The 71,248-nt window shown below is 41.1% G+C and overlaps 1 protein-coding gene across 1 annotated transcript; it reads left to right on the plus strand.

The window, feature by feature from the left end:
* Positions 1-30,551: 30,551 nt before the first annotated feature.
* On the plus strand, positions 30,552-60,456 carry LOC142142902 (centrosomal protein of 170 kDa-like). The gene is made up of 8 exons (XM_075200682.1): positions 30,552-31,783; positions 34,726-34,981; positions 35,783-35,930; positions 46,307-46,468; positions 52,458-52,546; positions 55,021-55,111; positions 57,732-57,783; positions 60,151-60,456. Exons 1-8 carry the CDS (start codon positions 30,565-30,567, stop codon positions 60,432-60,434), a joined length of 2,301 nt encoding a protein of 766 aa, XP_075056783.1. The 5' UTR covers positions 30,552-30,564; the 3' UTR covers positions 60,435-60,456.
* Positions 60,457-71,248: the final 10,792 nt, after the last annotated feature.

The raw sequence follows: 71,248 nt of genomic DNA on the forward strand, positions 1-71,248 counted from the left end.
TAGCTACTAAACAACGGGTAGTGCCTAAGACCCTCAAGTGATGCCAAATAATATGCCTGACTAGCAAATAATATGCCGGGAAGCACAGATCCAAAGGGAACAGCAGGAGTTACTGTAACGAGCCGCGCCGGCTTCAGGCACCGCCGCGACTCACTTCCTCTGGTGCCCGCGTGTCATCATGACGACCGGGACGTCACTTCCGCTATGTCCCGGCCATTGCCAAGGCAACGGTCGGGACGTTCTTTGGTTGTAGCGCCGCGTCCTGGCACCTAGGTCAGCCGGGCGCGCGCGCAAAGGAAATTAATTAGTTATTGCCCAGCTAGGCTCTTTTCTCTCTTGTCATCTCAGGGCGGTTTTCTATTGGACCACACTAGTATATAAGACAGGAAGAGGCAAGCCCTCCTTGCCGGTTATAGTTCGTGTTTACCCTGTTATTTCTTGCTCCAGGGGATTTGATTGTTTGTTGCCGACCTTGCCTGATTCCTGACTTCGTTTGATTGCCTGTGCCCCTTGACCTTTTGCCTGGACTCCTACGCTGCTGATTTGCCTGTGACCTCTGACCTCGGTTTTGTGTACTGGATATTCTATCTGCTGCCGGCCCTCGACCCTTGCCTGGACTTCCCTCTGCTTATTGCTCCTTTATGCTGTCGCTTAGTTCTCCCCAGTCAGCGCACAACTCACGACCCTCAGCTGTCTGTGGCCAAGTCTGTCCCCACCACTAGGGGCTCCAGCGAATACCAGACTTCTGAGTAGACTCCAGGTTTTGTGTTGCTGGCTGTTGGGGTTTCTAACATTATAACCGGCATGAAAAATACTAGGAGTGAGTGAATTGTCTGACACCCGGTCCTATGAAACCAAGTCCGGCTCAAGTGTTGGCAGGACAAATCCAGACCCTGTCCCAAATGGTCCAGGAGCTGTCCCAGCAGCAGGCTGCCCAAGAACAGGCGTCAAGAGCCTCACAAGCTGCTCAGTCCGCTGTGGTGGAACCTAAGATGCATTTACCAGACCGCTTTTCGGGAGATTGCAGACTCTTCCGTAACTTCCGTGAAAGCTGTAAGCTTTACTTCAAATTGAGACCACTCTCGTCTGGATCTCCACAACAGAGAGTGGGGATAATTATCTCTCTCCTACAAGGGGATCCGCAATCTTCGGCAATCAGCCTAGATTCCATCAGTCCTCAGTTGCAGTGTTTGGATGCCTTTTTTGAAGCACTTGGATTGATTTATGATGACCCGGACCGAGTGGCTTCTGCCAAAGCACAGATTCGATCCTTATCGCAAGGACAACGTTCCGCTGAAGAATATTGTTCCAACTTCAGGCGTTGGTCTTCAGACTGTGCATAGAATGACCCAGCCCTTCGTAGTCAGTTCCGTCTGGGCCTCTCTGAACAAATTAAAGACTCCCTGGTCCGGTACCCTACTGCGGAATCCCTCGAGGAACTTATGCAGTTAGCTATCCGGATCGACAGGAGATATAGAGAAAGGAAGGTTGAGAAGGAAAGTTCTTCATCCTTTTCCCCTATGCTTCCGCAAACTGCTCCTTTTGATCAAGTCGAACCTATGCAGCTGGGAGCATATCGACTGTCATCTGAAGAACGTACCCGGAGGCGAACCTCGGGTCTCTGCTTATATCGTGGAGAAAAGGGCCATCTGCTTCGTACCTGTCCTGTCAGACCAGGAAAAGATCAGGCCAAGTGAACGTGGAGAGAGTACACTTAGGCCTACAAGCCATCTCTCCAACAAATTCTCTACAAATATCTGCCCAACTCACATTTGGGGGTCAAGTCGTTTCTGTTTCTGCATTTGTGGACAGTGGAGCTGCAGGAAACTTTTAAGATTTAACCCTGGCCCAGTCCTTGGGTTTCTCAGCCATTCCTCTGGACTCCGTAATTGCTGCATGCGGACTGGATGGAACTCGCCTGAGTCACGGTGAGATTCACCATCGTTCTCCTCTTCTGCAGCTGAAGATAGGCGCCCTTCATTCCAAGACTATTTCCATGTACTTGATCAATTGTCCCTCAGTACCGCTGATCCTGGGTCATCCCTGGCTAGCCCTTCATAATCCCTCTATCGACTGGACTAGGGGTGAGATAGTTCTATGGGGTCCTAAATGCTCTTCTTCCTGTTTGTCTTTGCCTTTCAGGATCACTCATGCCAGTTCCAAGCAGTTACCTTTTCCTTACCACGAATTTCAGGATGTTTTTTCGAAAAAGGAATCATCATCATCATAACCATTTATTTATATAGCGCCACTGATTCCGCAGCGCTGTACAGAGAACTCACTCACATCAGTCGCTGCCTCATTGGAGCTTACAGTCTAAATTCCGTAACACATGCACACACAGACAGACACACAGACTAGGGTCAATTTTTGTTAGCAGCCAATTAACCTACTAGTATGTTTTTGGAGTGTGGGAGGAAACCGGAGCACCTGGAGGAAACCCACGCAAACATGGGGAGAACATACAAACTCCTCACAGATAAGGCCATGGTCGGGATCAGACCTTCTTCCTCCCCACCGAGAGTACGATTGTGCGATTGACATCATCCCTGGTTCAAGATTGCCCAAGGGAAGATTATACGCATTATCTATTCCAGAGACCCAAGCCATGGAATTATATATTAAGGAAAACCTACAGAGAGGGTTCATTAGACCTTCCAAGTCACCTGCCGGGACAGGCTTCTTGTTTGTGGCCAAAAAGGATGGCGGGCTGAGGCCTTGTATTGATTACAGGGGGTTAAATAAAATAACCGTCAAAAACACTTATCCTTTGCCACTTATCTCAGTCATCTTCGACCAACTTAAAGGAGCAAAAATTTACACTAAGATTGATCTGCGTAGTGCATATAATCTGATACGAATCCGAAGTGGCGACGAATGCAAAACGGCCTTTAATACACAATCAGATCACTATGAATATGTCGTCATGCCCTTCGGTCTCAGCAACGCTCCAGCAGTCTTCCAAGACTTGATTGATGATGTTCTTCGAGAGTTCTTGGGCTCCTTTGTAGTTGTCTATTTGGATGATATACTGATTTACTCCCGCTCCTTAAAGCAACATCGAGAGCATGTGCGGCAAGTACTTCTGAAACTCCGTCATCATCACCTGTATGCCAAATTGGAAAAATGCGAATTTGAAGTTAATAAAGTCTCTTTTCTGGGATATGTTATTTCTCCTGAAGGCTTTGCTATGGATCCAGTGAAAGTACAGGCTATCCTCGACTGGGTGCAACCCTCGAATCTTAAGGCCATCCAAAGGTTCCTAGGATTCGCTAACTATTACAGGAAATTTATTAATTCTTTTTCCATCCTTGTTGCTCCCATTACGGCTCTGACTCACAAGAGAGCGGATCCGAATGTTTGGCCGCCTGCCGCAGTATCTGCCTTTGAAGCCTTAAAACGTGCTTTCGTGTCTGCTCCTCTTCTGAAACATCCTAATCCTGATCTTCCCTTTACCGTCGAAGTTGACGCTCCTGATGTAGGAGTAGGAGCTGTGCTCTCTCAAAAAAACCCGGAGGACCATCGCCTTCATCCCTGTGCTTATTTGTCCCGAAGATTTTCTGCCTCTGAGGAACATTATTATGTGGGCAATCGAGAGTTACTGGCCATCAAGTGGGCATTGTAAGAGTGGCGCCACTGGCTTGAAGGAGCAAGGCATGTTGTCACAATATACACTGACCATAAGAATTTGTCTTACATTGAGTCAGCTAAAAGATTGAATTCTAGACAAGCACGGTGGTCCCTCTTCTTCTCCCGTTTCCGTTTCATTATCACCTTCCGACCTGGCTCGAAAAACCTTAGGGCGGATGCCCTATCTCGTAGCTTTGTCTCCCACCAGACTCCTGTCTCAGAGCTGTGTCCTATTGTTCTGGCCTCATCTGTATTGATTGCCTTCACTCAGGATTTGGGAAAAAGTCTTCTACAAGCTCAACCACAAGCACCTCCTGAAACTCCTACATTCAAACTGTTTGTGCCTATCCACCTCAGGAAAGCAGTTCTATCAGAATGTCATGACAACCAGTCTTCTAGACATCCTGGTATTGCCAAAACCACTGAAATCATTTCCCGGGTTGTATGGTGGCCGTCTATGTCTGCGGATATCAAGGAATACATATTATCTTGTGATCTGTGCGCTATAAACAAGGTTCCTCGGAGATCACCTACTGGGCTATTGTTACCTTTGCCAGTTCCAGTCAGACCTTGGACCCACTTGTCCATGGATTTTATCGTTGACTTACCTCCTTCCTCCGTGTGCAACACTATATGGGTTACTGTGGATAGGTTCAGTAAAATGGCTCACTTCATTCCGTTGACTAAACTACCTTCAGCACGCACTCTAGCTTCATTATTCATTAAACACATATTCCGTATCCATGGCCTTCCTGAAAATATTGTATCGGATCGAGGCTCTCAGTTCGTAGCAGCCTTCTGGAGGTCATTTTGCTCCCTGCTGGGTATTAATCTTAGTCTGTCGTCTGCCTACCATCCACAGTCAAATGGACAGACTGAAAGAGTGAACAAATCTCTAGAGCAATACCTGCGTTTATATATTTCCAAAAGCCACGACAACTGGGTGGACCTTCTTCCATGGGCTGAATTCGCCTACAACAACGCATGCCATTCATCATCCCAACATTCTCCATTCTTCTGTAATCTCGGGTATCACCCCAGAACCAACTCATTGTCCTCCTTGTCTACTGATAAATCTCTTGAACATAGGTCCACGGCCACCCGGCTCAGAAGAATCTGGAAGATGGTACATCAATCCTTATTCCGAGCCTCTTTTAAGTCCAAGGTCTTTGCCGATCTTCACCGTTCCGCCTGTTCCTTCAAGGTACGGGATTTTGTGTGGTTGTCGACCTGGAACATCAAACTCCGCCAACCGTGCAGAAAGTTTGGGCCCATGTTTATCGGCCCGTTTTCCATCCTGAAACAAACTAACCCGATGTCTTTCAGGTTGAAGCTTCCAGAATCATTAAAAATACCCAACACGTTCCACTGCTCCTTGTTGAAACCTGTTCTCTCTTACAGGAAGTTCAGACAACAACGACCTTCTAAACCTCAGCCCGTATCCATTGATGGTCATCAAGAATTTGAGGTCGAGAAAATCTTGGACTCAAAGAGTCCAAGGGCAAACTCATTTTCTTGTTCATTGGAAGGGGTATGGCCCTGAAGAGCGGTCCTGGGTACCACAAAGGAATCTACATTCTGACAAGCTGCTTATTGAATTCTTTAAAAAATTCCCGGGAAAACCAGGTCATCGGGGTTCCCTGACCCCTCCTCAAGGGAAGGGTACTGTAACGCTTCCTCTGGTGCCCTCGCGTCCCGGCCGTCGTCATGATGACCGGGACGTCACTTCCACTATGTCCCGGCCGTTGCCAAGGCAATGGTCGGGACGCTCTTTGGTTGTAGCGCCGCGTCCCGGCACCTAGGTCAGCCGGGCGCGCGCGCAAAGGAAATTAATTAATTATTGCCCAGCTGGGTTCTTTTCTCTTGTCCTCCCAGGGCGGTTTTCTATTGGACCACACTATTATATAAGGTAAGCCCTCCGTGCCAGTTATAGTTCCTGCTTACCCTGTTACTAGCCTGCTATTTCTTGCTCCAGTGGATTTGATTGTTTGTTGCCGACCTTGCCTGATTCCTGACTTCATTTGATTGCCTGTGCCCCTTGACCTTTTGCCTGGACTCCTATGCTGCTGATTTGCCTGTGACCTCTGACCTCGGTTCTGTGTACTGGATATTCTGTCTGCTGCCGGCCCTCGACCCTTGCCTGGACTTCACTCTGCTTATTGCTCCTTTACGCTGTCGCTGGGTTCTCCCCAGTCAGCGCACAACTCACGACCCTCAGCTGTTTGCGGCCAAGTCTGTCCCCACCACTAGGGGCTCCAGCGAATACCAGATTTCTGAGTAGACTCCGGGTTTTGTGTTGCTGGCTGTTGGGGTTCCTAACAGTTACAATCTTCTCCTGGTGAATTCTGAGACTTGAGGGTGGAGCACTTCACCATCTGCGACAAATGGGTGGTTAGTAGATCCTGACTAGCACCTCTAATATAACCATATCCCTATTATGCATACCAAGATACTAGCCTATCAATTGTTGTCACATTTGGTTCCCCTTCCTTTTGGGGCACTTTTTGAGGGGCAATAGAAGCCACCTCCACAAGTGGTCCTAATTTAATGTCATAGGAGGCTGAATATCTTGTCTAGGGCAAAAACAGGTAAAAAGTTCCCCCAAGTTTTCTCCCTTATTAAATAGAGACTTTCTATCAACAGGTACTTACACAGACTTCACACATCTCTTTAAGCAGTCTACTTTCAAAGTCTATTGTATTGTCTGAATGAATATTTTCCCATTATTTTTTTTCCCATAGGACTTTGGCTACCATTGAAGCGCTGTGGTGTTTGATGGGAAAGGCTTGAGTACATTACATATAGTGATCTGTGATTACAAGGACATTGCTGGTATTTCTTTTAACAAATTAAATTGTCAGAAAATCTATGCATACATATATATAAATTGGTAGCTATTGTCTTTCTCAGAATGCACCTTGCACAACTATTATAATATTTCACAATTCTAGGCCAGTAAAATTCGTCAGAGGGGCCATCCTGATGTCTGATTAAGTTCTCTTCCTCTTATGAGGTAGTGGTCATTACTGTTCAAATTATTTGACATTACAGAGGCAGCAATGCTTCCAATGTAGCACAAAATAAATCTACTCCTCCCTTAATTGATAATAAGAGACAAGGCAGCCATGATTAATTTGGAGCCTGGTACAGAAAATTCTTGGGTCCCTCTCCATAGAAGTTAAGGAGAGCATTTGTATGCCATCACTCCATGGCAGTGCGTCAACACAGGGGGCATGGGCACACTGTGTTAGGGGGGTGGTCATGCTGGATGCGGCTGTACCTCTATGGCATGGAGGACATGGCTAGCATAGTATAGTATTTAAAAAAACATGGTTACAATCAGAAGACTGTGCGTACCTGCCATTCTCAGGTTCAGGTTTGTGGCATTGGACTCGGATCTTCCTGCATTTATCCACACCGCTTCTGATCACCAGCCACCAGGACTCCATGGTAAAATTTGGCAGAAGAAGAGGAGGAAATTAAGTGGTGAAATGGGAGAAGTGGAAGATGAAGAGGAGGTGGGAGAAGGCGCAGAGCAAGAGGAAAAGTAGGTTGTGAGGTGTACAGGGAAAAAGTAGAAGACGGTGGGGGAATATATATGATAAGAGGAGATAGACAGACACACAAAGGGGAGAAAAAAGGTACACATACAAAATTAGAGACAGACAGGGGAACAGCAGAGATGCTGGCACAGACAGAGGAAGATCAGAGAGGCTGGCACAGGCAGATGAAGGGCAGAGAGGGTGTCACACAGTGGAAGGACAGAGAGGCTGATGAAGATGGGAAGGGCATAGAGTTTGGGCAGACAGGATAAATGTGCGAGGCTGGCATAGATGTGAACAGCAGAGAGACTGGCAGAGAAAGGAGAATGGTAGAGAGGTCAGCACAGATAGTGGAGGGACAGAGAGACTGGTGCAGATATTGGAAGGGCAGATGTGGTAATCTGGGCAATGGTGTCGGCAGGGGAAGGGCTGAGAGGCTGGCATGGGCAGGGGAAGGGCAGAGAAGTTGGTGCCAACAGGGAAAGGGCAGACAGGCTAACACAGAGAGTGGATGGGCAGCGACAGGTGTAGATAGGGAAAGGGCAGAGAAGCTGGTGCAGACAGGGTAAGGGCAGGGAATTTAGCATAGACAAAGGAAGCACTGAGAGGGTAGCACAGACAGACGAAGGGCCATGTGGCTGGCGCAGACAGTGATAGAGCAGAGAGGCTGGCGCAGACCGGGGAAGAGCAGAGAGGCTGACGCAGACAGAGGGAGGGCAGAGAGGATGGTGCAGATAGAATGGGCAAAGAATCTGTTGCAGACAAGGGAAGGGCAAAGAGGCTGGTGCAGACTGGGAAAGGCAGAGAGTCTAGCATAGACAGGAGAAGGGAAGTGACAGTAGCACAAACAGGTGAAGGGCAGTGTGGCTGGTGCAGACAGGGTAAGGGCAGAGAGGCTTGCACATTGGATCGGCAGAGACTGGTGCAGGCAGGGGAAGGGCAGAGAGGCTGGTGCAGACAGGTGAAGGGCCGTGATGCTGGCGTAAACAGGGGAAGGACAGTGAAGCTGGCACTGACGGGAAGGGCACAAAAGCTGGTGAAGACAGAAGAAAGGAAGAGAGGCTGGCACAAACAAAGGAAAGGGAGAGAGGCTGGTGCAGATGGAAGGGACAGAGGCTGGGACAAACAGGAGAAGGGCACAGAGAGACACTAAAAGGGCAGAGTGCCTGGCATAGACAGTGGATAGAGATAGACTGCCAAATAAACCAGAAGGGCAGATAGAATGGCACAGACAGGAAAGAATTGTATCAGATAGAAAAGTGACAGTAATGTAGACATACCTTATTAGCATTCTGTCTCAGATGTGCAGAGGGAGAGGGTCTGGAACTGAGAAGCTGCAGCCAAGTGGAGGAGGATTAGAGGTGAGGTGGGGTCAGGGGAACAAACAGCAAATGTTGTGCCACTGGCTGACCCTAGACATGCTCCCCTCCCAAAGAAAAGTGGCAGATATAAGGAACATTAAAAAAAATCAAATCGAGGTGGCGCCCGCTCAGGCCCTCAGGCGTGCCTGCCCCCTCTCAGCACCCTGATAAGAGGCATCACTTTTCAGACATATCCTGCTCATTTCTGTGACTCTTCCTTAGCAGTGGTCTGGATGTGAGGGAATTATTATATATCTCTACTTCAAAATGGACATCATACAGGCAGTCATGCAGTCATAGGCCAATTCAGTGCCAAAAATTCCAGCTTGTGCATAGCGTTCTCTTGCAACAGCATACCTGCTCAAATATGATGCTGGGGAAAGCCCAGTTTCATTCTCCTGACATAGGACTGCTCCTAGCCCCCTCCATGAAAGCATTATAAAACATAGGGCTTTTCTGAATCTGCATATGACAGTACTGGGGCCTCTGTCAGGCATTTCTTCAAACATCCTTGTCTTCTTTTTTTTTTTTTTTAGTTCAGAATGAGGATCTCTTTAGAGATTGGGTAACTTCTGGTCAGAATAAAGTTCTGAATATACCCTTTGTGCCCCATTACTCATTCAGGCTATCAGTAACTGTGTTGATAATTGTAGTGCTATTTATAAGTATTATACTGTTATACCTTGCATTTTCTTGTTGTTTGACTCTGTATGGCGCTGCAGACCACATGTGGCGCACTATAAATAAAGGTTAATAATTATTCAGACAAAATCCTTAGGACATATTAACATTGGTAGAACTCCAGGGGCTGATGCTTGTCTCCTTGACCTTTCTCTAAATGTTTGTTTATCTAGAAGATGAATGGAAATGCTGGACTTACTTAGCTAGTCCAATAGCGCTTTCTCCCATAGAATATGAAGTGGCTTTCTTCATATTTCCATTATTACTCTTTTGTTTTCTTCTAAGATTAGGTCACTGTTGCCAAAATCAGGTTTGAGCTACAGACTTTCCTCCATCTCATTCTTACTCTAAAATAAGAGCAAGACAGATTGTGTAAGTAATGAAAATCTGGGTATAATGTAAAATGCTCAGCAATTAATGTCATAACTTCTACCCCTTTCTCAAATCTTACAAGCAAACTGAGCTAGGAGGTATGGATCCACGCCAGATCAGACTGAATACCCAATATAAGCTCCATAGATTTAACATGGGCAAAGTCATTACCCCTAAAGTGGATAACCAAAATATGAGGCACCCCCTTCCTGGAAAAGACAGGAGTCCCTTAAACCTTGCTGACCCAACCAAGAAACCATTATGGACTCCAGAAGGGAGGAAGTGTCTCTAGCTGGCAGATGTATAGCAGCCAGATTCGCAGCGGGCTCTCATGAACTGAAAAGGCAGAAATAAGAATCAAAATCGTTAATTGCACACAGAGCAGCACAGCACAAACAACATATGTGAGGTGCAGGGGCCCCGCGTAGAAGGGGACTTGGCTAAGCGCAAGTTACAGAGATTAAAGTGCTAGGACATAACCAATTAAAGGCAAAGAAAGTGTGCAAGGAAAGAAAAGAACCCATAAAGAAGAAGAAAAAGAAGAAATGGGAGACACAAGCAAAGGTAAAACCATAAAAAACCTTGTGGTACCAACCGTCAATCAGGTCCACCTTAGGGTAAAAATTAGGAGAATTCTCTTTGCATCCTTGTCGCCAAAAACAACAAGCGGTCACAGTCCTGTTTTACCCTAGAGAGGAGTAGAAGAAAGAACACCAGGTAGGAAGAGAAGCAGTTACCACCTGCAACGGGCAAACCAAGCAACCACTCCGAGAAGAAAGTGTGACCCATCTTCCCCTCCCTAGCTGATACGATTTGGATCGATGCACCTTGCAATTTATGGCAGAATCAGCTAGCAACTGTCACGAACCGCGGCTGTACTCACAGCCGCCGCGGCTCGCTTCCCGCCTACCCCAGCGTCCCGACCGTCACCATGACGACCGGGACGTCACTTCCTTCTAACTCCCGACCGTTGCTGAGGCAACGGTCGGACGCCCAGCACTGTAGCGCCGCGTCCCGGCAACAGGGGACAGCTGGGCGCGTTCGCAGGGAGATCTAATAGCCTGCTGGCTATTAGACTGTGATTAATTCATTAATCAGCTCCTGGAAGTATTTTCAGAGCTAGACTCTGATTGGCTCATCTGTACATTTAAGGCAGTGAGGTCTGCAGCCTCACTGCCGGTTATAGCGTTCTGTCCTCAGTCCTGCTGCCTGCTTGTGCTATCCGTTTGGTTCCTGCTACCTTGGATTTGACTACCCGTGTTTTGACCCCTGCTTGTTCTTGGACCTGTAACCCTTCTCTTCTGACCTCGACCTTTTGCCTGGATTTCGGATTTTGCTTCTCTGCCTGTGTGTCTGACCCTTCGCTTGTCTCTGGATTTTTGCATCTGTGCTTGTGACCCTTTGACCTAGTATTCTTCTTTACTATTGCCCACCAATCAATCCACTCCTGGGTACTCCTTTAAGCCAGTATACGTTACTCGACCCTCGGTCGGCCCGCAGCCCAGTCTGTCCCCACCACTAGGGGCTCCAGCGAACACGGGGCCTTCAGAGTAGTCCCCGAGTTTCACTGTACTGGCTTGGGAGTTCCTAACATTATAACCGGCCAAGGAAGTTTGGTATCATACGGCCATGGACAGCGAGGAGTCGAATCTGTCCCCAGCCCAGATTCTGGCCAACCAGATACAGGCGGTTTTTCAAGTGGTGCAGAATTTATCCCAGCGCCTGGCAGTCCAAGAAGGGGCTTCTAGAGACCTGCAGCTCCAGCAAGTTCCCGCTGGTGACACACCGGAGCCCAAAATGAATTTGCCTGAGCGATTCTCTGGAAGCAGGCCAGCCTTCCGTAATTTCAAAGAGAGCTGCAAGTTGTACTTCCGTTTGAAACCACTTTCCTCGGGTTCCGAACAACAAAGGGTAGGGATCATCATCTCTTTACTCCAGGGTGATCCTCAGTATTGGGCTTTCTCCTTGCCTTCAACAAGCCCAGCCTTGCAGTCAGTGGATGCCTTTTTTCAAGCTCTGGGGTTATTGTACGATGACCCGGACAGGGTAGCCTCAACTGAGGCTCATCTCCGAACGCTAAGGCAAGGACGTCGCTCAGCGGAAGAGTATTGTGCGGAATTTCGGCGATGGTCCACTGATAGCGCCTGGAACGACCCAGCATTGCGAAGTCAATTTCGCTTAGGACTTACCGAGCAGATTAAGGATTCCTTAGTCCAGTATCCGATATCCGACACGCTGGAGAACTTGATGCAACTTGTCATAAAAATTGATCGTCGGATCAGAGAGAGGAAGGCTGAACGGGAGTCCTCTGCTCCGATGGACGTTTTCACTAGCTCCGATTACACTTTGCCCGATTCCTCTGAACCCATGCAATTGGGCGCTTACCGCTTGCCTCCGGAAGACGCTCACTAGGCCTTTGTATGTATTGTGGTCAACCAGGCCACTTAGTTCGCTCATGTCCCAATAAGCCGGGAAACTCCAAAGCCTAAGTGCAGGTGAAGAGGTGCGCTTGGGCCTTCAGATTACCTCTTCAGAAAATTCTTTATTAGTCCCTGGACGTCTAACTTTCCGTGGGAGATCCATGGACCTGAAAGCTTTTCTTGACAGTGGTGCGGCTGGTAATTTCCTGGATATACATTTGAATCAGACGCTTGATATTCCGCATATCAAGTTAGGATCAAGCATCACCACATGTGGTTTGGATGGTAACCCCTTGCTTGGGGGAAGGATTCTCGCTAAGACTCCAATGGTTCGGTTGTCTGTAGGAGTTCTCCATACTGAGGAGCTCTCCTTCTATCTTATTAGTTGTCTCTCTGCTCCTTTGATATTGGGGTATCCCTGGCTTCGCAGTCATAATCCCCTTATCAACTGGAAAAGTGGAGAGATTACTCGTTGGAGTCCCGAGTGTTCCACGTCTTGCTTGACCCTGCCGCTTAGAATCTTACAGCCTAGTCCAGACTTGTTTCCGGTACCCTACCAGGACTTCTCTGATGTGTTCTGCAAAAGAAAAGCTGATTCCCTTCCACCACATCGAGAATATGACTGCGCCATTGATTTAGTCCCGGGTTCCAAGTTGCCCAAAGGGCGGTTATACTCCTTGTCCATTCCAGAGACTCAGGCCATGGAGTTATACGTGGAGGAAAACCTGAAAAAAGGATTCATACGTCCTTCTAAATCTCCCGTAGGGGCAGGTTGCTTTTTCGTGTCAAAAAAAGATGGCAGTTTTAGACCATGCATTGATTTCCGTGGACTGAATAACATCACTATTAAGAATATGTACCCGTTACCATTGATTTCGGTGTTGTTTGATGAATTAAAATCTGCCACTATATTTTCGAAGATTGATCTCAGAGGGGCTTACAATCTTATTCGAATCAAGAAAGGGGATGAATGGAAGACTGCCTTCAATACCCAGTCGGGACATTATGAATATCTCGTGATGCCATTCGGGTTATGCAACGCTCCGGCGGTTTTCCAGGACCTGATCAACAACGTTTTACGAGAGTTCCTGGGTAAAACAGTAGTTGTGTATCTGGATGATATTTTAATCTACTCTGAGTCTTTAATTCAGCACCGTCAGCATGTTCGCCAAGTTCTGCTGAAATTACGGGAACATCACCTGTATGCAAAAAGGGAGAAATGTGAATTTGAGGTGGCCACCGTGTCATTCCTGGGATATATCATCTCCTCATCAGGATTCGCAATGGACCCTGCCAAAGTTCGAGCAATCCAGGATTGGGTCCTCCCTACTAATCTGAAGGCGATCCAGAGGTTCCTCGGATTCGCAAATTATTACAGTAGGTTTATTAATTATTTTTCCTCATTAGTGGCTCCTATCACTGCTCTCACTCGAAAGGGAGCTAACCCAGCAAAGTGGCCTTCTGAGGCATTGGCGAGTTTCTCGGCACTCAAAGCTGCTTTCATTTCTGCTCCAGTGCTGAGACATCCTGACCCGGAACTTCCGTTCATTGTAGAGGTGGACGCTTCTGATATCGGTGCTTGCGCTATCCTTTCTCAGAAAGACCCAAGGAGCAAAAAATTACATCGTTGTGCATTCTTTTCTAAAAAAAAATTATCTGCCGAATGTATTTATGATGTCGGCAATCGTGAATTGTTGGCCATTAAGTTGGCACTGGAGGAATGGCGACATTGGTTAGAGGGAGCTACTCATACCATCACCATCTTCACGGACCATAAAAACCTCCAATACATTCAGACCGCTAAAACTCTGAATCCTAGGCAGGCCCGCTGGGCCTTATTTTTCACCAGATTTAACTTCATTATTACATTCCGTCCAGGTTCTAAAAATACTAAGGCCGATTCCTTGTCCCGAAGTTATTTGGCCCATCATCCTCAGTCTCCGGACCCGTTGTCTATTGTTCCTACAACTGCTGTTCATCTTGGACTCACCCAGGATCTAGGAGTAACTATCCGGCGCTTCCAGAGAATCACTCCAGTTCAGACACCGGTCAACAAATTATTTGTCCCCATCCATTTAAGGAAATCTGTTCTCATTGAAGGCCACAACAACCGCTCTGCTGGCCATCCGGGAATCCGTAGGACTATTGAGGTTCTTTCTCGTTGGTTGTGGTGGCCCACTTTGTCAGACGATGTGGAGAATTATGTTCGGGCTTGTCCTGAGTGTGCTAAAAACAAGACCGATAGGAACCGTCCTTCTAGGCTATTGTTACCCTTGCCGGCGCCGAGCAGGCCTTGGACCCATCTGTCGATTGATTTCATTGTTGACCTACCAGTATCCGCAGGACATAACACCATCCTGGTAGTTGTCGATCGGTTAGGTAAGATGGCACATTTTATATCTTTGCCCAAGTTACCGGATGCCAGGACCCTGGCCACCTTGTTTTTGACGCATATTTTTCGTCTTCATGGGACTCCTGAAGATATAGTATCAGATCGAGGATCCCAGTTTATTGCCCGGTTTTGAAAAGCCTTTTGTAAGTCCATCGGGATCTCTATCAGTCTGTCTTCAGCATATCATCCTCAGTCGAATGGACAGACAGAGAGGACGAACCAAGCTCTGGAACAGTTTTTGCGCATTTATGTGTCTAAATTTCACGATAATTGGTCCTCTCTTTTGCCCTGGGCAGAATTTGCGTACAATAATTCTTGCCATTCCACTATTCACACATCCCCGTTTTTCTGCAACTTCGGGTTTCACCCAAAATCCAATTCATTCTCTACTACTGTTCCATGTGGGGATTCCGGAATGCCTGCTTTTACGGCCAGGCTAAGGTCCGTCTGGAAAAAGGTGCACGCTGCACTAGGTCAAGCTTCCCGAAAATCCAAGATCTTCGCTGACCGTCACCGTAGACCCTGTTCATTGAAAGTGGGGGATCACATTTGGTTATCCACACGGAACATCAAGTTGCGGCAACCTTGTAGGAAGCTGGGGCCCCGATACATCGGACCGTTTCCAATTGAGAAGAAAATTAATCCAGTGGCATTTAGATTGAAACTACCTACTTCCTTAAAAATACCTGCGACCTTTCATTATTCGCATCTGAAGAAAGTCGCTGCTCCCAGCAAGTTTAATCGGTCTCTCTCTAACAGGCCCAGGCCTCTGATGGTGAACAGAGACCACGAATATGCTATTGAAAAAATCCTTGATTCTAGGAGGGTTCAAGGTCAAGTTCAATTCCTCGTTCATTGGAAGGGCTATGGCCCTGAGGAGCGCTCTTGGATACCACAGAGACGTCTACACGCTGGAAGACTCATTAAAGAATTTTTTAGGAAGTTTCCCACTAAGCCTGGATGTCTGGTTCCTTAACCCCTCCTCAAGGGGGGGTACTGTCACGAGCCACGGCAGTACTCACAGCCGCCGCGGCTAGTTTCCTGCCTGCCCAAGCTTCCCAGCCGTCACCATGACGACCGGGACGTGACTTCCTTCTAACTCCCGACCGTTGCTGAGCGCAGGGAGATCTAATAGCCAGCTGGCTATTAGACTGTGATTAATTCATTAATCAGCTCCTGGAAGTATTTTCAGAGCTAGACTCTGATTGGCTCATCTGTACATTTAAGGCAGTGAGGTCTGCAGCCTCACTGCCGGTTATAGCGTTCTGTCCTCAGTCCTGCTGCCTGCTTGTGCTATCCGTTTGGTTCCTGCTACCTTGGATTTGACTACCCGTGTTTTGACCCCTGCTTGTTCTTGGACCTGTGACCCTTCTCTTCTGACCGCGACCTTTTGCCTGCACTTCGGATTTTGCTTCTCTGCCTGTGTGTCTGACCCTTTGCTTGTCTCTGGATTTTTGCATCTGTGCTTGTGACCCTTTGACCTAGGATTCTTCTTTACTATTGCCCACTAATCAATGCACTCCTGGGTACTCTTTTAAGCCAGTATACGTTACTTGACCTTCGGTCGGCCCGCAGCCCAGTCTGTCCCCACCACTAGGGGCTCCAGCGAACACCGGGCCTTCAGAGTAATCCCCGAGTTTCACTGTACTGGCTTGGGAGTTCCTAACAGCAACCATACCAGAGGATGGGTCAGACCGTGAAGAGTCAACTAACTTGCCCAACCTGAATGTGCCAAAAAACAACATAGTAAATGCAATGCCAAATAGGGAAACCTCAAAGACATCATACGCCACATCTGAAAGCGCCCCCAGCGAACCTTGCAGAATTGAGGGGCTAATCAGCCTTCTTCAATCCAGGAGGACGAAGTGTTCTCAGCCCTGCAGCGCCATAGAGACAAGAAAAATCCAGCCAAAATCAACCTGGTCATAACAGTTAGAGAAAACTTGGACATACCACTTGTATAAAAACTCCAAATAAACATTAGCATGCGCTTGTGCAAATCTTCACTACCACCAGGCCCTGCCCGACAGACCGATACTTCCACAGCATAGCAGGAGCCAGTGACAACTCTACCAAACCTTCTATGCCGGATTGACAATCTGCCAGACATAAGCAGGACAAAGTCAAGCAGCACGATACAATCCTACACAGAAGGCTGATCACTGGGAGGGGGGGACGCAGTCCATTTTAAAAAGACCCAAAATGGACTATGCCTTCTTTAACAGCACCTTCAAGGACCCCCGGACTTCAGAGATCATGGCATGCAAATGACTGACAGTCGTCAGGCAACCAACTGAGAAATAAACCTGTGTCAATGTTCATGCCCAAATAAGACAGACAAGTCGTGGCACCCTTGGTCTTCTCATGAGCCACAGGGACCCCCAGGGAATAGAAAAGCACAACCATAGAAAACAAAGTCTCTGCACAAAGGATGAACTGACCCAGCCCGGCTACCAGGAATTTATCCAAGTAATGAGCAATTCCGTGGTGACCCGTTCCCACCGTGACACACCAATGGAAAAAGGAGCTGAAGCATTCAAAGAAGGAGCAAGAAATACCCCCATGGGAAGGCACTTATCCACATAAAACCCATTGTTTTACTGAAAACCCATGAACAGGAATGAGTTGGGCTGCAGTGGAAGGAGGCAAATGCAGATTCAATATCTACCTTGGCCAACAAAGCCCCATCCCGAAACTGTGCACCATATCTAAAGCGGACTCAAAAACGCACAGGGATTGTATCATTAACAGATGCACCCAGCGGATATAACAAGCGCTGAATTAACCTGAATTTTGTTGCTTTCTTCTTGGGAGGTTGGGTATGAATTTCCGATGGTGAAAATACCAGTGAAAATAATACTGACACCAAAATCCCAACAGTGTAAATACCAACATGGAGAAAATCCCAACAGTCTAAATACCTACATATTTAAAATACTGCCACAGATAAAATACCAACAATGTGATTGCCATCAGTGAAAATTCTGACAGTCAAACTGCCGGCATTAAAATGGCAATGCGAGCACAACACACTGCACGATACGCACAATGCATATATGCACTATAAAGTCCCTTCAGAACGCACAGACAAAAATAAAAGAATTAAATACATTAACACCTGATAACAATATAGTCATTAATAACAATACATTTAATACAAAACAATTTTTTTTAACATGAGATACATTTATCTGGATGTTCTTGCTTATTGTACATAAATGCATTTTTACAATTGCTATTAATTGCAAATGCACGTTATGGCACTCATATGTGTCACCCCTATTAATCGGCACTTATACCTGCCCTGTAGTTGGTGTAAGTGACCAGAGCTTGAATCAGATGAATGTGCACGTGCTCAGCCTTGACAGACCCTTTCTGTACTTGCTTACATGTATTTGTCCTTACCTCCCCCGTTCTGCCTCCTAATTGTAGACTGTCGAAAGAATCATTTGAATTTGAAGATGAATTGCATGCACTTACATTCACTGGTATAAAGTACGCTTCTGAGCAGGTGCAGAGCAAATTTACCCAAAGTATGTCACATAACGGGACTTACGTTCCCTAATAAATGAGGCCCATTATATCCCTCTAGTTTCACTTTTGTATTATATTACAAATATGACGCTATATGTAGGATAAATCCATAAATCTGATTTCCATATTTACCTATTTGTTATTTCTATTTGTAACATTTTATCACCTCTATGCCTATCTCCATTAGATCAGTTGACAGTCTTACTAAATTTGACACTGTCAGGCACCGTCCCACACTCCTACCTGGTGCCGGGACAGACGCCTGCTCTGTAGCTCGTCCCATTGCTTAGCAACAGGACTTCACTTCCAGCCTTCTAACCGGATGTTCGGGCGCATGCACCCGAACATTGCATCTCTGTTGCTAGGTAACGGAGACGCTCTGAGCCGCTTCCTGTCGGCGGTCAGAGCAGCTGACTGCCGACCTCCCCTCCCACCAATGATCAGCGGCAAGCCACTATTTAAGCCAGACTCTGGCACCACTAGGGTGCCAGGGTATCTAGTCTACTAGTCTGTCTCTTGGCTCCCCTGTGGTATACTAAGTGTACATTTATCCAGCCTGCTTCTCCGGATTCTGACCCCTGCATGCCTGACCACTCTCTCGTATTCCCCCTGGTTTCTGTTTGATCTCCTGGCTCTGACCCCTGGCTCCCTGACTACTCTCTTGCATGACTCCTCTGTACCTCGTTGCCTGCACGGTTTTGACCCCGGATTGTTGACTACTATAGTTCACCAAGCCTCTCTGGTAGCTATCTGGGAGGACCGCAACCAACATGTCTCAGCGGCTAAGTGCAAAACTCCTTGCGAGGTTCCCTGGTGAAGACCTGGGGCGTGGTTAGACTTCGCGCCTCCTTGCGTAGCAGCGTAGATACCAGTAGGTAAGGCCTTCCAACTACCTTGTTCATGACAGACACAATGAAACTCGGTATGCTCCCCAAAAAATTGTTGCCAGCCAGGTGGAATTAAAAGTAGCTGGGTTGTAGGTCATGTTGGAGGTTATTTTTAGTGTTGGCAATAACCTCCAAAATGTTATTATTTATAAAGTCTCTTGCAGTTATTCCCCACTTTCTGGCTGGACTCAACACACTTATTTTTTTTTTTTTTAATTATTTCACCATTTTCTATGCCTGGCTACTGAGCCTCTGCCTGTCTGAACTGCCTTCAGGTACTGATCTGACTACTGTTCAGTAGTCTAACAAACTCTACTGGCGGCAGTGCTCACAGTGTCTATTATAATAGGGCAAACAATGAGTGAGATTGGCAGTTTTAAGGCGGCAATGGGCGGACCTGTATACATTATACAGGCAGCTGCTCGTGGCATTGCCACCATAAAACCGGCTATCTCACTCTGACCATTGGAAATAACGAGATTACTAGTCGCTGCCATTTTCTCCACTAGCAATTTATACCTGGCGGCTATAAGAAGTGTCGGACATTCTGTGTATCTAAAATATGGTATGTCTATATTTAATCAATGTCACATTTTTATACTAATCGCCCTTTTTAAGTCTGTGTAACTATAGTCGGGATTTTAGTGTTCAGAAATACGTACCCCACCCGTCTGTACAGTGTTAATAATAATTGAAAAAGTCATGTTTTCTAAATAAAATATAATTTAATACAAACACAATTACAAAATAAATGAAATACTAACACCTGTTTTAGTCCCTTTTAAAAATCAAATGGGAATTATTTTTCCTGCTGCAGTCCGAATGGAAATATTAACTAATGCGAATAGCACACAGTAGCCACACTAGTGAGTAAAGTACTATCAATGAAAATGGTCAAGATGAAATCAGACAATCAGAAGCAGCTAGCTAGTGTTGCCATTCATCATAATCATCATTGTGTCTCATTGCACCACCCCACCAGCACCCGCAAAAGATATGCCCCCTGTTAGGAACCCCTCCAGCCGGTACAGCAAAACCCGGAGTCTGCTCTGAAGTCTGGTGTTCACTGTTGCCCCTAGTGGTGGAGACAGACTTGGCTGCAGACAAACAGAGGATCGAGAGATGTGTACCGCCTAAGGAGAACCCAGGAATAGAGTGTTCTGACAGACAGCAGCGTGGGGTCCAGGCCAGAATTGGGACCAGCAGTAGACAACGTGTCCAGACAAGAAACCAAGGTCAGGGGTCACAGGCACAGGTTCAGGATCCTGGTTCAGGCAATAGATCAGGTTCAGAAGCACAGGTTCAGAGTCCAGGAACAGGCAATGGTCATACACGGGAAATCAATCTTAGGTTAAACGCCAAACACAGGGACAAGGCAGCAGGCAGCAGTACTGAAACAGGACGCTATAACCGGCAGTGAGTCTCAGACCTCACTTCCTTAAGTAGTACTAGGAACCAATCAGGACTAGGTCTTAGAGTAGTCACAAGTTTTGCCTAATGGCAGGAGTGCAAATGGCCAATAGGAATGCAGTGTTCCACTGCATAGTATCTACTAATGTGCCCTGAATAGTTGATAATAGATAGCCATGATTGGCTAAACTGACTGTAGCGCGTGCGCCCGGCTGTTAATCAGCTGGCCGGGCACGGCGGCAGAGGATCCCTTGTGTCCCGGCTGTTGCCCAGACAACCGGGATGCCAAAACCGGAAGTGACGTTCCGGCCGCCATAGCGACGGCCAGGACGCCAGCAGGAAGGTAAGGAGAGTCGCGGCTTGACAGGTATTTGCATCCAGGTGTACCACAGTTGTACTTAAGTGAACAAACTCTTAGTGAAGATGGCCAAGGATGGCCCATCACTCGTCTCTTCACACGTCAGGAAGTAAGTGTAAGATGAGTAAAAATCTGTATGCATTTGTGGTGCACATTTACAGTATGGAAATGCATATTTTACCAATAAACACATATACGTTCAATTCCTAATGTGCTCTTCCTTTACAACCCTATCACAACGTCTCTCCCAAAATCATTGTCTTCATCGCAATACTAAGACTAAGTCCTTAATACATAGGGAACTGGGAGGTTGAATTGTGCAGAAAGGTCTTGTAGGCACAAAAACCTAAAATTATCACCCTGGCTCATGTCTACTAAATTTTTGTACCAGAGTACAAGAATACAATTTCAATCTATTAACCAGGTGGTACAGGATCTATGGAGAAAGCAGGATGGCCAACTTTATTATCACAAAGGACATTTCCAAACACTACCTTTCTCCTGTGTATAATGCAAAATATGCATACATTATACAGAAGCATAACAACGGTATGTAGACTTGCTACGAAGATACATAAGGTTTATAAACATGTCTTCGTAGGGCAACATTGTAAAATGATATTGCATGTAGTGCATTTGTAGAAGTTAATTATCTAGTTGACTCCATTAATCAAATGTTTATGGTTGCGTAAATTCTCTCTGGGGGCTCCTTAAAATGCAGCCAGGTGGTTGCCGGAGATAATGTGTGTCCATTCTTTAATCACTGGCACATAATGAACTTTGCATATTGTGTGGTAAGCGAAGCAATTTGTGTATGTTCTCAGTGTGCCATATTGTCTGGAGAAACATAGTATAAACATAAGACCAGGCCAGTCTAGATATCATGACACCATATAGGTGTTACGAGCCACCGCGACTCACTCACCTGCGTCCCGGCCGTCGCTATGGCGACCGGGACGTCATTTCCGGCCATGACCCGGCCATTGCCGGGGCAACGGGCAGACGCCTCAGCGCTGCGTCCCGGCGATGAGGAAGCCGGGCGCATGCGCTCATTGTAGATTCTAGCCTGCGGGCTGATTATCCTGCTCATTAGCTAGGCAGGGGGCTGTATCTAAATTCAGAGCTAGGCTCTGATTGGTGGCCATTAGTACTTAAGGCAATGAGGTCTGCTGCCTCATTGCCGGCTATAGCTTCTGTGCTCCAGTCTGCTGACCTGCTTGTTCCTGCTCTAGTCTTCTGAGACCATTTCTGATTTACCGTGTATGACCTTTGGCTTTGAACTGACTCCGCTTGTGTATCCTGTGACCCTGATCCCTGGCCTGTTTACCGTTTCTGCTATCCGCCTGTGACCCCTAACTCCAGCTTGTTTACTGATACCTCTGTCTGCTTCCGGCCCTTGACCTCTGCGTGGACCTGACTCCGCTTGCCTGGGTTCTCCCCAGCCGGTACAAACTTCACGACCATCTGTCGGTCTGCAGCCCAGTCTGTCCCCACCATCAGGGGCTCCAGTGAACACCTGACTGGCAGAGTAGATTCCGGGTTGTGTTGTGCCGGCTGGAGGGGTTCCTAACATTATAACCGGCCCACACACTGAGACGAGGTTGTGATGGATGGAAGCGGATCCACACCGTCTCCGGCACAAGCCTTAGCAGCCCATGTTGAGTCCTTGTATCAGATGATCCAGGGATTGGCTGAGCGTTTGTCTGTTCAAGAAGAAGCCGCAAAAACTTCTCAACCCACTCCAAGTTCCACCTGTGAACCTAAGATGAATTTGCCGGATCGCTTTTCTGGAAATAGATCTCTGTTCCGGAATTTCAGGGAGAGCTGCAAGCTCTATTTTCGGTTGAGACCCCGTTCCTCTGGGTCAGAGCATCAAAGAGTCGGGATCATCATTTCCCTCCTACAAGGTGACCCCCAGTCCTGGGCCTTTTCTTTGCCACAGACCAGGCCTGCCATGCAGTCCGTAGACGCTTTCTTTGAGGCATTGGGTCTACTATATGATGACCCGGATCGAGTGGCCTCCGCGGAAGCTCATCTACGGGCCTTGAAACAAGGCCGGCGGTCGGCGGAAGAATACTGCGCTGAATTCCGTTGATGGTCACCTGATAGTGGATGGAACGACCCCGCCTTACGTAGTCAGTTCCGTCTCGGCCTATCGGAACAGATCAAAGATTCTTTGGTGCAATACCCATCTCCTACCTCTCTGGAGGATCTGATGCACCTCTCCATTAAAATTGACAGGAGGTTTAAAGAGCGGAAAACCGAAAAGGAGACTGTAACAATCCAGTCCAGGTTTGTTACTTTTCCTGTCTGCTCTGTTCTCCTGTGGATCACATGACTTACTTCAGGGCGTGCCATTCAAACCTGCTCTATTTAAACTCAGCACTGACACCTGCTCACTGTCAGTGCAACTTGTTTGCTAGCCTGTCTCCATGGACTCCTGTGCATTCCTGAACTCTCCTGTTGGATTTCCTGTGGGTGAACCTGCTTTATCAACCAAGTGCTGGTAGCACCATCTTTGGGACTCTGTTTGCAAGTATCTCTATGCATCAATTTACAAGACTTTGTTTATTATGCCAAGTGTGCAGATGCTCATCATTGTGAGATTCTGAGCTGCCATCTCACCATCTCTACTGTGTACAGAACTTTGCTGCATTGTTTCCATGTGTTGATATGTACTTATGCTCATATTCATTGAAGTACTTATTAAGCAGACCCACCGTCTTGTGTTCTTATTTTCTAAACATTGTATGGTCCTGAATCAGCTAGTCACGTGCACAGGCCATCGTGGGAACTGCCCACTAGGCCTGATATTATTCCAGTCCACAACAGTTTGCACTTACCAAAAAAGGAAATGAACACCATGGGCGATCCCTCTCTCAAGGACCTATTGCAATATTTAGTAGGGAGAGTGGAAAAGCAAGAGTCCAATCAAGATCGCTTCATGCAGTTCTTACAAGGTTTATCTTCTCGTCTGGATTCTTTTCAGAACACTCTCGTATCCTCCCATAAACCTGAGACCTCTGCTGAGTCTTCTTCGGATTCTGCAAACACAACTACCTTACACCCACAAATTCCTAATCCTCCAATGTATGATGGGAACCCCAAGTCATGTAGACTCAATGTGCAATTCAATTTGAATTATTACCCAGGAACTTCCCTACGGATAGAGCTAAAATTGCCTACATTCTGTCCCTTCTTTCTGGTCAAGCCCTGGCCTGGGCCTCACCCCTATGGGAGAAGAATGACCCCTTGCTACAAAATTATACAGAATTTCTGACAACTTTCAAATGAATTGTTGATGAACCTGGTCGGCTTTCCAGTGCAGCTTCAGGAATTCTTCGTCTACGCCAAGGTTCTCATTCTGACGGGCAATATGCCATCATATTTAGGACCATGGCCTCCAAGTTGTGCTGGAATGAGGAAGCGCTGGTGGCCACGTTCTGGCAAGGCCTATCTGATAAAATAAAAGAAGTGTTGGCTTCCCGTGACCTCCCATCTTCCTTGGATGATCTGATCTCGCTATGTGTCAGAATAGATCTTCGATTCAAGGAGAGGGTTCAAGAAAAGGAACAGATCCGGTGTCCTAATCATCGCCCTGTTTTCCGGAACCCAGGGGCCTCTTTGCCCCCAGAAGAACCTATGCAAGTGGGTAGGTCCCGCCTCTCTCCAAGTGAGAGGGAGAGAAGATTTAAAAATGATCTATGCCTCTATTGTGAAGGGAAGGCCCATCGCATCAGTACTTGTCCTACGCATCTGGAAAAACGCTCAGGCCAAACAGAGCAAGGTGGAACACCGTTAGGTTTGTTTGATTTTTCCCTCAACAGTTCTCCTCACAAAGAGAACCTCTTGTTTTCTGTTTTTCTGTTTTTTGGGAATCTCTCTATTCCGCTTGATGCCTTTCTGGATTCTGGTGCAGCTGGTAACTTTATTGCTGCCACTGTGGTTGAGAAATACAATATTCTTACTACACCACTGGAACGTCCTGTACGCCTTACAGCCATCAATGGCAGTAATATTCCAGGAGGCTTCATTCAGTTCCGGACTATTGCCCTCACCCTTCAGATTGGAGTTCTGCATCAGGAAAAAATTTCCTTCCTAGTCCTTCCAAAGACCATCAACTCCCTTGTGTTTGGTCTGCCATGGCTATGTCTCCACTCCCCAACTCTGGACTGGCATACTGCTCAAATTTTGTCCTGGGGATCACGGTGTCAGTCTCACTGTCTGAAGAAAGTAGTACCTCTTCATCTAACCACTGCTTCTTCGTTACCATCTTTACCTCCTCAATACCAACAGTATGCAGATGTCTTCTGTGAAAAGGAAGCAACCAAGCTTCCCCCTCATCGCATTTGGGATTGTGGAATCGAGCTCCTCCCTGACAAACCTATTCCTCGTGGTTGTGTATATCCCCTTTCTCTTCCTGAGACTCAAGCAATGTCTAAATATATTCAAGAAAACCTGCAAAAAGGCTTTATCCGTGTCACGAGCCGCGGCGGTACTCACAGCCGCCGCGGCTCGCTTCCTGCCTGCCCCAGCGTCCCGGCCATCACCATGATGACCGGGACGTCACTTCCCTTCAACTCCTGACCGTTGCCGAGGCAACGGCCGGACACCCAGCAGTGTAGCGCCGCGTCCCGGCAACAGGGGACAGCCGGGCGTGTGCACAGAAGGACCTAATAGCCTGCTGGCTATTAGGCTGTAATTATTTTATTAGTCAGCTCCTGGGAGTATTTGCAGAGCTAGGCTCTGATTGGCTCACCTGTACATTTAAGGCAATGAGGTCTGCTACCTCATTGCCGGTTATAGCGTTCTGTCCTCAGTTCTGCTGCCTGCTTGTGCTCCCTGTTTGGTTACTATTACCGTTGATTGACTACCCTTGTTTGACCTCTGCTTGTTCCTGGACCTTTGAACCCTCGCTTCTGACCCTGACCATTTGCCTGAACTCCGGATTTTGCTCCTTTCGCTTGTGCACCTGACCTTTCGCCTGTCCCTGGATTTCGTACCTGTGCTAGTGTCCTTCTGCTCGCTAAAGTGGCAACTACTCCCCCCCCCCCTTTTCTTTCGTTTGTTTTCCTTAAAACCGTATTTTTCTTGTTCTCTTCGATATAGATTTTAAATTGTTATAAGCATAAAGCTATACATATTGTTGATGTATAATTTAAGCAAATTCAGTCACTGGACTAAAATTTTGATTGTATATGAACGCATCTAAATAAGTAATTGGTATTGTATACTTTGTGTTTGTTACTGTTACTGTCATGTCTTTTTCTGACTTCTGAGAAAAACTAATAAAAAGATTTAAAAAAAAAAAAAAAAAGTTGTGTGCAGGTAAGCTTTAAGCCCAGATAAAATAGCATAGCATTTGATCATGTTAGGACTGACCAGAATGGGAAGACTTTGGCGTGAGTTGGTCAGCTTAAACATATATTGCAATATGTGGAACTAACATTCCCTGTTTTTAATATAGAACAGTACTTGATATAGCATTAATTATGTGTTTGGAGAGTGCAGAGTATCCCTGTTTTCTTGTCTATACAATGTGGGCAACCCCCTCTTGCACCCCAGTCTGTACATGGTGAGTGCAGAGGACCTATGTCTACAAGTGTATTTTATACCAAATCATAGGATAGAAATGTTTTGATTTGAATTGAACCCATTTCTTTTCATAAAGTTGAAAATAGCACATAGATAGAAGATAAGCTATTGAACTTATATTTAAATAGCCAACTCAAAACCTAATTTAGTTATAGCCATCCTCATATGTTTTGATGTCTTAATGTACTTTATAACAAAGAAGGTTATTATAGCACCAGATCTTACAATAATGCAGAATGCTGGTTTTCAAGTCTGAAGATTGAAGTAGCTGGGATACATTTAAACGTGTTAAACGTGTGTATGAGGAAGTGTATTCTCAAGGCAGAACAAAATTCTATGCATTATTGAGTCTTTATTCAGTTCACTATTTAATCCAGAATGCCTCTTGATAGGTGAGGTCTGCTCCGAGGACAGTGGCAGAAGTGGAGTTTGACTGGGGCGGACAGAAACCTCCCGTGGAGCAGAACGGCATAGTGCAGGATGTTTTATTATGCTGTTTTCTTTATATGAATATGCTTTACATATTTAATCCATAAAGAGCACTCCCTTTTCCTACATGCAATTTCCTACAATTTACATACTGCAAAAAGTGCAGAACCACATAATATCCTTGTCTGCACAAGAGCACCAATTTATCCGTCTAGTGCATTTCATATTGCACACCTATTTAATGGTCTTTAGAAACAACCCTAATTCCTATTGTTTTTGCCTCTAGGGTGACAAATGTAGTAGGTCTCTTCTCCTTACACCCTTCAACTGTGCTGCTGGAAGATCTAATAACCTCTTATCACAACTGCTTCAGTGGACTCCATTGACATGAATACAGTCAGAGGAGGGATACTTAAAACCAAATAATGTATTTAGCTCCATGGTTAATAACTAAAAATTAGTTTTTACTGAATTGTACTAGTTTTCTAGTCCCTTGACTGAGTTTACTTTAGGACCATATAGTTAATTGTTTGTGTCTATATTTGCATTGGGCTTTTACCTACGATTGCACGTTTCCCTCTAATATCTATACTATCTAAAATCTTGCTTACACTTGCCTGGAAATGGAAACACATGTACAACGAGATAACTGATCCCTGGGAGGAAATACACAGCTTGTAGTAGACTTAGCAAAGAAAAGACATATATAAATAGAAGTGGATGTATAATACGTGTTTAATATTTTATTCATAGTATATCTTTTAGCATTTCCACTTGTTTAGGCACGCTTAGTCTGTTTATATTCATTTTCATTTTTAGCTTTTTATTGTTATAGATTAATGGGATTGCTCCTATAAATAAGCGGTATTCGGGTGGTGTTAGCTCCTATTTGCTCATATGTACCAATAGTATTCCCCTTTGTACACTCAGTCTTTGAATGATTGCCATATTTTTAGCCCTTTTTTTTCATTATAATTGTGTGTCTGGTTGCTTGGCAACCAGTGGAATCCTCATATTCCCCTTATGATGCAATGATATCAGCTGACCCCTCATTGTCTCATTTGTTCTGCCTGGTGAAAGTAACATACTCTGTTCCCTCCCTGGTCACCTGAATACAATATGAGAGACAAACTGCTTTTAAGCCCTAAGGACAAAAAGCACTAAGGTGAGTGCCAAATTGTAGTGTTCATACACAACTACCACCAAGAATGTTGCTGTAATGTTTCCTCCAAGTTGACAGAGATGTATTTTGGTTGCATCAGTGCACACAAATGCATAATTTTGTCTATATTACTGTAAATCATTAATGTGCAATCTGATACACTTTAGGGGCTGCATGTGTAGCCCTCAAACTTTCAGAAAGGCTGCACATTAGCCTTAATCTGAAACTCCCCCACTCACTCAAAACACCCCTCAGACCTGCAAAGTCACACAAAACACCCCATATTCCCTTTGCAAACCTATTTATCATACATCCCACTGGTGCTGCAGGACCACTCGTCATGGTGGACAGGACATTATGTTATGCAGAGGAAGCCATGTGATGCAGAAGTTGGCTGCTTGCAAAGAATGAGATCAGATTCATTTATTTGCTGCTTTATAATCACTTCATCTATAGCCCAAGCTCTTTAATAGTTGGGAGAATGGGTGATGTTCGGCAGTGCATGAAGCAGATCATAAAAGCTGGGGCCAGTGTGGAGAAAAGGATGAATGGGGCATATAGCTGGTGAGATGCAGGTGAAGGTTCAGAGGGCAGCTAGCCACCTGCTGCCCATCACTGCTGTAAATGGTGATGTCACTAGACTGGTTGTCACATTGCATGTTGGAATGTCCTAGGGTCTGTTGGTCCTTGGGACACCAGAATAGCAGAGCCCCCTTATAGAGGTCCTTTCAAGTTGAGCATGGATGGAGTCATAACATGTCTGGCTATGTCAATTGTACTGTGCAATAAATATAAGATACTTCCCCTCTAACATTTAGAACACATTAAAAAGCTCACAAGTGTAAAGCAATAATGCTTATTAGATTTTTTCCGGCAAGGCTGTTATATTTTACAATATCATAGGTATTTTATAAGTGAAGGAAGATAATATTTTATTTTTCTAAGTTATGATTTAATATAAAGTTTTATTTTAAGTAAGAATATGAAGAAATGTAGATTTTTTATTTTTGTATTTATTCTATCCTGCGTCATGTAATTAAAATATGTATGTGAAGGAACATATTCATTATTTTTGGTTCATTAATAAAAAAAAGTAAATTTGCAAAAGTTTTAACCTTTCTTCTTTTTTTTCAACAAAATTATTCGAATGCACAAATAAAATATATAAATAATAACATCAAACAGTAAAATAATATTATTTTTTCTTTATAAAGCACCAACATATTCCACATGATACTATCAGGGGATCGTGACATAAACAGATAATATACAGTAACATGAAACAATAGGAAAAGATGGCTCTGCCCAAACAAATTTATAATATAATAGGTGTGCGGTACATTTGTTACATAAGGTAGCAAAATAGCAACTGTAGCTATGTGGGGATACATGTTCATGGATAAAGATACTGTAGTACTTCCTGGCTCCAGGCAGCTGGTGTATACAAGTACTTTGCTAGTTCCTGGCTTGAGATAGTTGATGATTGCAGTCACTGTGCTAGTTCATGGCTTAGGGCAGCATGCTGTTACTGGTCATACCTTGTCTATGGTGGATACAGGCACTGTGCTAGTTCCATAATCTGAGTAGCTGATGTATTCATGTACTGTGCTAGTTTCTATCTCTGGGCAGTTGGTGATTACATGAACTGCGCTAGTTCCTACTCCAGGCAGCATGCTGTTACTTGACATAACTTGCAAGAATCACTTATCTATGGTAGATACAGGCACTGTGCTAGTTCCTTAATCTGAGTAGCTGATGTATTCAGGTACTGTGCTATTTTCTATCTTTGGGCAGTTGATGATCCTTGTTTTTTTGTTTCACCACTGGGCCTGAGATTTTTCTATGTTTAGTTGTTTGTGCCCTTCTCAACAATAATGTCACATTGTAGTTTAGATCCATCCCATTCTGTATAAGTAACCTTAGTGGATCTTCTGTAGTATAGTGAAGTGACATACTATTGCGGCAAAAGTTGTGAGGGAATAGTTAAAAATAGCGGTGGTTCCAACAATAAAATAGTTAAAAAAAATTGTACAAAATGGCTTTAACAAAACAGGGGACAATTTAGTTTAGAGAGTAAAATGGAATTTATGGAGGAGGAAGAGTTTGCACAGACAGAGAGGTGAAGATGGCAGAAGTAAGCGCATTCCTAATATAGGGGCAACTATGTGATTACTGTTCTTGAGAAGTGCAGAAATTTCCTTTTTTAGAATGAGAATGTTGAAATGAGATACAGGGCTCGAGAAGGTACATTTGTGGACATTCCTTGGTATGCTATGCAAAGGAGAACGTGGCTTAATCTAAGCAAGGAAAGTAAAAGCTACAGACACGGGAAACTGCCACATTTAATACAGCCCCTAAACACCTGCATGATTAATTTAAGCCATAACTTAGGCTGGTGTGCAATATTAAGGGAGTAAATAAAGTGGTAGGAAGTTGTGCTTTAATTATTATTACATTAATAATAATGTTTATACTTTATTTTACATCTCTGAAGATTTTCAATCTCTCCAGATGTATACAGTATATATATAATGTGTGCGAGTGTATATGTTACCTCTTTGTCTGTTTTACCCAGTATTGTTTATTCCTGTTTGTCCCCAATTGTAAAGCGCTACGGAATTTACTGGCGCTATATAAATGTTGATGATGATGATATATATAATATATATATTTCACCTTTTCTCTTATAGATGTTTCATCTGCAAAATTATCCAATAAGCCGCCACCTGTACAACTAAGTAAAGGTGATTCATTGACTCAAAATATTTACAAACTGCAGAAATCTTTAGAAATGACTCATGAAATTAGTAAAAAAAATGAAGTGGTTTCAAGCAATGATAACCTTAAAAATGCTGAAACTGAGAAAAAAGAACACGTAAAGCCACTAGTGAGACAGGGTACTTTCACTCTAGACAAACCTAGCTCAAATGTACCAATAGAACTTATTCCACACATTAATAAACAACATGTTCTATCACCTATCTTTCCCTTTACATCTGCGAACAATATAAGAGAGAGAAGTGACTCTGTAGACACTGACTCTAGCCTGGATACTACTTTCCTTTTGAAAGATACAGAAGCAGTCATGGCTTTCCTTGAGGCGAAGCTCCAAGATGAAAGTAAGCCTGATGAGGAGCCAAACACTCCTAGCTATACCTTAGATAATTCTATATCCCCTGAGTCAGATGTTGATATAGCAAGCACCATTAGTTTTGTTGCTGGTGACTCAGATAAAAAATGTCCCCAGAAGAGAAAAAGCCTCAGTAGTCTACACAAAGAGAAATCATCAACTTCTTCTCCTTCTAAAGACCTTCCTAATTCATCAGCAGCGGTGAATCGAGAAAAAAAAAATAAAACCAATGTTAAAGAGGTTGCAACTAGAACTGATATACGTAAGGTACTGCGAACAAGTGCAAGAAATAGACCACCATCTCTCTACTTGACAGATGATGACCAGACTTCTAGTCTACCTTGTTCAGCTGTCTCAGATATTTTATCATCTGATCAAAAAACATATTCTAGAAAGCCACTTACCAAAGCTCAGTTTTCTGCAGATGACAAATTTGCAACATCAAAAGCTTCTGCAGCTAATAAGTCAATCACTCTTCCAAGACCTCGTCCAACTAGGACTTCACTGTTGCGTAGATCACGCTTAGGTGAAGCATCAGATACAGAAGTTGGGGATAATAAGAGAGCATCTGTTGACTCTGAAGTATCTACAAGTTCAACATCAAAACAACCTACTGGTAAAAAAACTATTTCAAGAATTGATTTGCTTGCACAGCCACGTAGAACAAGACTTGGTTCTTTGTCAGCACGCAATGACTCTGAAGCAACAATATCAAAAGGTTCTGGATCTTCTCGAACAGCAAAATTTGCAAGTGGGAATAGTCTTAAAACCACTCCAACACCTGATGGGAAAAGTTCACCAAGGGCCAGAGCTAACAGCATTTCTCGCTTATCAGATGCCAAAGCAAAGACGGCTGCGCCAACTCACAGTTCTCCTTCAGGTAAATGTTACATTTTAATATTAATGAAACTGTGTAAACTGGCTAAAATCAATACATGTATTTAGAAGATTTGTAAAAATAATTTAATAATCCATTCATAGATAACATTTAAAAAATATACACAGGATAAGCACTTCTGTTGAAAATGTAAGAATGTTATATATCACAAAGGAGTTCTATCATGATAAAACAAGTTGTATACACAGCACAGAAGGTAACTTCTTTTTTCCTTATTTTACAAGGTAGAGGGCAAGTTACTCCTTATTTTATTACCGCTTTATTTAATTGTATTTTTGGTATACAATCATGGGATCATTTCTCTGGAATGCTTAGGACTTTTCCAGATAGCATGTTTTTTTCATAATTTGGAGCACAATGTATAAAATACATTGCTACATATAAAAATCAGCCCAGTCTTTCCCCAGAGTGCTCCTGTTATTCCCATTCTCATTAAATTTTTTCAGAAGGGCTTCACACACGGAAAAAGGGAGTAATTCAGCTGAGAAGTGGTAGTAAATACTGTGTATGATTAACTGTGAAATATATATGTAATAATGTGCCCTCTTCTGTAAAATAGAAGTACTGTAGATTAGAAGTTACTGAACAGTTATGTGACCATACAGAGGTCCTGGTTATGCTTATGTCATTGTAGGAGTAAATTATTCCTTATAAAACACAAGCAGTAGTTTTATATTTATATTTTAGTCACTAAAATATAAAAAGTGTATTAATTATCAAAAGTTGTCAGCCTGTCACACAAATTTGTCACAAGCTTTTGAATAAAGGACAGGCTGTGTACAGGAATATTGGCTGAGGTAAATATTAGATAGAAATGAAGAAGATAAGCTGTAATATTGTTGAAATACTCTGAATGGAAAATATGCAATTTATTAACTGTGATATTCTTAAGGTATGTCCTGAAATGGCAACTATAGGGAACAATCTTATCTATGATGATTTGATGTTAAAGAATGTTATCTTTCACAGCGGGTAATACAAGTATTCACACCACTCATGTTTTGTACTGTTATCTACGTCACGCTCTAGCATGAGTGTGGTATTTACTAAACAGGACATTATAGTGAAGGATACTTTTTATCTCTGCCTCTCTCAGTTTACCATTAGTCACCAAAAATTAGGATATATTTCACAGTTGTTTATACAATTATTCACACTCATGTACTATATAGTATTTCAGTTATCTATGCCATCATATCTGCCAGTCCAATAACAGTTATCTAAACAATCTAAAGATTATCCCTCTCCCAAATGCATCAGTGTTTTTTATTTATTTTTCTACTGACAAGTAGAAGTTCCTGTGAACCTCTGGGGTTGTCCTAAGTACCAAGCCTCTATGGGAGTCGATATTGCTTTCTTTGACTGGTTACAAGGAGCTAGCTGACGCTGTCTGCTCACTTTTAACTTTCTTTAGTCTGACACATCGGAGATTATAAAGCTCATGTACACTTTTTGTTTATTTCCGGCATTAAGCCTTAGACACAAATTGTCATCCAGTAGAGGGTATGCTTACTTTACATTCTTCTCTGCTGATTTTAAACGCTTAATGCACTGTACATATAGAATGGCAGCAGCTTCCACATTATCTGACCAATGTAAACTGCTATGAAATCATCAGTATGAAAAACTATTTTGGCTCTGCATAGACACATGGGTCAATGATGTGACAATAGAAGCTATTATTACGCGCCGGGTGTTCAGGCAGCGCACCTGACACCCGGCAGACTCACCTCTCATCGGCGCTCCGCTTCCCGCTGGGCGCCGCCATCTTGGATTCGGGTCTGCGCATGTGCAGACCCAGTAATTATTCTAATTCCCCTGCTCTCTGCTGATTGGTCCTTCTCCCTGGCGGCAAGTTTAAAAGGCACCTCCTCTCTATCTTCAGTGCCTGTTCTTCGTGTTACCTCCTAGTGATTGAAGTGGCTTCCTGTTACTTTCCAGTGATTTACCTCCATTCTGGACTGCAGAGCTGACGCTCATCTTCGGACATCTCCTCTACATTTGTCTTCAGAGCTGACGCTCATTCTCCTGAACTTTTACCACATAGTGGTCTGCAGAGCTGACGCTCACTCTACGGAACTCTCCGCCACATAGTGGCCTGCAGAGCTGACGCTCACTCTAGGGAATTCTCCGCCACATAGTGGCCTGCAGAGCTGACGCTCATCTCCAGACATCTCCTCTACATTTGTCTTCAGAGCTGACGCTCATTCTCCTGAACTTTACACCACATAGTGGTTTACAGAGTTACACCGATCTGCATCATCTTCATTGCCATTACTTATTGTATTGATCATCCTTCCTACGGTACTACTGCCTGTAGTCTTCCCAGGGACTTTCGTACAGTGCTCTAGTAGGGACCGCGACCTGCAAGGTAGACGCAGCTAAGCCCATACCGCTTTGCGGCGGCTCCTGGTAAACACCGTCTCCTCGTTAGACTCCGCGCCCTGTTGGAGTAGTGCCAAACTGTTCGAATCTCTTGGTTTCGCTACATCTGCCGAGTCTCCTCGCAAGAACCGTGACAGCTATAATATAGTTTATAATATAGTTTAAATGGCAACAAAGAAGGTATTTTAAATGGATTTGCCCACTGAGAGTATCCAAAAGATATTGTTTTGACTTCAGAATGGTTTTAGAATGATAAATGTTGACTATCGGGCAGAGAAAATATCAAGTATAGGTAATGTAAGCCATGTATAGTTACAATATAGTTACTGGTAAAGTTCTTCAACAGGAATATTATTATACTAAATATATTATTATGAAGTATTCTAGAATTTACATTAGGGACATTTGGCAAATATTATTAGTGTGACTTTTACAGAGTTTTAATGTATTTTCATTGTCTGCTTTAACTATGTTTTTTTTATTGAAAAATCTTTTTAAATATAATTTTTTTTTTCCTTACCACAACAAATAATAAATAGCCAATACCCGATGGAGAAGAGTTCCTCCCGAGTATACTTTAACTTCTAAAGATGAATTTGGATCTAAACATAACTCAACCAAACCCACTCGACTACGTGCCTCTCCAACCATTAAAATTCAGCGATCACAAGTTACTGGAAATATACCAGTTCTACCACCTTCAGGAACTTTAAATGCCTCTACATTTAAACATAAGGCAAAAGAACAGGAAGATTATATCCGTGACTGGACTGCTCATCTTGAAGAAATAGCACGGTAAGAGCATATTGTTTTAAAAGGCACATGCATAGCAATAAATCCACCCAGCATTCAGACATTATAAATAAATGTATATGGATTCCTACACACAAATTGTCTTGAATATTTTTTTAATAATAACGCATAACAAGCAAAACTATTGAAAATAATCAAATAACACCAACATAAACAATAATGACTACAATTTCAAGCACTTCAGCCAGCTCCTGTACTCAAAAACTCAGGATATCTTCCTTCCCATCATGACACAGTGGTGGTAAAGGAAAAAGCTGGACCCCAAGATGTGGCATCTCTGTAGGAGCTAATGTGTCATCGGACCCTTGTACATGATGGTTTATTGTTTAAAATATATTAGGCATTTATTTAGACATGAGAAAATGATACTTATAACGGTTCTGTTATACTGGAAATTTAGAAGTGCCCGTATTAATTCTCCCCCTAACCTGTGTCTGTGCATTCCCAACCTCCCCACATTCCTATTGCTACTGTTTTGTCTGTCTTCCAACTCTTTATTCTGTTTCCATGCATTTAATTTTCCAATTTTTTTAAGTGTTGTATACAAACAGATAAACCGTAGTTTTTCCCTTTTTTCAAGTCAGTTACTATGATTGTGGAAAGGACTTCATGGAAATATGGAAGTGTGCAATGAGTAGCTTCTGAATGCTTTTCTGATTAACCAGAGCTGTTCTGACTGCCAAGAAAAGGCATAAGCAGTTTTCAGCTATACAGTATATAGTAGTCTTAGGATTTCTAGGAAATCATTAATTTGGCAGTAACTTTAGAAATTTCATTTTACAGGATCGGCCAAGATTTGGCTCTCATTGCTCGAGAAATTAATGACGTTGCAGGGGAAATAGATTCAGTGACGGCATCTGGCACTGCACCAAGCACCACAGTAAGCACAGCAGCTACTACACCTGGTTCAGCTATAGACACCAGAGAAGAGGTAGGAGATCTTCATGAAGATATACAGGTTCTTTCCTCTTACTTTGTCTTTTGCTTATAACATTCAATATGTATTTTTTCAGGTCTCATTTCTTTTTTTCTTTTTTTTAAAGTTCTGCTTTTAAAACATACTTACACTTACATGTAATTTATGAATCTGTAAGCAAATGTAAAGATCTGACTTGCTAACTAAGAACTAACCAAAAATGATTCTGACTTATTAAAGTCAGTTAAAGTTTTATGGTAAATGTGTGGTAATAGGTCATGTAGTTCTCCATTCCCCCAGCATCAGGGAAATTAGGTTAAACATCCAGTGAATACCTGCAGTACTGATTGAAAGTAGAGTGATGCACCAGAAAGGTGGCATTTATCTTGACACATATTAGGGCTGCTAGTACTGCATGTTAGTAAAAGGGTTATTGTTTTAAAAGTTAGATATTTAAGACAAAATAACTTTTTAATTTTACAACCCTGACTAAAGGATGTTTATTTTTTTGTTTTGTTTCCCCAATTCCACTAGAAGGTAAATGTAATTTATTACTGCTCACTTAAAAGAGCTGATGGTGCATTACATTGCTAAGATTTATAATGACCACCTCACGGCCACTCCTCTCCCCACACATTACACCAATACCACCCCCATCCCTTTTGCCACCATCATCCCTGAGCTGGCTGGCAAATTTTAGTCTGGGAGTCAAGCACACAGAAACAGTCCATCATAAGTAACCCCCCAAATCCTCATAATTAACTTCTCATCATAATCCTTTACACCCTCATCAATCAATGCCCTCATCCCTTCAATACATCTCTCATCATCATAATAACCTCTTTATCAACATTAACCTCCCCATCCTTAATTAACCCCCAACATTGCAAATTAACCTCCGTATAATCATTAGCTCCAACATCCTCCTCCTCATAAATAATGAACCCGTCCTTATAAACTTTAAATCCTTTAGCCTCATCATAACAACTCCTTCAACATAATTAACTCCTCTCTCCCCATAATTAATTAACCCTAACAGTGTTTATTAATCCCATTGGCTCCCTCAAAAACTGCGCCCTAGGCTGCTGCCTAATGGTAGTGCCAGTCCTGTCTGCAGAAACACTACCACATTCCCTATCCACTCCACTATATATCTATATATAATACATAAATATAGCTACTTCCATATTCACTATATAGTCAATACTGCATCCATTGTATATGTACTACAGCATCCACTGTATAGCCATTACCTTAACAACTAATACTTTGCCTGTATAGTTACTGCTACAATTATTGTCTTGCCACTATGCAAGAACTGCACAGCCATTACAACATTAACGACTTGACCACTGTTCACCTTAATATAGACATTATGCATTATATATATATAGCCACTATATAGAAACCACTTTATCCAATGTATAATTTCTATTCAGCCTCTATGCATGCAAATATATGTGAAATCATTTTATAACCACAAGCCTATTTATTGTAAAGTCAGTATGCATCCCTTGGATAGCCTTTACAGCATCCAACTACATTGACACTATTCACCCACCATTCTACTCCTCACTGTGTATCCCCTGAAATTCACTAAGCCTTCAATGTTGTAGCACTACATCTACTGTATAACCACGTCTGCATCCACTGTGTAATAGGGATGGGCAATATACCGAACCCATAGTAATACTGCAGTAGTAGAAAGTGACTATTAGGTGGTATATCTAACTTTATATTTTTGCAATATTATTGTTAGTCTGGGGTTAGCCTGGCTTACTTGTCTCTTCCTCTTCCTCTTCCTCTTTCCTTGTTTTGCTTTCCAGTGAAGGGGGGGGGGGATCATTTGGCCACTCTTGACTTCATAATCCCTTGCACAACTGTATTTGGAGGGATGATGACTGTGCAATGCATTAGTGACTCCTACTGATAATGTCACCTGCGGTCTGCACAGTCTCCTTCCACCTACTGAGTGACTGGCATTGTGGCCCAAATGCAGTCATCTGAATCCCCCTTTCCACAGGACATCAAAGCAGGGTAAGTGATCATGGAGGTTTGAAGGATAAAATAGCTTTAATGGTTTTTACCATGGAATTTGGTCAAATGTATTTGGTTTGTTTTATAGTGTATGTGTGTCTAGGGCTTTTGGTGCCATAACTAGTGTTTTATAATGTGTGCAAGAGGTTTGGTCTAGGAGAGAAATTTATCTGAGTCTAATGTTGGTGCTTTGGAGAATGGCTTGTGGGCATGGCAATGATCCCTTATGATGCACTATTATATATTAACTCCCCACATGATCAATCTCCTGATTGGCTGAAAACAATGAGCTGGCTCCTGCAGTGAGCTGCTGCAAAGCATGATCAGAGGCTGTGGAGAGTAGTACCCCCACTGCCCAAGTCAGGGGAGGCAACTGGGAGCAGTTTCATCTTTGGTCTTTGTGGAGTGAAGCTGGGATAGCTCTATTGGGAAGGCAGTACTCTGGCCCTAATGATTTATCCCCTCTAATTTCCTCTTTCCTGTTCTAACTACTTCTGTCCTGCTGTCTGCTCTCCATCCTCAGCAGCAGCAGCAGCACTAGGTATTCATGTGGTAACCTCTTATGTTCTGTTGTCTGTTTTCCACCCATGCATTTTTGTGTCTTTTCTATTAATCAGCTATTTATTGCAATATATTTCATTGCAGTACATTTCTTAATGTCGTTATCATGGGAAATATTTGTTTGTGCCTAACCCTACTAACTAAAGCACTTCACCCCTCCTAATATAGACACCTTACACTCTGTATTGTTATTGTTGCATTCCCACATTTAGTGTAAGGGCACTATGCATCCACTGTGCAGTTACTAGGTCATCTACTGTGCTCCTACTACCACATCCCATGTACATACCCTGTCTTGCACCATGCATCCACTACAATATAGGCTGTGCATTCACATCTAAAGTTATTATCAATTCATTATATTACCACTATGTATCCATTGTACAAATAATACTTTATCCATTGTATAAATTCCTACTAATATAGCAATTATCTTAGCCACCACTTTGTTTTAACACTATGTATGCACCTTTATAGCCACTGCATTACCATACAGTTTCAACCTCATCACTATTCATCCACCTGTACAGCCCTCCTTTCACAGTGCACATACTGCATTGCCACTACGATAAGATTTGCCTCCGCTAGGATTCCGACCATTTACTATATCTATTAGAGCGCCCGCATATAACCTGGTCTCTTTATAGGGGAGATCCAACAATGCTGGACATGCTGCATTTAATCTCTCCTACTATATCTTTTACTTTCAGAAAAACAGCAAATTTTAAAAAAAATATATTGAAAGAATGTTTAAATCAGTCAATGCCATAGGTATAAAATGTTAGGAAGCATGAGTTTCGTAGACTTAAATTGTACCCTCTAGATAAGCTCTTCCCATATTTAAAAACCATACACCCACTTGAGGCCATTAGGTAGGAATAAACAGACTAAAATAAAAATTTGTTCCCAAAATTCTTTATTCGTTTTCTTTTACATACTTGGAGAAATTCCAGAATATTTGTATTTTCTGGAGTATAGAGATGCCAAATGTATGTGTGTGTTTTTCCCAAGGTCATGGGGAGTTATTGGGCAGAAACAGGTGTACTTTTTATTTATTGCTTTTATTTTTCCCCACATTCTATTAGTAACTATAATAGCAGTTGATACACCTTCCATGGGTATCTATTAATAATGCCTTGTAAGAGCATTGGTGAACCATCTGTTTTGGGCACCAACCTGGTCCTCAATCCATACTGTATTAATTTCTATAGGTTAAATGTCTTTTTTTGTTTTAAAGGACGCCTGTTTTAGACATAAAGTCTTCTGTGCAGCTATGTCTGACCTTTCACTACCGTAGGGGAAGCTTTTGAACATCCCCATGAATAGCAGTATCCCCCAAATATGATGGATAAAAAAAGAGTTTTTTTGTACTCACCGTAAAATCCATTTCTCTGAATCCATTTGGAGGCCACTGAGGTACTACCTCTTCTTCGCTCGATTTTGATGTTGAGTTTGCAGCACAGTGGCTTAGTGGTTTGCACTTCTGCCTCACATCACTGGGGTCATGAGTTCAGTTCCCAACCATGGGCCTGATTCATTAAGGATCTTAACTTGAGAAACTTCTTATTTCAGTCTCCTGGACAAAATCATGTTACAATGCAAGGAGTGCAAATTAGTATTTTGTTTTGAACATAAGTTAAATACTGACTGTTAGCTTATTTGTACACTAAAATTTAAAGGTGATATTTCTCAGCGTCTGTGTTGCTTAGTAACAAAAGTGGCGCATGCGCGAGTGCCACGATCATATGATCGCGTCCCGTTGCCTATCAACGGGACGCGAGTTGCGGCCAGAGGGCGTCCGTCTCCGGCACCCGGCGGAGGTGCGGAGACGGCACCTGACAGTATCCTCCCCCTCTTTCTTGTGGGTAACATAGGAATAGTGCAAGAATTTTGCCAAGAAACGTGGGGCATGAATATCCTCTTCAAAGACTCAGGACCTTTCTTCAGGGCCGTAACCCTTCCAGTGAATTAGAAATTGGCGTTTCCCTCGAGAGATTCGAGATTCCAAGATGCATTCCACCAGAAATTCTTCTCCCCTTATGGTCTTAGGAGGGAGTGGAGGAAATTTGTTGGAAAATTCATTGAGAATGAGTGGTTTTAACAGAGAAATATGGAATGTGTTATGTATCCGAAGAGAAGCTGGTAGATGACGTCTGTAGGTGACTGGATTAATCACATGAGAGATGGAAAAAAGACCAATATAGCGTGGAGCCAATTTCATAGTGGGAACCTTGAGTCTAAGGTTGCAGGTAGCTAACCACACTTTCTCTCCTACCCGAAGCACTGGAAGATTCCTTCTATGCTGATCCGAAAAGCATTTGCAACGATCCAAAGACGGTAGTAACCTGGAACGTACTTGGGACCAAATTTGGAAAAGTTGCGAATAATACTCTGTGCGGCAGGTTCCGAGGAATCAGCAAGATTAGAAAAGGTGGGGAGAATAGGATGTCTCCCGCAGATGGTAAAGAAGGGAGAGTTACCCGTAGGCTCATGCTGGTGGTTATTATGAGTAAACTCTGCCCAGGGTAAAAGTTAATTCCAAGAAGATTGGTGATCTGAACAGTAGCATCTAAGGAATGCCTCAAAGTCCTGGTTGGACCGTTCAGTCTGCCCATTGGTTTGCGAGTGGTACTCGGAGGAGAATTTTAGACTGATACCAAGTTGTTTGCAGAAGGACCTCCAGAATTGGGAGACAAATTGGACTCTGCGATCAGAAATGATGTCCCTCGGGCAGCCATGGAGGCGAAAAATCTCTCAGATGAACAGAAGTGCAAACTGGGAGGCGGATGGTAGTCCTTTGAGAGGAATGAAGTGGGCTAATTTCGAAAAGCGGTCTACCACTACCCAGATGGTATTAAAACCGTGACTAGCAGGAAGGTCTGTAATAAAGTCCATGCTAATACTAAGCCATGGAAGGTCTGGAATAGGAAGAGGATGGAGAAGACTGGCAGGAGGTCTCCTAGGAATTTTATGCCGGGCACAGACATCACAAGAACGAATATATTTCTGGACATCGGAGGGCAATGAGGGCCACCAATATAGACGAGATAGCAGGGCAACCATCTTCTTAACCCCAGCATGACCAGCGAATCTGGCATTATGAGCCTATCTCAGGAGTTTGATGCGGAGATGTTCCTGCACAAAAGAGCAACCAGGAAGAGGAGTCTTGAAAGAAGAATTGGTCAAGGCTAGAATCGTGGAAGGGTTGAGGATGGGTTTGGCAACCATGGGTGACGAGGCATCAGAGGATTAAAATGATCTGGACAGTGCGTCAGCACGATGATTCTTGGTACCGGGCCTGAAGGCTAATATCAGCTGGATTCTGTTAAAGAATAGTGACCAGCGGGCCTGACGGGGGTTCAGGCATTGTGCAAACTGCAAATAGGTGGGATTTTTATGATGAGTAAACACTGTGATGGGAAAGCATGCCCCTTTCAACAGGTAGCGCCATTCCTCTAAGGCGGTCTTGATGGCGAGAAAATCTTTATCATCAATCCCATAGTTGGCCTCACTGGCAGAAGAATTCTGCAGGTCTTCCCTTTCCTTACGGTTTCCTTTCCAAAAAGTTATCTGAGACAGCACCGCTCCAATCCCAACAGAGGATGCGTCGACTTCCAAAAAGAACGGTTTACTTTGGTCGGGTTGAGATAAGACGGATGCAAGCGTACAGGCCTCTTTAATGGCTAGAAATGCTTGTACTGTCTCTGGGGACCAGGATTTTGATTGACCACCCTTCCGGGTAAGAAGAGTAATGGGAGAGATTAGTGTGGAAAATCCCTTGATGAATTGGCGATAATAATTCGTAAAGCCAATAAAACGCTGGGTAGCTTTGAGGCTGGAAGGCTGAGGCTAATTACGAATAGCCTCCAATTTGCTGGGATCCATCCGAAGGCCAGAACCCGATTCCACATATCCCAAGAAGGGTACTTGGTAACAATTGAAGAGGCACTTCTCTAATTTGCAGAATAGCTGATTAAAGCATAAACGAGAAAGCACCTCTTTGACATGCAGAAGATGAGTAGACAGGTCTTGTGAAAAAATTAGAATGTCATCTAAATAGATAACCACCGACTGATAGAGTAAATCCCTGAATATTTCGTTAACAAATTCCTGAAAAACAGCTGGAGCGTTACAGAGCCCAAAAGGCATCACCAGGTATTCATAGTGGCTGTCTCTGGTATTAAATGTGGTCTTCCACTCGTCACCCTTATGAACTCTAATCAGAATGTAGGCACCTCTGTGATCCAACTTGGTAAATACTTGTGCCCCACGAATGCGATCGAAGAGTTCCGAAATCAGGGGAAGAGGATAACGATTCTTAACAGTGATGGCGTTTAGTCTCCTGTAATCAATGCAATCAATGTCTGAGAGAACGGTCCTTTTTCTTAACAAAAATGAAGCCTGCACCTGCCGGGGAAGATGACTTTCTGATGAATCTGCTCTTGAGATTTTCGGAAACATATTCGAACATGGCATGTGTCTCAGGTAAGGATAGAGGATAAACCCTACCTCTAGGAATGTTCTTTCCAGGAATGAGGTCGATAGGTTAATATCAAGGCCAATGAGCAGGAAGGATTTCAGAAGCGGTTTTAGAGAAAACATCAGCAAAACCAGAGTAAGCTTCAGGAAGGGTCACCAGAGAAGATGTGCAGAAGAAGGCCAGCTTGGATCTCAAGCGAGAAACAGATGTCAGGCACTTCTTATTACAGGAGGAACTCCAACGGATAAACTGTGCTCGCTGCCAGGCAAATTGTGGAGAATGAAGTTTCATCTAGGGGATCCCAGAATGATAGGGTTAATGGACTAAGGTAAAACCAGGAAACTAATAAACTCAGAGTGAAGCGCTCCTACTTCCATCTGGAGCGGAGTGGCAGAGAGAGAGATAGTCATTGGGGACTCTGTTCCCATCGACTGCGGTGAGCATCAGATGATGGGATAAAGGTACCGTATCAAGACGGAGTTCAGCCACCACTTTCATCATCATCATCATCATCATCATTTATTTATATAGCGCCACTAATTCCGCAGCGCTGTACAGAGAACTCATTCACATCAGTCCCTGCCCCATTGGAGCTTACAGTCTAAATTCCCTAATATATACACACACTCACACAAAGACAGACAGAGAGGGAGACAGACAGAGACTAGGGTCAATTTTTTTGATTGCAGCCAATTAACCTACCAGTATGTTTTTGGAGTGTGGGAGGAAACCGGAGCACCCGGAGGAAACCCACGCAAACACAGGGAGAACATACAAACTCCACACAGATAAGGCCATGGTCGGGAATCGAACTCATGACCCCAGTGCTGTGAGGCAGATGTGCTAACCACTAGGCCACTGTGCTGGAAGAAATAAAGTTCCCTCATTCATCTCTCGCTTTCCTCTGAAGAGAGGCGAGAACGGCCGATCTGCATAGGCTCCTCAGAGGGTGGAGTGGAAGAAATGAAGTTAGGTGCCAACCGAGGAAAAGGCCAGCGAGTTCGGTCTTGTTGATGTGCTCGTTCCCTGTGACGAATGTCCACCTTAATACAGAGGGATATGAGGTCATCCAGGCTAGGAGTAGGATCACGTGAGGCTAAGTCATCTTTAATGCGATCATTGAGTCCTTGCTAAAAGGTCGCGATGAGAGCCTAATCGTTCCATCGGAGATCAGCTGCAAAGGTCTGAAATTTCACTGCATATTGTCCTGCCGTGAGGGAACCTTGGCGTAGCCCTAAGAGACCGGAGGCGGCTGAGGAAACTCTTCCGGGTTCGTTGAATACTTTACGGAACCTCTCAATGAAGACCATGGAGTTCTGAAGCATGGGGTTATCCCATTCCCATAGTGGAGAAGCCCAAGCCAATGCTTGCCCAGAGAGAAGAGAAATCAAATATGCCACTTTTGCCCTTTCTGACGAGAAGTTCTCTGGAGCCAACTCAAATTGAATGGCGCACTGGTTAAGGAAACCACGACATTTTAGAGGATCACCATTGTATTTCTCAGGAGGAGGTATGCGGAGGCCCCTGGTGGCTACGGTGCTAGAAGAGATGGTAGGAGCTGAGGCAGTGGAGGCTGTGGTGGCCGTGGAAAGAGTAGGTAGAGAGACTTGGATAGAATCCAGGCGGGAGACCACTCCCTGAATGCATTGCAGGAATTGTGCCTGGTTGGATTCTTGCCGTACCACTCTTTAGCCCAAGTGTAATAATAATTCACGGGCCGAAGGTTCGTCCGGTCCGCTCATGGCCAGAGTATTCTGTCCCGTCTTTTCACTAGAAATATCACTGACTAGTATTGGCGCTACTAAGCTGAGAGGCGCTGAGTCTAATGCACCACCGGTGTTCACCAGGGACCCCCACAAGGAGGTATGGGTGTGATGCGCAAGTCGCGGTTCTCCCAGGTAGTCACCAGTGCAATGAATGGAGAGTAGTCAGACAGGCCACGTCGAAACTAGAGAAGCGCAGTATCACGGAGGGAAGACAAAAGAGTAATCAGGAACTGTCCAAGGGTCAATACAAGTGCGGGCAGCGAAGTACAAGGGGAGATCCAGGAGAGTAGTCAGACAAGCCAAGGAATAGGTACACAGTAGACAATCTGGAACAATGATAATGCTGGAGCAGGGTGGAACCAATGCTCTGGCACCCTAATGGTGCCAGAGTGGAGTTTAAATAGAGGCCAAAAGGAAATCCTAGGAAGAAGGATTTACGGCGATCAGTCTCAGCTGATCGCCGGGTAAAGTCTGTGTTGCTTAGCAACAAAATCATGTAATCGCGTCCCGTTGCCTAGCAACAGGACGTGAGTTGCAGCCAGAGGGCGTCCGTCTCCAGCACCCAGCAGAGGTGCACAGACGGCGCCTGACAATGAACCCCTATGTGTCCAAATGTGAAAACAGTGTCAGGCCTGGGGCGCAGTCAGGGCAGGTAAGAGCTGGATTGGCTGCATCTCTGTATTAATAATTCACTCATAATCATAAAGTAATGCTAGTTGGTATGTCAGCAACCATTTGATCACTAATACAAGTGACCTACTGCTGCAGTTATGTAGGGGAAAGGGCATGGGTTAGGTGTTTCCTGTACAGACGTCTCCCCAAAAAAAAAAAGTATAAAAATAATAGTGCTAGAAATAAATTTAAATTGAAGTAAAGTGAAAATAGAATCTAAAATGTTCCATCATCTCCTCCAGGTCATCTTGCCCCTCAAAATGATGTCCTCTATTCTCCTTGACACTTGCACATTTTGTATGAGTGTACAGACATGCAAAACTGCATAAGTAGCATGAATATGGCTCCAACCCTACAAAAAGCCCCCCTCACTTCAGACACTTTCCTCACTCCCACCCTCAGGATATGTGCTGACAAATGTTTTCCATCCATGTGCAGTCATAATATACCTCAAAGGGAAAAATGCTCTGATCATGGAAGGAACACTCCTCTCGTTGAATAAGCCATGTTTGCTGATTGCTGAAATTGTTCTGGGGGTTTTGTTTTACTGATTTAATAGATGTCATATGTAATGTCATCACTGATTAGATAGATAGAGATAACAAACATTAATTGTGAAATCTCTAGTTGTTTCTGTTGTGTGAGAGGAGACATTTAATTAGTCGCGAGATGCGGACTAATACCGTACAGATTCTTCACTCTTTTACATTCACATCTCTATGGGACATGAGGGAAAATGACCAGAGATTTTAGTAGAAACTCCCGACTGTTCCAGAGACACATCATGTTAGTTTGCGGCCAATTGAAAAGTATGACACTTTATGAGTGAAAAAATCCCTTTACTAAAAATGGAATGTTCTTTTGTTGACTGCCAGCTGGTGGATCGTGTTTTTGATGAAAGCCTTAACTTCAGAAAGATTCCTCCAACTGTGTCCAAATCGGAGACAAATTGTCGAACTGGTGATTCAAAACCTCAGCCTAAAGAAAGTTCTGAACCTCAAGTTATCACTCGAAGGAAGACTTGGAGCAGAGATGAAGTAAGTTCCAAACTACCAGCATTCAAACCTAAATGCAAATTCCTGAACTTACCTGATTTGCTGTGATAGGCAACAAAGTCCTTTTTGAATCTACAGGTTTATTAGAGTTTCCAGATTAGTCATGTAAATACTGGCACATACGAACTATGCATGCTCAATGTCTTTATTGTAATAACTGTACATGCCTGCATGCTAATAATTGCAGTGATGTGTCCAATTTTGCATGGCTGATCTGGTACCCATTAAGTATAGCTGCTAAGAACATTACAGAAACATCTTGGTAACTGCTCACCAGAGATAATCTTTATAAATCATAGGTATGGCTACAATCAGATGTCTTACATAGCCTTAAAAAATAAAGATTGGATATTTAGTGGAGTTCTAACAAACATAGTTATACTTTCTTATACTTTGTGCCATTTAATGTGATTCCAGGTGTTTACCAAGCTGCTCCCCTGTTTAATGATTTTGCTCAGTAAGCCCAGAGTGTCTGTTTTAGTTCTCCCCTGTGAGCTTACTACTCATATATATAAGACGTTAATTAGGGATGGGCACCACCTTTTCTTGTTTGAAACAGGGCGAGCAGGTAGAGAACAGAGTAGAGTGGTGTAGGATCATTATATACATTGGGGAGCCCTGTGAATCCATGTCTAGTACATTCAGGGTAAGTTGAGTAGCGAGAGAGCTTCCTGGTGATTGGTGGCGAGGCTCTCTTTAATGTAGCAGAGAGGGATGTTCTTTGCGAGGTGAGCAAGTCCTAAGCAGTCTAAACTAAACAGTGCTCAATTCATGACTGGCAACTCTGAGAAAGACCTGCCTCAATAGGTGGTTCAATAGAGTGTTAATGAGGCCACTGAGAGACAGTGTGACAGAGGGGATGACAACTATAGTAAGTGATATACACACACAATTCTATGGTAAAGGCATATTAAAATTAAATCATTTGCCCCAAATATTACAATAACTAATTACTAAATACTAGTAATAGATCTGGGGGGCGCAGTTGTAGCATATCAAGATTTTAGTAAAGTTTTTGACACTGTCCCACATTGCAGACTCTTAAATAAACTTGAAAGCTTGTGATTGGATTCTAAAATGGTTGAATGTATAAGATCTTGGTTACTGGATAGAAAATAGAGCATTATAGTAAGTGGAGTGTATTCACAGGAGATAAAGGTTACCAGTGGAGTACCCCAAGGATCTATACTTGGACCAGTGCTTTTAATATCTCTATTGGTGACATTGGAAATGGTATTGAAGGGAAAGTATGACTTTATGCAGAGGACACAAATATATGCAACAGGGTAGACACACCAGGAGGGGTAAAACAAATGATTGATGATCTAGGTCTAGAGGAATGGTCAAGAGAGTAGCAATTACAGTTTAATGCAAAAATATTCAAAATCATGCACTTGAGTCTCAAAAGCACAAAGGCTTAATATAGTATTAATGGCACTATAATGAAAACTACTGAGGAGGAAAGAGATCTAGGAGTCACTATTTCAGGTGACTTAAAGGTAGGTAAGCAATGTAACAAAGCAATGAGGAAGGCAATTCAGATGCTTGGTTGCATACGGAGAGGAATCAGTAGCAGAAAGAAAGAAGTAATAATGCCACTGTATAGGAACGGCCTCATCTAGAGTACTGTATTCAGTTCTGAAGGTCATGTCCAGAAGGATATAATACACTAGAGACTGTACAAAGAAGGGCAACTAAAATGGTGCATGAATAAAAAAGGGAATGAGGCACTCTCGCAAGATCAGAATGCTGCTCCTTTTAAAAACATGGAGACATTGACTTCTTGCCCTTAAAAAACATGGAGTATTATAAACAGTTATCTACATTTACTAATGACAAAATAGCGAGACTGGAAAAAGAAATCACAGAAAGAAAACGGAGAAAATTCTACAGAGTTCTAGAAGACAAGCATAAATATGACATCATGAAAAGTAGACAAAAACAAGTTAAGACAGATTTTCCACAGTTCAAAATCATGAAAAATTGGAAGTTCCTAAAAGAAAACCTCTGTTTGGGAATCCACCAAAAGACCAGTAAAATAAAGAATTGATCAGCCCTATAAAACTGAACATTTCAGAACACATTCAAGAAATAACAGAAACTATACCATTAAGAAATCATTCATGAAAGGACAGCAATTTGCAAAAAAAGAGACAGAAATTATATCACAGGCTTTGATGAAAAAGATCAATAACACAATACCACAACAAACCACTAGTCATTCATCTAACGAGAATAGAAAAAGAATACTCTCTGAAGATTCAGAAGATTTTTTTAGAATTTCTATTCAGACCAGAGGAACCCCCATCACAATCAATAAGAATAAGAAAAACAACCCCTCGGATAAAAAGAATAAGAAGCCTAAAGTCTCAAGGAGAGGAACCAGAGGAGGAAAGACCCACCCCATAAAGACTACCCAAAACATGTCAAATTAGGGGATTTTCAATGTTAGTACCACCACTCTGACCCCAGATCAAATGAATATCTTAAAAAAGGGTATGAAGTTTGCACCTCAATCAAAACCAGACAAGTTTAGTGTCTATATTGATCTACATCACTTCATTAGGAAAATTTTTATGAAGAAATACTTTTTAAGGAATCTGATCAATCATGGAAATAATTGCACTGAGGGATATATACATTCAAACTTACGTCCACAGAGTAATTTCTATCCCAGCTTCTGTAAAGGCCCAATAGTAGAGACTTTCCAGAAATTAGTAGAACAAGATATTGAAAATCTTTCAGAAAAAAGAAGGTCAGAAGAAACATCTCAGAAAAGAAAAACAAAGCCTTGAAAAACAATAAAAACATTATAATCAAACCAGCTGATAAAGGTGGAGGAATCGTCATTATGGACCATTCCGGATATATCAAAGAGTTGAACTGTTTATTAGCAGACAATTCAACATACCAAAAATTGGAACAAGACCCGCAAAATTTTAAAGTGAGCTATTGGATCTATTAGAAGAAGGGCTACATATGGGAATTATCAACAAAAAAGAATTTGAACATCTATACATGGAGAATACCTGTATTCTACCATCTGCCAAAGATCCATAAAGAGGTTAATAACCCTGCAGGACGCCTGATCGTCTCAGGAATCAATTCTATTACTTCTAATCTTTCAGGATATATAGACTTTTTCCTACAGGGACTGGTCTGTAAACAAAAAAGTCATCTTAAAGACACAACATCAGTACTAAATATCCTGGATGAAATAAAATGGAAAGATACGTTCATATTAGGAACCTGCGATGTCAAATCACTTTACATGTGCATCAGACACGCAGATGGATGCGCACATACGTATCATTATTTATGTACTGATACAAATTTGAAAAATGAACAAATAAATTTCATCATGTGGGATAGAATTTATCCTACAACACAATTATTTTTGGTTTGGGGAAGAATACTACAATGAAATCACAGGAAAAGCGATGGGGGCGCGTTTAGCTCCCAGCTATGCAAATCTCTTTGTATCAAAAGCGGAAAATGAACATATCTGGACAAATAATCCATTTAAAGATAAATTACATTGTTAGAGGAAGTATATAGATGACGTCCTGTTCATTTGGGACGGGAAAAATTAAGAATTACAACATTATTTTGAGCTATATAAACCAAAATACTCTAAACCTAGAGTTCACTGCAGAAACCAGTTCTACTCAAGTACATTTTTTAGATATCAACCTTAATTGAAGATATTAACATAAAAGCAAAAACATACACTAAGAAAGTACATACCAACAATTTTATACCAGCAACAAGCAATCATCATTGAAGCTGGATAAAAAATATTGGACAATTTAGAAGATTAAAAAGAAATTGTACTAATAAATAAATCTTCAACATACAACGAAATGAACTTAAACAACAATTTCTTGAAAGAAATTATAACGAGAAAGAAGTGAATTCTGCATTATAAAGAGTAAGGTCCTTTGAAAGAAAAAAATTGTTACAATATAAAAAGAAGAACCCACAAGAAATAACAGAAATTGCCTTTATTACACAATTCAACAGCAATACCAAAGCTCTAGAAAACATTATCCATAAACATTGGCATGTACTACACTTAGGTGATGAGGTAAACAAATTTCTCCCAAGAAAACCGAAGATAATTTACAAAAAAGCTCGAAACATACGTAATATCCTCACAAAAAGCTATATATCGCCCATAGAAAAACAAAACTACTTATACCAAAGGATTCCACTATTGCCTGAATTGCAAAGGTTGTAAGAACAATAATTTGAATACAACCAAACCAGTTAATGCATTTAAATCAAATACCACTGGAAATCAATTTGAGATTCAACACAACATCAGTTGCAATACTGGGGGTTATATATATGTTGGAGTGCATGTGTGGCCTCCAATATATTGGAAGAACCAAACGTGTCTTAAAAACCAGAGTTGCTGAACAACTGGCAAACATTAGAAAAGGTTTGAAAACACATAGTGTTTCCAGTCACTTCATTAATAATCAGGTGTGTAATGTGAATAAATTACATTTTTAGGGATCCAACACATAGAGAAATGCTGGTGAGGAGGAGATTTTGCAGCAAATATATCACGTATTGAAACAAAGTGGATATACCAGATGAAAACACTGATACCCCACGGTCTCAACAGTGATTTTGAGTTAGATTCTTTCTTGAAGTTATAAATATACCATTTTCAAATAAAAAATTAAACATATATTTTTTATATATCCTTTTTAGTACTACTCCTTTTTAGTACTATTTCATTTATTATGAATCAGGACGCATAAATCCTGTTTTTAATCATACACCTTTTATACGTTTTTAACACCTTTTTATATGTTTTAAAATCATAATTGAAATAAAGAATTTTTATCCAATGAGAACTGAAAACAGACTATAAATCAGTCCCAAAATAGTGGATATGCATCCTTGATAAAGTCCACTAGCCGGATGAAATGCGTTGGTGCTTAATCCTTACAACCACCGTAGCCGTGCATTCCACTGTGTTCCACTTCCCGCATTCATACGCGCCAATACTGAAAACAGCTACGAGCCGGAAAATACTGTACGCATTTGTGTTCTCATCTGGTCAACAATCAAATATCTCAGTAGGGACATGTAGGGTAAAAAAGCCCCATTTTTTCTGAAATTGTTTTATAAGTTGGTTCCAGTAATGCAGTTTTGCAAAAAGAGCTATAAGCATTATATGTGTCCTCACTCATTTTTTCATATCACATTTATTATATACAATCATTCATGAGATTAGAATTGCGCCCTTTATTTATTTCCAGAAAACTGGTGCATGGCCTACATCACAAAACTTACCTGGAAAGACTAAAAGAACTTAATATGTATTGTTTGAAGCAGAGAAGGGAAAAGGGGGACATGATAGAAGCTTTCAAATATATTAAGGGTTTTAACAAGGTACAGTAGGGAAACATTCTTCAAAGGAAGAGAAATATTAGAACACAAGGACATGTACTGACACTGGGGGGAAGTAGGTTCAGAGAAAATTTTAGAAAAAAACTACTTCACAGAAAGAGTAGTGGATAAGTGGAATAGCCTCCCATCAGAGGTGGTAGAGGCTAATACAGTAGAGCAATATAAAGATGTTTGGGATAGACATAAGGATACCCTTACAAAGATTAAAGGACCCGATAGAGTTTGAGGTTACCATAGGTTATTAAAAAAAACAAATGGTCAGACTAGATGGGCCAAGTGGTTCTTATTTGCCGTAAAATTACATGTTTCTATGTTAATAATAATGATAACAGCATAAATATCATGATGGTTATTATAAACTAGCATTAACCAACCAAGGGCAAAAGTAGTACAGTACTTCCAGATAACATTCATTTTAAAGGCAAAGAAATATAGAAGTACTAATAGTTGAATGTAATTCCATGCCAATTTTTAATAAGTACAAAATTAAATATTTTTTCCAAATTGTAATTTTGAATGCTAACCCTTTTTTTTTTTTACATAGGTAATGGGGGATAGTTTACTGCTTTCTTCAGTGTTTCAATTTTCTCAGAAAATTAGACAAACCATCGACAAAACTGCAAATAAAATAAGGTATGTGATTTTTGTGCACATATAGTTATGTACTTACTGTAGAAATAATTACTGTCAAAATTCTACAAATACTACATCTGAACTGTTCTATTGTTGGAATAAATACCATAATATGGGAGGCCTGCACTTTATAATCTCCAGGTATGGCTCTCATTCTCAGTGATTTAGTGGGCGGTGATTTACATTGTTGCCTCACAGCGCCAGCCCCTATCTCTGTGGAGTTTTTATGTTCTTGTGGGGCTCCAGTTTCTTCCACAGTCCAACACAAATTAAGCGTCTATGCTCCTTGATAGATATAGGTGTTATACTTCCCTTTTGAGTAACATGTACTGGTTTAGTATTAATGTAAACTGATGACTTGTCATAACATTTATTGCCAGACAAGTCTCTTCTCTGCTTGCAGAAAGTCTACTCTGTGTAGAATAACTGTTTCCAAATGTCTTATTTTTATATACTAAATATAAGTTTTTAACTTAATATCCTTCCAGCTTAGTAATTTTATTGTTTTCATTTGAACAATTAGGTTTGACACTATATGTTGTTCTTTGTAATAGAGTAAAAACTGACGTATGCACTTAAATCTATCCATTTTATTGTAAGACTGAATAATAGTGACATTTTATATTCATCTTTTCATTTTCTAAATTGCAATGAAGAAACCCTTAAACTTTAAGGTTTATTTAAGCTTTTAAATGAGGAAAAGCATGAGAGATACATTAACTCAATTCAAACGTAAATGTTTGTGATTATTTATTTTAACTTGTAAAAGCCCCTAGCATGCAAATGAAAAGGCCATCCTATTTACATTAGGCATTCATTTCACCGATTTTTGCTGATCCCACTACATAAAAGATAAGAAAGACTGGCAAAATATATAGAAATGCCCTGCCACAATAGCCCTTTTTTCCTGTGTTTCCCTTCTTTCAAGCACTAAAACCAGGCTCTGCTTCCAGTGCTGTTCCCAATGCCCCAAATGTCATTTGCTTTTCAGGCACCTGATAATAAAAAATCAGTGTTTACCTTGAACCCTTCGTTACCCATTGTACAAGCATAGTTTGTGCCTAGTACTGCCTGCCGGAGACAGCTCTTCTTTGCACCATCAGCAATCCACCATTTGAAATTATATTTGGACTAAATCCCTATAATAGTATCAGTCCTTTTATAAATACACATATTTGCTTTCCCTGTATTCTGGAGGAATAGCTGATTACATTTTTAGCTAAATATTTGGGAGTAGCAATTAAAAATAGCAGCAATTAAAATAGAAAAAAAGATTTGTTCCATAAAAACGTATTTATTACATTATTCTATCAAAAGTTAACAAAACAAATTATAAAATCCACTAAATGAAAGTAATTCCATGTGAAACAGCTGTATTGTCAAAATGTGAAAATGATATCTAGTCATCAATGGGGGACAACCATCCATAGGCATTTGGTTTACTAATTATGGAACATGCTGCTGATTGCTGTAATTTGGTGCTGATGCACTCCAGTGTGAGCTCTGTGACAGTTCTGTAGAGTTTACCATAATTGCTTAAATAGTGGCAAAGATAAGCAGTGTGGTGAGCAAACTGGTTGTTCCAATCACACATTTAGCATCTTGCAGCAGAGGATACGTTTACCTAAGGTTACCTCACCCATATCTCAGTACAAGGTAACTCTTCCCTTCAGCTGCTTTCAGTGTTCTACACCCAAGACTCTCCCTAATTCACTTTTACATGTAAGTAAAAAGAAATACACTGATTTTACATTTATGAATGCATACAATGAATATTGTAAGTTTTCCCTTCTGCATTTTTGTTCCACATAGATAAATTATGTGTTGGCACAATTTCAGCTGAATATATGTTTTGTTATGCAAGGATGTGACTCTCCCAACTTGGTGTCATTGTATGATTATAGTAATTACTCTAATGAGTATTTAAGCTATATGTATAAAGTTTCCAAGCATCCGATGGGACAGGGCCTTTTTGTTTTATGTGTATACTACACAGTTTTCATGTTCTGTATGCTGGATATAATTCTCAGTTTCTCTCCCTATACTGTGTGGGATAAAAAGAGCTCAGGGCTGCCCAGCAAGGTAATATAGCAATATATAGTATTTTCATAGATAACTGTAGTTAGCAGATTGTTTGCACATATTATAGTACATTTATTATAGCACCAAAGCATGTCATGTTTATGTAATATAAATTGCTGTATATATAAATACTTTTCCATTACAGAATTAAAGGTAAAGAAAATGTCATGCATTTTTTTCCAAAAGGACTATGAAAAGCTATATGTATCGCTGAAAGTCTTAGAACAAATGTATTAATAAAATCACACTTTATTTTAAATATCTTTTTTTTTCCCATCTTGTTTTATAAAAGGCTTTCATATACATTTCATTGGCTGTTTTCCAAACCTGTGTTTGTCTGTTTAAAATGTGCTTAAGCTTTGCATATATGTGTTTTTATATTTATATTTCAGAATATTATTTAAAGACAAAGAAAGCAATTGGGATGAGATTGAGAAGAAACGAAGATCAGAGAGTGAAATTCCTATTTTTAAAAAATGTGTGGTATGTGACAATTTTTCTTTCATTATAATTACAAATAACACTTATTTGTTTTTTTCTACCTAATGCAAGAATTTTGCATTTACTCGTGTTCATTATTTTATTGCTTATTCTTATGTTTAATCCATGCATCCACACCCTAGAAGACACTCTTTTCTTGAAGAAAAAACTTCTGAATACCACCATCTACCTAAGAACTGCTCTCAAAGATTTGGTTGCACGTTGGAGTACACAGAGAGTTACAGTGACTCTGACAGAAATTCACAACCTACCTATAAAGTCCTAACTTTTCCTATATAGTTATCTTCACAGTGTTCTCCCCAGAAAATTTTGCTAGCCGGGTGGCATTAAGAAGTAGCCAGGTGGGGGCAGTGTAATACTTTGCAATAATAATGAGAAATGTTGGAGGTTATTGCCCACACATGCCATGACCAGTCAGACAGATGGTCAGTGGTCTAACACACACAGAGCTGACTGTAGTGCTCACATAGAGCCTGATTCATTTAGGAAAGTTAAGCAAAAAATTTAGTAAGTTTTCTTACTTAAGTGTTCTATGCAAAACCCTGTTGCAATGCAAGGGGTGCAATGAGTCTATTATTTTGCACATAAGGAAAATACTGTCTGTTTTTTCATGTAGCATGCTAATAATTGATAGCTTATTTGTACACTGAAATTTTAAATTGATCTAGAAAAAAAAGCCAGTATTTTCCTTATGTGTAAAATAATAAACTAATATGCACCCCTTGCATTGTAACATGGTTTTGTCCAGGAGAAAATTTAAGTAAAAAAAAAAAAAGAGTACTTTCCTTAATGAATCAGGCCCATAGTGTCTGTTATAATAGGAGATACAAAGGTTTATTCTATTATAATAGGACTCTGTTGGGCTCCAAGAGCTGGGTGACAAGTAAAAAAAGCCCAGTGGAGCACCCAGGAAATAGGTGCTGAGGAGATCACTGCTTCATATTACTACCAGACTGTGTTCATCAATAATAATACTTGGATTATACAGAGGAATATAGGGAAACATACCACCTATTTGTAAAGATTTTGACCTCACCAATATCTGCATATTATTATTGTTATTATTTTTATTATTATTATTATTATTATTGTGTTTTTAACACCTGTTGATGTTGTTTGTGATACTGTGTTTCTGGCCAGAAGCAATTTCTGAAAGAATTTATCATTAAATGTATTTTCTTTTACACTAACACTGCAGATATATTTTGCACCTTGGACTTTACCTATATTTACCAATTACTGTCTCCGTGGCAGTCTTGCAAAGCAAAGAACCTGCAACATGGAATCCAGTTTTTCGAAGCCCCAACAGATTTACTTTTTATAATTATCTAGAGATAGAAGGACGTTTTCCACTTGCACAAACTTTATTTTAGGAAAGCTCCACCACCCTAGGCACTCCCCATCTCCATGAAAGAAAGCCCATTTAACATCCATAGACATGTAGAGATGGTATATGTACTTGTCTTGAGAAAGGCTTTGCTTAGTCAAAGAAATGTCAATTTATGTGATTTTGTCACAAAGGTTTTGCATTGAGCTGTACATTGCACTGACTTTGTGCTCTGTGTATAATGACTGACATCAGGCGATGAAAGTAACATTTCCCTCAATTTCCCATGTATTTGACTGATGGGACCTACTAAGCAATCGAATTCATAGCAAATGGTACAAACCGTTTTAAATCAATTAATTCCTATTTATTAGACTGGTTGCCAGTGAGATCATTGCTTCACATTACAACTTAATATATAGGTTTTCAATTGCATCAGTTTGTGCTATAGCCACAAAGCAATTTCAGCTAACTGGCAGGTTTTCACACCCACTATTGATTCTGAAAATATTATATGGTGGTAGGCTTACTGTAAATGGGTTGTCCACTGCATTAGTTACATATCTTATACTGGGACTTACTGGCCAATATTTGGCTGCAGAGTGTCTCTCTCCGTCTTGGGACCAGCAGGTAGAGAATGGTAATGTTGAATGCCCATGGGTGTGAAAGACCCTGCCTAATCACTTTTGAATAAGAGAAGGATTAATCAGTTGTGCTCAGAAATAAAACCAATTTCTTTGTTTTTAATTTGCTATTATTGAGTGCAGTATGTTATAATTGGGGGAAAAATATGCGAAAATATTTTTTCTTTTCTATAGTAAATAAATATGATTATCATATACAGAATAATCTATGATGAGCTACTTAAAACAAAATATACATTACAAGACTTGTAAACCACAATATGAACACTAGACTAGATGATAAAGCAAATAAACCATCAGATAAGAAAAATACAGCTTCCAGAAAAGGAAAAAGGTGCAGGCTGAGGTTCATTAAAAGCAAAGATAACACTAAAACTTTCTTCATCGTTTTATGATATGAATAATATTATTACAATAAAGCTTCCATTGGCTCTTTTCCGGTGAGCATTTTGCTGTGTTTACATGGTAAAAGAGGGTGTCTTAGCTATGCAATTCATACCTTTACTGCCTATCTTGAGGATTACCCCTGAAGTACTTTGGAGTGTCTGAAACATTTCAAGCTAACAACACTTCATAAAGACTTCATTAATTTGATTTTTTACAAATGTAGTAAACTTGTTTTTCTTTCCAGGAAATATTATCAATATTGCAAGAGCTGAAACGAATTGAGAAACAATTACAAGGTATTTAGGTTTACATATTATTGATCTAAATCTATAAATGCCATTTATTATGTAATCATTGATATGTTTTATTTCTTTTATTGCATGAAAAATCCTAAACATATCCCATCATTCCATTGTCACTACCCTTCTATTTCAGTTTACACAACATACATGATATGCACAGAACTCAAACACAATTTTCTTGTAAACTGTTCATAAAAATAAAAATTTTTAGAAGGAAAAAACATTGATGTAATCTCCCAAGTATATGCATTTATTTTAAAGCTCCTCAGACTAGATATACCAAAATTCCATGTTCTGGTTAATCTGGTTAATTGCTGCTTTCTTTACAGTCACTAATTCAGTCTGTTGAGTAGATCGAAACATACACAATAGGCTCCTTATTATGGCATCACAGAGCAGTGTCACAGGACATTACTAAAGCTGGGTACACTCTACACGGTTTTCGTCCAATAATCGGCTAAATCAGCCGACATACGACCGCTCGTTCAAAAGTCGGGTCAGTGTGTGCAGTGACACAATGGTCGAAAGTCTGCCCAAATGGACAATTGTCGCCTCATTTGGTTGGTGGTACCGTTTAATATTTTCGTTCCAATCTCATTTCCATTGTGTAGTGTGTATAAACTTCCGACCGATCCACAACAGTGACTACGAAATTACATTCATTGCTCACAACAACATGGCTGAAAAAAGTTGCTAAAGGGACGTCCGCTCTTCCCTTTATCGTCCTAAACAAGGCTAGTGTGTATGTAGTCCAAGGACTGAGCGATCGGAACATCAATCGCATGTAAAATCGATCGGCATAAAAAGTTGGTGGAAAATTCTGTAGTGTGTACCCAGCTTAAGCAGGAAGCTGTGTCATAAGATATCACAGGGCCTCACAGAGAAGCAATTAATTTACTTTGTGTGTATCTGAAAGAATAATCATTTCCAAAAGTTAAAATGTAATGTGGGAATCACTATGTTAACATAAAATACAGATTGCAGTGTTCTCCTGATTGGCTATTCCCTGAAGCATCCAAAAGCACAGATTAAACTTTGCTTTTAAAATTCATAGTATTTCTAGGTCCCTTACAATATGTTTTATTGAAACCCAAAGCAAAAGTTACCATGTTTTTATCACTATTTCCTAAGTGTCTCCTCACTTGACATTGCATATACTATTAGTTCTATTAGGTAATACCTAGTCCAGGTACGCTACCCCTCTAGTTGATTCTTCTTCTATTTGCAAAAGTTAGTTGTCTATTAAAATTAATAAAAAACATATTTCTTTGCCAGAACCACTAGTTTCATTGTGCCTATTTATATCTGAACATTTTTCATCATATGAACCTTTTTATTGTCACTTTTAATTCTAGTAATAGTTTGTGCTTCTCTCTGCATGGACATAATTGTCACAATGCTTAGTTTATGCTATAAGAGTCATGTCTTTTCATACACATTAGTATTTTTGCTCACATGTTTCACCTGGGGGGTATATTCCAGCTGAAACTTAATTTTAGCATGTGTAGATTATCTTAATTATTTAGTAACATTGCAGTTGCATGAATATAGACCACTAGGTTCTTGGTGTAAGAATTTAGTTAATAATTGAAGTTGCACATGTGCTACTTTATTTTTATGTATTATATTGTGACAAATCACTTTGATGTGTTATTCAATTTTTTTTTAATTCAACAAAATATACCATCAGCCATTAATATTGGCAAACAGTTGTTTGTTTACTAGCTTGTTGATTTAACACTAAGGGGTAAATGTATCAAGCTGAGAGTTTTCCGGCGGGTTTTAAAAACCAATCAGATTCTAGCTATCATTTATTTAGTACATTCTAAAAAGTGACAGCTAGAATCTGATTGGTTGCTATAGGCAACATCTCCACTTTTCAAACCCACTGGAAAACTCTCAGCTTGATACATTTACCCCTAAATATGAGTTTATGTACAATACTGGTCTATTTGATTCATTTTGCTTGAGAGAGATTTGATTTACATTTCAGATTTGCTTTATTATTAATGTGTGCAGACTATAATTGAAGGAGCTTTCTATTTTTTGTAAGTTTTTTTTTAGTCATGTTAATTTGTGTAATAGGAAACACATATTAACCTCACTAATACATTGTGTTACGATGGGTTTTACCACCAAAACTAAACACTTGCTCCCTTTAATGTGGATTTTTTTTAATAAGAATTACATTTATTTTATGGTGATGAATAAAGCAATAATTGTTAATTAACAGTGTATAAAATTATGCTGATGGATAATTAAATCTGAAAATTGTCAGAACATAATATAACTCTACAAACATGTTAACTTTGACACTGTTGGGTATTGAGCATTTAAATATATATTTTTTTTGTTTTCTAGTTATCAATGCAATGATTGACCCAGATGGCTCTCTTGATGCCCTGAACTTATTGGGATTTGGCAGCTCTCTACCTGCCGCCCAGCCAAAGCCCAAACGAAGCTCCTCAGTACCAAACGTCAGTTCATCAATACCAACCCGTTGTCAAATGGAAAGCAGGACCAGTCGACCAAATATTGTATTAGTATCCTCAGACTTGGATGGTGTTGAATCTGATCCTGATCTTAGCATACATTTCAATCGGTTCAACCCTGATGGAAAGGAAGATTCTACTTTACGCAAATAGCGCTGTTAATATAAATCTTACATTTATAATACAAAACCGCAAATAAAATGAAACCGTATTGACTCCAATGTTATATACAAGTCTTATACAATTATATTCTACACAATTATAAGGCGTCCACTTTGGGATGTGAAAGATTAAAAATTAAAATTAATTCTCCACTCATATATACCTATAATGAGGTACCCCCGATATGAGTTCTGGGGGATCCCTGAAGACATTATTAAGCCTCAAAGGAGGGACCATTGGGATGAGCTGACCTCAGAGTGCATCGGCCCTAAATGCAACAGTGTCACTATTGAACATAATTAGAAATATGCATTTATTTCTATATTGAACAAACTACAGGTATAATATAGGTTCTGTGTGGAAAACATTTGTATTTATTAACATTTCCATGTAGTCATTATACAGAATAATGCACCCTCCCTACCAAACATACCCTATATATATATGTAATGCCCCCACTCAACCAAATGTTCTCTATATATTCAAATGATCTAATTTTTTAAATATTTCCACTTGTTTTTGTGGTGGATTAACACTAAAACTGTATATAAAACAATTTTAAAATTATTTTTGGTTTTCTATGAAGCCTTTTAGATCATAATGATGTGCAAAATGCTAAAAGCTTGTTTATTTATAGATAATGCTTCACTACTTAAATCATTTTGCAGTTTGATTGAGTCCTATTGTGCAAAAGGTTCTGGATCCAAAACAATTAAGTAGCAGGTAAGTATGTTTACTGAATAAGGAATCATTTTTAATATTTGTACACATTAGGGGATTTTATACCAAGTTGTTATCGCAATTTTATACATCATTTATCTATTCAGCAGTTACCATTTTATCACACAAAAAAACATTACTTTCAACACTTGTGCCTTGGTCATCCCAACAAGTTCAGTATTGCTTTTTGTCCCATGGCCTTTTACATCTATGTATATCATAGTCATAGTGTAGTAACAGAGGTCTATATTGCTTACAGCAGCGGTTCCCAAACTGTGCGCCGCGGCTCCCAGGGGTGCCGCGGCGCTGTCATTGGGGTGCCGCGGGCCAAGCATTGAAAAAAATTAAAAGCACAGAAACTTACCAATCCGCCGGGCGCCGGGACCCAGAAGACTCCTCTCTCCCGCAGCTGTCACTGAATATCGACGTCAGTAACAAGCTGCTGGGTCCCGGCGCCCGGAGGATTGGTAAGTTTCTGTGCTTTTTCTTTTTTTTCTATGGCTGGCGCGGCAGAGGAGAGAGGGAGGGAGCGGGGCAGAGAGGGTGACAGCTGAGCAGAGAGGGTGACAGCTGGGCAGAGAGGGTGACAGCTGGGACAGAGAGGGTGACAGCTGGGGCAGAGAGGGTGACAGCTGGGGCAGAGAGGGTGACAGCTGGGCAGAGAGGGTGACAGCGGGGCAGAGAGAGTGACAGCGGGGCAGAGAGGGTGACAGCTGGGGCAGAGAGAGTGACAGCGGGGCAGAGAGGGTGCCAGCGGGGCAGAGAGGGTGAGAGCTGGGGCAGAGAGGGTGACAGCAGGGAAGAGAGGGTGACAGCGGGGCAGAGAGGGTGACAGCTGGGGCAGAGAGGGTGACAGCTCGGGCAGAGAGCGTGACAGCTGGGGCAGAGAGGGTGACAGGGGCAGAGGAGTGTGACAGCGTGACAATGGGCAGAGGAGGGGAACAGCGTGAGAGAGGGCAGAGGAGGGGGGACATCGTGAGAGAGGGCAGAGGGGGGACATCGTGAGAGAGGGCAGAGGAGGGGGACATCGTGAGAGAGGGCAGAGGAGGGGGACAGCGTGACAGAGGGCAGAGGGGGCAGTGTGTCTGGATGCAGAGGGGGCAGTGTGTCTGGATGCAGAGGGGACAGAGTGCCTGAGGGCAGAGTGTCTGGATGCAGAGGGGGCATTTTTGCATACAACTAAATAAGTATTTCTGTCCTGACCTAAATACTTATTACAATTTTTTGACCCAACTACTTCTAAAACAGGACTGCTCAATAATTATTTTGGAGGGGTGCCTTGAAAAAATTTGGAGACTCTAAGGGTGCCGCGAACTGCAAAAGTTTGGGAACCACTGGCTTACAGCATTAAATTGTTTTTGACTGCCATGTGTGTTGCAATTTGAACTCATCTGAGCGGAACAGACTTCATAGTGAGCTATAACATGAATATAACTCCAGTGATTTGAAAGACATGCATATGTGTCATATATTCAGATGCAGTGTTCTGTTTTTTTATGTGTAGCATAATAAATTCCCTGCATGAATACATATATCAAATACTTGGCCCAAATTAAGAGCATTTCAAGACACATACAAGTTCTAAATGTATAACTTGCTTCATTACAGTTCTAGAAATAAATAGTGGATTGCAAAGGTTTCTGTGTAATTTTTTAAAAATGTATCAAACAAATTAAATGTAAAACTTCTTTTGCTGCAAATTCAGTTTTTAGTTTAATTTGTGTTAAGCATTTTCATTACTATATCTTGTATATATCCAGCGTGTCTTATTTTATATCATAAAACTAATAACTTCCTTATTGAATTTGAAATTGCACTGCCACCTACATAAAATATTTGACTAAGGTGCCCGTTCCCCAAGACAGAGCCCCTGTAACTACTACATGCAGCTGTCAGTTCAGTAATACGAACCAGTTAATCAATTTCGTCCAACAGTTTAAATTGCTGATAGAGAGGTGTGTGAGTAGGAGGAGTCGAGGACCAATCACAAGCCTCAATCTCAAAGAGGAACAGAAGAATCCCAGGAAAATCTGCATTGTAGAGCAGCCATTAAGGTTCTGCCTAGAGTTAGGGGCACTTTGTAATATCTTTTACAAAAAGGTAGTGCAACTTTAAACATCACAACTAATCAGATTTTTTTGTTGTCTTGTTTCCTAATAAAAAGTTATACTTTATTAATTTTTGGTACTTTTGCTTGACAAATAAAATTTTAAATTTGTATTTAATAAAGATATGCAAATAGCAAAAACAACTAATCAGATATTAGTTTCCATCAGTCTAGTGCAAGTTGGATAAATCAAAACAAATATCTGATAGCTATGGGTTACACTTTTTCTAAAAAATTTACCTATACAAATGTCTATGTTGTATAAATATTTCTTTCTGATTATGGAAAAATTGATTTAAAAATATGTCTTTAGATTTTTTTAACTGGACATAAACTGGAGAGTAAATTTTGTTTGACATAAAGGTTAAAATTGGTCACATTCTTTATTCACATGAAGGATCGTTTATAGTTTTTTTTGAATTTTTCCACCCACTTTTTCATAACAATCTTATTTTCATAAAATTAAAGGCTTTGTCCTCCAACCAAAAGACTGCAGACATATTATAAATCATTGCTATCTATCCAAATGGATTTAACTGATTGGAACAATGCCATAGCCTACTCCACCTACGGCAGTTTAAGTGGTCTACATCTTAACAGCTTGGATCACTCACTATTCCAATATTCAAGGGGTGGGATATGCTGCTCACATTTGTCCTTTATATCAATTAATTTACTTTTTTTATTACAATGAATGAGAACTATTGTTGGAATTTACTCTTCACATATTTTATTAAATAAAAAGCATTTTTAGTGCAAAGATGGTTCACCCATTAGCCAACGGAGCAAACAATTACTTCCAATTACAAAAAATGCATTTATTTAAACTGAAAAAAATGAAAGGGCCTCTAAACAAATAGTATGATTTACTTTATATCAAATTCCTTTGTGACTTGCTACCGTCAACCCCAGTGCCCGCTCTGGCCATAATGTAGGGCTTTACTGATAAGCCCTGCTAAGGAAACAGCTAGATACCACACTCTTCATCCATGGACAGCTGGATGTGTCCTACTCTTTCTGTTTTAACCCATTTATGACCACAGCTAGTCTGTTCCTTAATAGCAACTTAATTATATTTGTGCTGTGTTGGCTTCACATATTTATATGTTTTTTAAGTCAAACAAAGCAATTGCAGATATATATACTTTTTATAAAGTTAGCTATAAGCCTTGAAGCAATGGCATCGTTATTTTCATTGGTATTTCCCAATATTTACTTTTTTTGTTACTTTTTTTAAGGAGAGAACTTCTATAGTCATGATAGAGCACTAATGTTTTTAGCATTTATAAGTTGGATCCAATAGTTACTACTAAAACAAATACTATGAGATTAATTTCTGCTTGAATTAATTAGCTTTCTATCTTGATTCAGGTCTCCCATTCATTTATCCTCCCTCGCAAAGAAATCCCTGTGACATTACTTGCTGACACCTGTACCACTCTTGTGCTTATCAGTGTAACGTGAGAATAAAGCTCATGCCCTCCGTATATATACAGTAGACAGTTGCATATGTAGAAGTGGGTAGATGTTCTCACAAACCGGAAGCTTGGCATTGGCTGACATTGGGAACCATTGTTTTCTGTGAAGCCTTCCATTTCTCCAGCAACTGGAGGTGTGGAAAGAGGGGTTATTTGGTGACACGAGGATTTGATTTAAAGTAACTGTTTTTCATTTTTAGTGGTTATTAATATACTTAGATAATTCAAATTGCAAAAAGTTGTTACAATTAGGTTTGAATCTTGAACAGTCACAATCTTTTTGGTTGACTCTCCCGTGCACATGCAGTAATATGCAAAAGGGATTGATAGGCAAAGGTTTGAGTAACAATACAACTTCATAAATAAAGATACTATTGTTCATGTGGCAATTCAAACAAATGTGAATAGTGGAAAATGTCAAAAACAAGTTTATAGTTCCCTCCACAAATGCAGCTGAGTTTATTCTATCATATATACATTTTATTAAATGTTTTAAATGTATCTTTATTTTTTTGTACAAAAAATGTATTTATTTTCTGTTAAGATTTTTGTTTTTTGTTTCCCTTGCATGTTACTTTTTTAAAATAAATGGTTACTTTTAGTAATATGTGTATCCTTTTGTTGTTAAAGTTTTTCGTTTATCATCTCAAAAATATTGTTCAACTTTTCCTTTATGCTCAAACAAAAAACAGGAAATGTAAAGGTTTACATGGTTAGAATCGTGTGATGCCTTTGTTTTCATAATAAATACAGTGTGATACATTAATTTAGAATAATAGCAAAAAAACAACAACACCATTACAATTTAATGGAGTTCAGCAGTAATATAGTGCACACCCACTTTTAGCAAATAATTTGACCATACAACATAAACAGGTTGGACATATGTTTCTCTTAAAAACACATTTTATTGCTGGTTCCATTTCTACTTATGACAATATTTGTTTGTTGAATGGGGATGTAATGTATGTAAGCACAGACACTTTCAGGGGGGAATTCAATTGGCCGCGTTACCGTTAAAAGTAACGCAACCTGCGCATTATTACCGTTATTACAGTAATAGTGCACGTAATTACCATTATTACGGTAGTCATGACGCTGGATTAAAACTACTGTAATAACGGTAATAGTTTTAGCGCGGCTGTATTTCGGGGGGAATTGAATTCCCCCCTCCATGTCAGAGAAATGAGTTATATAATAAGGGGCCAGAGGGAATTCTATTTATTAACCACTCTTTACTAGTAACAGAGGATTCTGATTATATAAAGGTTGGTTCTAGTCCTATTCACAAATTCTTTTATAAAAGGGACATGTAGCCATTTGTGTTCAAGTTCAATTTACTTGAATGGTATGAAGAAAAGAAAAATACTGGTTTTCTCATTTTTAGATCTGAGAGTTTAAAATGACAAAGGTAGGACCCCTTGAAACATATTTTTCTTACCGTCCTCGTGCGTTCTGATGCTTGGGTTAACGTTTGTTATCTGGAGACAGGTCAATGATTCTCATGAGCTTGGCCGTAAAAAATTATTTTGTTCTTATTTGTAATAAATTGTACAAATGTTTATTGTATTATGATTTTAATGTAGCTGCTTATTGGCAGAGAGGGTATGGTAACAATCCTGAGAAAACGTATGGGGCAAGTTAAATTTTTAATATTTATAATTATGTTTTTTGTAGGCAAATCAGATGATTCCAAACTCGAGGAATTCCCAGCGCGAGTGACCGTTTTTTCCTTAAGTTTGGAATCATCTACTTTGTCTGGTAAGATATTTATTCTGATATCTTTGATTTTCTCAAGGTAATATGCTTATGGGAAAAAGATTGGAAACTTCTAAAGTGTACACATTCTGGCCTGTAGAATCTGTATATGTGTGGATGACAAGGGTTTAAGCAAAGTATTTAATACAGGACTGTTTTTTAAGGCTAAAAAAAGGACATTTGTCAATGTTGAGTGTCATCAAACTGGATGGTGTAGTGCTAAGTGCTCCTTTAGTTCTGTGTCCCTAATTCAGATTGAACACCTCAGCAGTGTAAGCAGCTCCCTATCATTCATGTTTCCATAGTAAACTTTATCAGTTAAACCTTTATTCTCACATAACTATATGTTTTAGAATGATAGTATCAAATGGAATGAAAAGGAGATGATGAAAACTGGTGTGTGTGCAGCATTAGCCCAGATTATTGAAAACACATGCTCTTGTGTTTATCCCAAATTACACATTTATTACATGAATAATATAACCAGAAAAACAAGAACAGAGGTAATGCTTTGCACCAGATATGTAACAATTGACTAGTTTCTCATTAATATGTCATCCAATTTTCATTATTCAGGAAAATATGTCCAATTGAGCAACCAATTGAAGTAATAGTTGCAGGATGTAATCACTGGGCTCAATATGTCTGTCATGTGTACAGCCAGTAAAGTAATATTTATTTTTTTATTATGTTAACTGTATGATTTACTAATGTAATTTCCAAGCACTGATCAGTTTGGTCAGAGGATGATAACAATCACAAGCCAATAACCATCATCTTCCAACCAAAATGTCAAATAACCTGATCAATTTCTAACTGATATTTTTATCAAGCATTGGACTCATTTTAATGAAAAAGACAAATAACCTGGCGCAGAGAGTAAAATAAAAACTTTAATCCATAAAACAAATAAATAAATTCAGAGAGAACATCACTGGCCAGTGGAGTAAATGCAAAGACAATCAAAAAGATTGTATAGCTCAATGGTAAACATTAAAACACCATATAAAAATATGTATAAATGCCACAACACAATGTACGTGGAAGGAGCTGCTGACTACGATCCCGATGAAATCAATAGAGACGGTGTGGCCACACCAATATGACAAATGGATACAGTCCCAACAATCTCATATAATTTGGGATCCTCCAAACGCAAACAGAAGGTGCTGGTGATATAAGTAGATGTTACCGTTCTTTCATCAACACTGCAGAATGATTGTAGCCGGCTCTCCCTCTTGTAATGAATAAGGAAATGCTGTACAGACCTTAATTCGAGAAGTCCTCCCGTGAAATGGTCTGGGGGATGCAATAACTCTGTAAAACAGCGTGTTCCGTATGGTCTAAAGACGAGCAGGACTCGAAGTACCTGTAGCTCCAGCAGGAGCGTTGGTAATCGTCTAATAGAACCGTGGGGATTCCTGAACAGAGTTCTGTAACCGGAATACCTCTGCAGTGTAAGTGATGGATGTATAAAGAAGCGTGGAAGCAACAGTACACTTGCATGGAGTCAGTAGAGGCTCAGCATGCTCTCTCTACCTGACGCGTTTATTTTACTCTCACGGACTGTTTCAACAGATTTTGTGTTCATTGACTGTCAGCGCTGTGCTTTGTGTATTGGAATCATTTTAGCCCTTAATGCTACAATATTGGGACAATTACACAGTGTGTGTCACCAGATTTCGTGGCATACTGATGATTTTCAAGAATATTTCCTAGTACCTGTGTTATTGTTTGTTTGTTTTTAAAAAAAGGTTCAGCATTAAAAAAAATGTACCTTGTGGTCACAGATTTGCAAAGACCACATTCTAATATCCCATCTAGCCTGCTGGTCCCCACCAATTGCCCCCCTCCTTCAGGCTACATTTCAAAGTGGACAGTCACAGCAAGAATCCCTCCAGATGCTGGTGATCACTTCCTGCTTTTTTTTTATTTATTTTTTATATATTTTATTGAAAGGTTTTCCATGTTTTAACAGCATAATGGTTAGATTACAAATCAGAGAATTTTCAAACTTAAAGAAAAATTTGTTATTAAGAACTTTGTTATAAAGCTAAATCACGAAACTGAGAGTGGAAAAAAGTTAAAGCTCGGAAGGGGGTGAGTGGGGAGGAGGAGAGGAGGGGAGGAGGCTTAATGTGTGATGAGGAGAGAAGATCAGACTTAAGGGGCCAAGAGGGGGAAAGGAGGGGAGGGTTAGCATGGGGAATGGAGGGGATTCAGCCTGACGTCCTGGGTCTTGTCAGACGTTTACCGTGTGACTTAAAACAAATTCAGTGATGTCAAACTCCGCTTTAATGTGCCCTTGGTTTATCTACTCCATAGGTGGCAAACCAGGGTTGCCAGATATTTTTGAAATTTGGTGGGCCGATCACTTCCTGCTTTTAAAAGATACAATGACGCTATTTGCACAGTACCTGTTGGTACCTTGACAAAACTGTTCTTCTGGGATATGGTATTTCTAGTTTGCAAAAGCTAATGATTGATGTAGAAGGAAACAATCACACCAAATCACACTATGAAGATGGTTAACTCATGGCTCACCAATTGTTGTAGAGCTACAAGTCCCAGCATCCTGGAATATATTTTCTGTTTAATATAACCACCACTGGACAAGCACAGATTACTTCCACCTGATTAAATACATCATGACCAGTATACAATTTGCTACAATAAATAGACGTAGAAAGCCCCCCTCATCCAATAAACCTTGAGGACCACTCTGGCCTGTGTGTTTGAGGAGACACAAACAGCACCATTTAAAGACATGAGTGACATCCTCTAAACTACATGACCAATTCATGTTGGGTGATGGTTCAGATTTAAAATCCTGTTATATATTGCTACTATTGTTATGGATAATTGTTTACAGTACATCCAGTGCTTCACTGATTTGTTACTAATAATACTGATATTTGTACCCATCACGTATCTACAGGAAATAATTGTGTCATGGTATTTCACAAATGGATTACTGGATAGCAGGAGTTGGGTGCTGGTATGACAAACAGAAGAGTGAAAAGTCTGGAAATAAAAGGGTAACGGTGATGGGTCAATGCAGTGTATGTTAAAACGACTAATATTCCGTTTAATGAGCCACTCTCAAATGCCATAGCCCCATAAGGGGCCTTTTCCAGAACAATACAGATGTTTAAGTAATTCCAACCCCATCAAGACGGCAGTAACTTCCCTCATTATATAGATTTATTTTTTCCAGTACTTTTTTTCTAATAATTACTTCCTTGTAGCAGTGTGAGTAGGTGGGCATGTAAAGTCTGGGTTGGCACTAGTCAATAGCCATACTTATGCTGTCTGTGTAAAGTGTGTCAATCAAAACCATTGTCTAGGACCCTAACTAAAATTTCTTGGAATATACCACCTGGGTGGTAGCTATCTTGTAACTAGCAAAGTTTATTTCTGTCGGCTACCATTTACAAAATGCAGAAGATAGTTTATGACCTTTGTGTTACTTGCCTCTTCCAGCACATATTTTTGCTTGGTATTTGATCAAACGAACAGTACCAAGAAAACAGTTGATAGAAAAAGACAAATACTAGTTTTGAATTGCTTAGATGCAAAAAGTAATTTGCAAAAATGCAATAAATTACGATTTGCAGAAATGCACTTATTTATATGCCTCTCACATGAATAGGTGAATTCCTACGACCCAGTTTTTTGAACCGTTCCAATACGTTCTCCCCTCTCTCCCATTCCCTCAACTGGCTCCTCTTGTGCCTGATCTGTTTAACCCTCACTTAGGATGTAAGCTCGCTTGAGCAGGGCCCTCTTCCCTCCCGTCTCCTTACCCGTTCTTCTGCTCCGTGTCTATTGCATCTGCCTGCCTGGAGTTTGTGAAGTATTGGTACTTTTGTTTATTGTTCTGTACTGTTATACCCTGTATAGTCTACTGTTTGTACTATGTGCGGCGCTGCGGAAACCTTGTGGCTCCTAATAAATAAATGATAATAATAATAATAATAATAGAAGAATGGCAGAAGGTCTTCCAGCTTACCCATGTATGCTCCATCAGTACCTCTGTAGTGGAAACACAATATAAAATATTGACACGTTAGTATAGACATCCCAGTTTACTTCAGAAGATATACCCAAATACCTCAGGTATATGTTAGAGGTGCTCTGTGGCGTTACCTGCACATTTGGTGGCAGTGCCCGCGCATTCAGCAATTTTGGATTGAGGTAGTTCATACTGTTAAGACTATTCTAAACTATGAAGTTCCTTTAGAACCAGCTTTCTGGCTCCTCAACTTGTTTAAAATCCCTATTAATGAATTTAAAAAATTGCTGCTCAGTCACCTGAGCTACACAGCTAAGGCGGTCATTCCTATCCAATTCAAATGCCATGATCCTTCATCCCTTAAGGACTGGTATACCCGAATAGACTACTATATGTCAATGGATGACTTGATCTCTGCCGCCAATGATAAAGTCACTGATTTTAACACCACCTGGTTTTCCTGACTGAAATTCAAGGCCACTGATTGTTATAAAGATTACATATTCGCAGCAGATGGAGTCCTATGATTGAATATTTATTGGGAAATTTTGGAGTGTTACCATGATATCACCCTATTTTTCCTCATCTCTTTTTACTGATGCCTCCATCTCCAAGGACATTGACTGTACAGTATATGAGCCGTTTGTGGTCCTCCTTCCTACATCATTAATATCACCACACTACCGACCCTTTTTCTAACCTCTTCTTTTTAGTTCTTCTTTCTCCA

This window comes from Mixophyes fleayi, chromosome 3 (assembly GCF_038048845.1).
Source record: "Mixophyes fleayi isolate aMixFle1 chromosome 3, aMixFle1.hap1, whole genome shotgun sequence".
NCBI lineage: Eukaryota > Metazoa > Chordata > Amphibia > Anura > Limnodynastidae > Mixophyes > Mixophyes fleayi.

Excerpts from the sequence above, each read along its gene's own strand:
- LOC142142902 (XM_075200682.1), top strand. The coding sequence starts at position 30,565 with ATGACTCATGAAATTAGTAAAAAAAATGAAGTGGTTTCAAGCAATGAT. Across the intron at positions 46,469-52,457 it reads AGACTTGGAGCAGAGATGAA|GTAATGGGGGATAGTTTACT; the intron begins GTAAGTTCCAAA and ends TTTTTTACATAG. Across the intron at positions 55,112-57,731 it reads CTATTTTTAAAAAATGTGTG|GAAATATTATCAATATTGCA; the intron begins GTATGTGACAAT and ends TTTTCTTTCCAG.